The sequence below is a fragment of the Pristiophorus japonicus genome, chromosome 3, assembly GCF_044704955.1.
Source record: "Pristiophorus japonicus isolate sPriJap1 chromosome 3, sPriJap1.hap1, whole genome shotgun sequence".
Lineage (NCBI taxonomy): Eukaryota > Metazoa > Chordata > Chondrichthyes > Pristiophoridae > Pristiophorus > Pristiophorus japonicus.
This window is the reverse complement of record NC_091979.1, coordinates 139,198,828-139,270,916: the sequence shown is the minus strand read 5'-3', so window position 1 is coordinate 139,270,916 and position 72,089 is coordinate 139,198,828. Positions and strand designations below refer to the sequence as shown.

General features: G+C 46.4%; 1 protein-coding gene across 2 annotated transcripts; it reads right to left on the bottom strand.

Moving 5' to 3' along the window:
• Positions 1 to 35,082: 35,082 nt before the first annotated feature.
• LOC139259906 (collagen alpha-1(III) chain-like) lies at positions 35,083 to 70,847 on the bottom strand. Of its 2 annotated transcripts, none has more exons than XM_070875839.1 (14): positions 70,433 to 70,847; positions 61,980 to 62,155; positions 60,381 to 60,488; positions 57,791 to 57,898; positions 56,583 to 56,636; positions 56,371 to 56,478; positions 51,447 to 51,500; positions 51,192 to 51,299; positions 50,595 to 50,648; positions 40,607 to 40,714; positions 40,207 to 40,495; positions 38,190 to 38,380; positions 37,405 to 37,647; positions 35,083 to 36,360 (listed from the first exon to the last, which is right to left on the bottom strand). In XM_070875839.1, the coding sequence occupies exons 3-14, from the start codon at positions 60,462 to 60,464 to the stop codon at positions 36,214 to 36,216; spliced, it is 1,548 nt and encodes a 515-aa protein (XP_070731940.1). In that variant the 5' UTR covers positions 60,465 to 60,488; positions 61,980 to 62,155; positions 70,433 to 70,847; the 3' UTR covers positions 35,083 to 36,213. The 2 variants fall into 2 exon arrangements, with proteins under 2 accessions (XP_070731940.1, XP_070731939.1); XM_070875838.1 differs by having other exon boundaries at positions 61,994 to 62,155.
• Between the last annotated feature and the right edge of the window lie 1,242 nt (positions 70,848 to 72,089).

Genomic DNA, 72,089 nt, shown 5'->3' with positions numbered 1-72,089 from the left:
CGCCAAGTGTTCTCCTTCCGCCGCCAGTTTTTGTCCGGCTGGAGCGGGAGGAGACGACAGAGGGCCACTTTGATGTGGTGCACGAGGGGACTGCCTACCGCGTCTTTTGGACGTCGGACGGCGTGCGGTGCCATGCGTGTAGGGAGGTGGGGCACGTCCGCAAGAACTGCCCCACCTCCAAGGCCGCCAAACCACCGAAGGCGGCCAAGGCTGGCGCCGCCGCCACCCCTCTCCCTAGTCGCGACCGCGTACCGGAAGCCGTAGGTGCGCGGGCATCGTCGGAGGCCTTTGAATTCACGGCCTCCGGCGGGGGGGAGGGAGAGCGTCTGACCAGAAAGAAGGCGCGGGGAAAAGCGAAACAACTCAAGGCGGGCCCCCTCGGTGCGCCAGACAACCCGATCACCGCACTCGGTCCAATCCAGTCATCGGCGAGTGCGGGGTGCCCTGAGCCCGTGCCCGAGCCCTTGAACAACACCGCAGAGGGGCCTGGGCGCGGGCAAGAAAAGGAAAAGGGGGGAGTGGAGCGGGAGGCCTCGGCAGACATGGAGGTCTCCCTGCCTCCGCGCTTCCCCAGTAACAAAAGGAGGCGCCGCTCCAATGAGGAGAAGGGGGAACAACACACCCCCCGCAGAGGAGTCGGTGCCCGCCGCGCGTCCCGCGTCCCCCACCAGCGCCCCCAAATCGTGCCGAAGGCGAGAGGAGTCTGTCCCCGGGGAGGGTGAGACAGTCGAGGCTGCCCAGCCTCTGCCTCCCGGGGTTGGAGCGGAAGAACTGCCTGTCGCGGGGGACGTGGGGTCGGCGGAGGAATGCGTTACCGCCGGGTCGAGCGTCCCGGGGACTGACGCGGGCGGGGCCGGAAAGGCCGTACCTGAGCCCACCCAGCCAATATCCAACTTCTCCCGGGATTTGCTCGACCCGGCAGAAAATGAACACGTTAACTTCAATTTAAATTTTAGTTTTGAAGAAACCGTACACGCTGAGCCGGAGGGTGGCAGCGGGGAGGGGGAGGAACACCCACCCTCGCCCCCTACTTTGGAGCTGGAGCGCTTGGAGGGCCTGGGGATTTTCTATGGCCGGGTCTCTCATTGTTCCCCGGTTCCTGGGGCGGAGGGGGAACCCCTTCCGCTGTCGTTTCCCGACCCAGCACCACTTTTTAAAGAGCCCAGTGGGGACTCCTCTGCCGACGATCCTGGGGGTGGGATCGGGGCAGAGCCAGGGCCGGATGGAGCGGCCGGGTCGTTTGCCGTACCTTGTGCGGTCGATGGGACGGCTGCTGGCGGCCACCTCCTGGAGGAGGACGGAGACTCGGTGGGGGATGCGGGAGAAGATCTAGAGTCCACCGCCAGTGAGGCGGTGGATCTGCTCGCGACCGCCGCTGAGACCCTCCTCATTCCTGCAAAGGAACTCCGGGACTTTTTGGCCCAGAGCCAGGGTCGCCGCAACCAAGCCCATCTGGCCCTGGGAAAATGGTCCGAGCCAGAGCTGATCAAGGAGTGCGTCCGCGCCGCCGCTAAAACTTTGGCCGTGGGCGGGCCCTTGACAAAGGCGCAATACCTTGAGCAGCGCGAGCTCGAGGGACTCCTCGCTGGGCTGCGGAGGGAGTGGAGGTCAACAAAAGACTCCGCTCCCTCCCCCACAATAGGTTAAGGTAGAGGTTGCACAATGCTTTTGCCATGAAGATAACCATAGCCAGCCTCAACATCAACGGCGGCAGAGGGGCACGCCGTAGATTTGACAATTTTTCGCTCCTGCGGGAGGGGAAATATGAGGTGTGCTTCCTGCAAGAAACCCACACCGTTCCGGGAGACGAAGCCACGTGGCTCCTGGAATGGCAAGGAGAGGTCCGCATGAGCCACCTCACCGCCACTTCTAGTGGGGTGGCCATCTTGCTGGGCCCGCATTTTCAGCCGGAGATCTTGGTGGTCGAGGAGCCCGTGCCAGGCCGCTTGCTGCACGTAACGGTTCGCCTGGGGGACGTGCCGCTCCATCTCGTGAACGTGTACGCCCCTCAGCCCGGCCCGAAGCAGGCGCGCTGCTTCGAAGAAGTGTCTGCTCTTCTTGGCTCCGTCGACATCGGCGACTGCATTGTCCTTGGGGGGGATTTTAACTGCACCCTCGAGGCGAGGGACCGCTCCGGTGCCCCGCAGAGCATGACGGCGATGGAGAAGTTGAGGGACCTGGTCGGGTCCTTCGACTTGGTGGACGTCTGGCGAAATCTCCACCCCGACTCCAGCGCCTTTACTTGGGTGAGGCCTGGAGTTGGATGGTCCAGAGTCGACCGCCTTTACGTGTCTCGGGCGTACGTTTCCTGCGTCCCGGCGGCCTCCATGCGGCCGGTGCCGTGTTCGGACCACCACCTGGTGTGGGCGGAGCTCGCTTCGCTTCGCGCGAGGACGGGGTCCGCGTACTGGCACTTTAACAACCGGCTGCTGGAGGACGTGCGGTTCCAGGACTCGTTCCGTCGATTCTGGACCGACTGGAGAAGGAAGCAGGGGGGCTTCCCCTCCTTGAGGCTATGGTGGGACGTGGGCAAGGCTCACGTCCGTGTCTTCTGTCAAGAGTACGCGAGGGGGTCGACCAAGAGGCGGGCGGCCAGGGTCGGGCGCCTAGAAAAAGAGGTGCTCGACCTGGAATCCCGTCTCGGTCAAGTCGTCGAGGACCCGGCCCTGCGGACGGTGTATGAAGCTAAGAAGGCCGCGCTGAAGGACCTGCAGCTCGTCGGGTCCCGAGGCGCGTTCGTGATGTCGCGGATCCGGGTCCTGCGGGATCTGGACCGCGGCTCCCCCTTCTTCTACTCGCTGGAAAAAAGGCAGAGTGTCCGTAAGCAGCTCTTGACGCTGCTGGCCGACGACGGCTCTCTCGTCTCGGATCCGGAGGGCGTCAACAACAGGGCCCGTGAATATTACGGGGCTCTGTTCTCTCCGGATCCGTCCAGCGAGGAAGCGCGTAGAGTTTTGTGGGAGGACCTGCCGAAAGTCAGCCCGGAGGGCGGTGAAAATTTGGAAGCTCCGCTAAGCCTGGCGGAGCTGACTGGTGCCCTCGACCGGCTCTCGAGGGGAAAATCCCCGGGGCTGGACGGGCTGACTGTGGAGTTCCACAGGGCGTTCTGAGACATCCTGGGGAGCGACTACGCACGGGTCCTGGGGGAAAGTCTGGCGACCGGGGAGATGCCCCTCTCTTGGCGCAGGGCAGTCATCGTCCTGCTGCCTAAGAAGGGCGATCTCCGCCTCCTTAAGAGCTGGTGTCCGGTCTCCCTCCTCAGCACGGATTACTAAATCTTCGCCAGGGCGATGTCTGCTCGCCTCGGCGCCGTGCTGGACCACATGATCCACCCCGACCAGTCCTACACGGTCCCGGGCCGGACAATCCACGATAACATCCATCTGGTCCGGGACCTCATCCATCATTCCCAGGAGGCTGGTCTGTCGGTCGCCTTCCTATCTCTCGACCAAGAGAAGGCGTTCGACAGGGTGGATCACGACTATCTGCTCAGAACTCTGCGCGCTTTCGGGTTCGGGACGCATTTCGTCGCCCGGATCCGACTTTTGTACGCCGCCGCGGCGTGTCTGATTAAGGTTAACGGGTCCTTGACGGCGCCCCTTCGCTTTAGGAGAGGGGTGCGCCAGGGATGCCCCATGTCCGGCCAGTTATACGCCGTTTGCGTGGAGCCTTTCCTGCGCCTCTTGCGGACGAGGTTGACGGGACTGGCTCTGCAAGGACCGGGCGTGGAGGTCGTCCTCTCGGCTTACGCCGATGACGTTCTCCTCGCGGTAGAGGATCCCGCTGACCTGCGGAGGATGCGTGAGTGCCAGGAGATTTACTCGGCCGCGTCCTCCGCCAGGATCAACTGGGAGAAATGTTCCGGACTCCTGGTGGGTCAGTGGCGGGTGGACTCCCTGCCGGAGGAGCTCAGGCCTTTTGCCTGGAGCACGACCCATCTCCTCTATCTGGGAGTCTACCTTAGCCCCGACGAGGGAGCCTGGCCGGCGAACTGGCAGGAGCTGGAGGCCAATGTCGCCGCTCGCCTAGGCGCTGGACAGGACTGCTCCGAGTGCTGTCCTACAGGGGTCGAGCGCTGGTCATAAACCAGCTGGTGGCCGCAATGTTGTGGTACCGGCTGGTCACTTTGACCCCTCCCCCTGCGTTTGTCGCCAAGATACAGAAGAAGCTGGTGGACTTCTTCTGGAACAACAGGAAGCACTGGGTCTCTGCTGCGGTCTTGAGTCTCCCGCTTGAGGAGGGCGGTCAGTCGTTGGTGTGCGTCAGCGCCCAGCTCGCGTCTTTCCGTCTTCAGACCCTGCAGAGATACCTTTACGTCGAGCCCCCTCCTAGGTGGTGTGCTCTGGCGAGGTATTTCTTCCGCCAGCAGCGCGACCTCAATTATGACACGCAGCTCCTGTTTGTGAACTTGGGGGGTGCCAGGACCGCCCTCCGGGAGCTGCCTGTCTTTTACAGGGAACTCATCAGGGTCTGGAACAAAGTCTCCACCAAGCGCAGCTCTCCACCGGCTGGAGTGGCGGCCGTCCTGCAGGAGCCGCTGCTCGGGAATCCGTACCTCCACGACCGAGGTTTTATGTGGCGGTCGGAAGAGAGGGCTGTGGCTGGTGAGGTGACCAGGGTCAGGGACCTGCTCGATGGTGGAGGAGCGGGCTGGATGGCACCAGACACGCTGGCGCGGCGTCTAAATTCTGCCAACGTCCGCCACGCGGCCGATGCCATCGAGTCGCTAAAAACAGCTCTGGGCCCTGACTCTGTTAGGTGCATCGAGGAGGCTCAGGCACGTGGGGAGATCCCGTCCGAACTGACCCCCGTCCGGACGGAATTCCTCATCGGCGCCAAACCCCGGAACCTCCCTCGGAGGCCGGCGCCTCACAACTTGAGCCGCCTCGGGGAAATCCCCTCCGTGCCTTTCAGTTCCGCGCGGAGGGGTTTCCTGTACGGGCTGCTCCTGCACACTCTCAACTTTGCCATCCTCGCCGGCCGTCCGGACACGCCATGGCGTACCATCTTGCCGTCCGGAGGAGGCGGGGGTCCCCGATGGAGGGCACTCTACGCAGGGGTCCTCCCACTATTCGTCGGGGACTTGGCCTGGAGGGTGGTGCACGGAGCAGTGCCGTGCAACAAATTTTTAAGCCGGTTCACGGACTCCCAGGCCGCCTGCAATTTCTGCGGTCTGGAAGAGTCCGTGTTCCATGTTTTTATGGAATGTACAAGGTTGCAGCCCCTGTTCCATTATTTGAAGGGGCTGCTCCTGAAATTCTGGCTGCACTTCAGTCCCACTCTCCTGATCTTTGGGCACCCTGTGCGGAGGGGAGCGGGTAGGTCCGAAGGCCTCCTCGTAGGACTGCTCCTGGGCACGGCCAAGGGTGCCATCAGCCGGTCCAGGCAGCGGGCTGTCGAGGAGGTCGTTCAACCTGACTGCCTGCCTCTCTTCCGCTCTTACATCCGGTCCAGGGTGTCCTTGGAGATGGAGCACGCGGTGTCCACCGGTACGCTCGCGGCCTTCCGCGAGAGGTGATGCACCGGAGGGACTGGAGTGCATCATCACGCCCGGCAACCAAATTTTAATTTGATTTTACGTTTTAAAGTTTAATTTGTTTTAAATGCCGGTGCTTTTAGTGTCCCCTTCCCTTTTATAGGGGGCACTGGAAAATTGTGATTTTAGTGCCCAAAAAAAAAAACAAAAAAAAAAAAGAAAAACTCAAAAAAAAAAGGAAAAAAAGGGCCTTGTAAATGTCTGGTGTGTCACCCAGGTCGGGTGGCACGATTTAATGTTTTATGTTTTTGCAGGTAGACTCTAAAAGAGTTAACAGAGCTACCCCACCTCCTTTCCCTTCTTGTCTATCTTTCCGAATTGTCAGATACCCCTGTATGTTTAATTCCCTGTCTTGGCCACCCTGCAACCACGTTTCAGTAATGGCCACCAAATCATACCCATTTGTAATGATTTGTGCTGTCAACTCATTTACTTTGTTTCGAATGCTGCGTGCGTTTAGGTAAAGTGATTTAATGCTAGTTTTTAAACCATGATTTTTAGCTTTGACCCCTCCTGCAGCCCCTTTATATTCATACATATTGTCCCTTCCTGTTACGTTGTGGTTTACACTTACCCCAGTGCTACTCTGTTCTGTTGTCTCCTGCCTTTTGCATTCTTTCTTGGAGTTCTGTTCATCTGAGCACTCACCCACTCTAACTAGCTCAGAGCCCTCTCCTGGGTTCCCACCCCCTGCCAAGCTAGTTTAAAGCCCTCCCAACCGCACTATCAAAACCACCCGTGAGAACATTGGTCCCGTCTCTGTTGAGGTGTAACCTGTTCAACTTGTACAGGTCCCACCTACCCCAGAAGCGGTCCCAATTGTTCAGGAAACTAAAACCCTCCCTCCTACACCAATGCCCCAGCCACGTAATTATCTGACTAGCCTTCCTATTTCTACCCTCACTAGTACGTGGCACTGGCAGTAATCCCGAGATTACCACCTTTGTGATTGTGTTAAGTTTCTCCCCCTGTAACCCCTTGACTATCCATTGTTGGAATATTGTTATTGTCCTCTACTGTAAAGACTGATACAAAATATTTGTTCCGAGTTTCTGCTATCTCCATGTTCCACATTACAAATTCCCCGGACTCGTCGTCTAATGGGCCAACATTTACTTTAGCCACTCTTTTTCCTTTTTATATACCTATCTATTTAACACAAATACGATACAGTCATGATGGCAGCATCATGTAACTCCCCTCACCACCTGCAATTACAGCAGCTTACATTCATGTAGAGCCTTGACTAAAACATAATCTGAAAACCAGGTGCCAAGCCAAAGGAGGAGATATTAGGAGGGGTAACCACAAAAAGTTTGTTTTAAGGAGCATCTTAAAAGAGGAGTGGAAGATGGAGGAGTTTATACAAACAATTTGCGAGAGACCAAGAAAACTGAAAGCATGACTGGAAATGGTAGGCTGAAGGGAGGGGAGAGTCCTGAGTCAGAGGAACGGCAAGTCAGGGAGATGAGTTGTAGGGGATAGTAATAGGGAGCAGTGAGACCAGTGTGGGATTGGATACGGGCAGCAGAGTTTTTGGATGAATTTAAGTTTATGGAGGGTGGGCGGCTGACCAGGCAAGTTTTGGAATCGTTGAAGCTGGAGATGACTAACACCTAAATGATGTTTCCAGCAGCAGATGAGCTGAGGCAGAGCAGAGACGGGTGATGTTACAGATGTCCAATTAGGTGGTCTTTGTGATGGAGAGGATATCGGATCAGAAACTAAGCACAGGGTCGGGTAGGACCTGAAATTGCGGTTGGAGGCGTCCCGCAGGGAAATGCCTCTGATCCACAAAAAAGTCCAGTCCTACCTTCTGCCTAGGGATCCACGGAGGCTCACGTTCCTGGGCCTCTACATGTAGACATGCATAAAGGCCCTCGTACCCCAGGGGCACAGGTAATTCACAAGCGCCCCTGGGATCATGTAGGCCGACACAACCAATAAAAGAAGAGAATCCCCATTCATGGTTATGGGGATTCTATTTTCATACAGAATCCAGCATGAATGGGGATCACATAAAAAATACATTTACATACCAAATAAAAAATATTAAATATTTTAAACAAAAATTTAAATTTTTGAAAAATAAATTAAAATGTTTTAAAGGGTCTAAAAATAACCTGAACTTATTTTACAGGTTTTTTTAACATTGAAATAATTTTTTTTACATTATTTTTATGTTCATTTAAACTCTTACATTGGTAAAAGCAAGCCTTATACCTGCTTTTACCAGGCATAAGAATTTCACGGGCGTTCACTGGGCAGTAGTTGGGCAAATAGCCCAACTCTCCGCACACGGATGCCCTTTTCTCATAGATGCAGATAATCTGTCAAGAAGATTGTCGGGTTGTATTCCCTGGAATTTAGAAGGTTAAGGGGTGATTTGATTGAAATTTTCAAGATATTAAGAGGAACAGGTAGGGTAGATAGAGAGAAACTATTTCCGCTGTTTGATGGGCCTAGAAATAAGGGGTATAGTCTAAAGATTAGAGCCACACCTTTCAGAATTAAATTCGGAAACATTTCTACACACAAAGGGTGGTAGCAAATGGCAATTACTGTGAGATCAATTGTTAATTTTAAATATAAGATTGATAGATTATTGTTCACCAAAGGCATTAAGGGATATGGAGCAAAGGCAGTTCTATGGACTTAGGTCGCAGATCAGCCATTTCTCATTGGATGGCGGAAAAGGCTCTCGGGGCTAAATGGCCTATTCCTGTTCAGATGTTTCTATGTTCCTATGAACATATTATTAATGCAATTAAAACTAATAAGCTGGCCTTATAAGACTGAGTCTCATATCTGTAGAATAAGGATTAATAACTTACATATCTCACATAATTACCCTTGTCCAGAGCAGTAGAAACAGAGGACAGGGACTGCACTTCAGAACTAATCTATGGAAATATTTCAGTGAGCAAGTGGTCAATCTATCATGTGACTCCCTCAGGAGATGATGGAACCAGTTTGATATAAATCTATCAAACAGTATGTAAGTAATTTGAGATATGACGTGGTAAGTATAGGGTGCTTGGGAGGAAAAAGGTGACTTGGGACCTAAGGTTCCCAAAGCTCTCCACCACTAGGATTTTCTTTGTATCATTTCTGGATCTGTTCTAGACTAATTGATAGCTATGTTTAGACAACAACTCCATTATTGTTGCATCTTGTAACTACCAGAATGGTGAACATGAGTTACATGGACTGTGGGCTTTTTGTTCACCTTGCAATTCCTGTATAAGCACCTTGGGATGTTTTACTACGTTAAAGGTGCTATTTAAATGCAAGTTTTTGTTATATATGAATTCCATGGTGATGAATTTTCACAGAAGTTCTTCTGCTCATCTACTGTAACTTCAACAGAAGAATTCAAGAAACCCCCAAAAAACAATAGCGTTTACACTATTTTTCCAGGATTTTTGAGACTCTTTCATTGAAGTTAGGGGGCCAAGTGGGAGATCCCCGTATAAATTCAACCCCCCATATATTTTGGGGTTTATCTTAACCTCCATTGATTATCACTAGTTAATGATAAATTTGTTCTTATTTTGATTTTAGAACTATTTAGATGTATTATCATATTTGAATCATTATTTCGAGCAGAACATACAACAGTGTGCTTTTGCTACATATATATCTTTTGTGGTATTGCTCAGGTTGGAACAGATGACGTGTAGTTCGATAATAACATGAACATTATATTGTGGATTATTCTACTGCTAACGTGACGCTATCAGAAATTTTCTGTCTGACGTCACCCACTTTTCTGATATAAATTAGCCAAATTCAATTGTAAAATTGGGCATGGATCTATTCCACTAGATTTCCATCTATATTGTTGCAACGCCATTCAATAAGATTATGGCTGATCATTCCCTCAGTACCCCTTTCCTGCTTTCTCTCCATACCCCTTGATCCCCTTAGCCGTAATGGCCATATCTAACTCCCTTTTGAATATAGCCAATGAACTGGTATCAACAACTCTCTGCGGCAGGGAATTCCATAGGTTAACAACTCTCTGAGTGAAGAAATTTCTCCTCATCTCAGTCCTAAATGGCCTACCCTTTATGTCCCCTGGTTTTGGACTTCCCCAACATTGGGAACATTCTTCCCGCATCTAACCTGTCCAGTCCCATCAGAATCTTATACGTTTCTATGAGATCCTCTCTCATCCTTCTAAACTCCAGTGAATAAAGGCCCAGTTGACCCAGTCTCTCCTCATATGTCAGTCCAGCCATCCCTGGAATTAATCTGGTGAACCTTCGCTGCACTCCCTCAATAGCAAGAACGTCCTTCCTCAGATTAGGAGACCAAAACTGAACACAATATTCCAGGTGAGGCCTCACTAAGGCCCTGTACAACTGCAGTACAACCTCCCTGCTCCTATATACAAATCCCCTAGCTATGAAGGCCAACATACCATTTACCTTCTTCACCGCCTGCTGTACCTGTATGCCTACTTTCAGTGACTGTTGAACCATGACACCCAGATCTCATTGCAGCTCCCCTTTTCCTAATCTGCCGCCATCCAGATAATATTCTGCCTTCGTGTTTTTCCCCCAAAATGGATAACCTCACATTTATCCACACATTATACTGTATCTGCCATGAATTTACCCACTCACCTAACCTGGCCAAGTCACCCTGCAGCCTCTTAGCATCCTCCTCACAGCCCACACCACCACCCAGCTTAGTGTCATCCGCAAACGTGGAGATATTACACTCAATTCCTTCATCTAAATCATTAATGTATATTGTAAAGAGCTGGGGTCCCAGCACTGAGCCCTGCGGCACCCCACTAGTCACTGCCTGCCATTCTGAAAAGGACCCGTTTATCCCGACTTTCTGCTTCCTGTCTGCCAACCAGTTCTCTATCCACATCAGGACATTACCCCCAATACCACGCGCTTTGATTTTGCACACCAATCTCTTGTGTGGGACCTTGTCAAAAACCTTTTGAAATCCAAATACACCACATCCACTGGTTCTCCCTTGTCCACTCAGCTAGTTACATCCTCAAGAATGATTTCCCTTTCATAAATCCATGCTGACTTGGTCCGATCCTGTCACTGCTTTCCAAATGCGCTGCTATTTCATCCTTAATGATTGATTCCAACATTTTCCCCACTACTGATGTCAGGCTAACCGGTCTATAATTACCCGTTTTCTTTCTCCCTCCTTTTTTAAAAAGTGGTGTTGCATTAGCTACCCTCCAGTGCATAGGAACTGATCCAGATTCGATAGACTTTTGGAAAATGATCACCAATGCATCCACTATTTCTAGGGCCACTGCCTTAAGTACTCTGGGCTGCAGACTATCAGGACCCGGGGATTTATTGGCATTCAATCACATCAATTTCCCTAACACATTAGTTTAATAAGGATATCCTTCAGTTCCTCCTTCTCACTAGACCTACTGTCCCTGAGTACAATCGGAAGGTTATTTGTGTCTTCCTTCGTGAAGGCAGAACCAAAGTATTTGTTCAATTGGTCTGCCATTTCTTTGTTCCCCATTATAAATTCTCCTGAATCCGACTGCAAGGGACCTACGTTTGTCTTCACTAATCTTTTTCTCTTCACATATTTATAGATGCTTTTGCAGTCAGATTTTATGTTCCCTGCAAGTTTCCTCTCTTACTCTATTTTCCCCCTCTTAATTAAACCCTTAGTCTTCCTCTGTTGAATTCTAAATTTCTCCCAGTCCTCAGGTTTGTTGCTTTTTCTAGCCAAATTATATGCCTCTTCCTTGGCTTTAACACTGTCCTTAATTTCCCTTGTTGGCCTTGGTTGAGCCACCTTCCCCGTTTTATTTTTACTCCAGACAGGGATGTACAATTGCTGAAATTCATCCATGTGATCTTTAAATGTTTGCCATTGCTTATCCACTGTCAACCATTTAAGTACCCTTTGCCAGTCTATTCTAGCCAATTCACGCCTCATACCGTCGAAGTTACCTTTCCTTAAGTTCCTTAGTTTCCGAATTAACGGTGTCACTCTCCATCTTAATAAAGAATTCTACCATATTATGGTCACTCTTCCCCAAGGAGCCTCGCACAACAAGATTGCTAATTAGTCCCTTCTCACTACACATCACCCAGTCTAGGATGGCCAGCTCTCTATTTGGTTCCTCGACATATTGGTCTAGAAAACCATCCCTAATACACTCTAAGAAATCGTCCTCCACTGCATTGCTACCAATTTGGTTAGCCCAATCAATATGTAGATTAAAGTAAGTTATTGCACACATCCCTTATTTCTTGTTTGATGCTGTCCCCAACCTCACTACTACTGTTTGGTGGGCTGTACACAACTCCCACTAGCGATTTCTGTCCTTTGGAATTCTGCAGCTCCACTCATACCGATTCCACATCATCCAGGCTAATGTTCCTCCTTACTATTGCATTAATTTCCTCTTTAACCAGCAATGCCATCCCACCTCCTTTTCCTTTCTGTCTATCTTTCCTAAATGCTGATGTTGGATGTTGAGTTCCCAGCCTTGGTCCCCCTGGAGCCATATCTCCGTGATGCCAATTACATCATACACGTTAACTGCTATCTGCGCAGTTAATTCGTCCACCTTATTCCGAATACTCCTCGCATTGAGGCACAGAGCCTTCAGGCTTGTCTTTTTAACACATTTTGCCCCTTTAGAATTTTGCTGTAATGTGGCCTTTTTTGTTTTTTGCCTTGGGTTTCTCTGCCCTCCACTTTTACTATTCTCCTATCTATGTTTTGCTTCTGCCTCCATTTTACTTCCCTCTGTCTCCCTGCATAGGTTCCCATCCCCCTGTCATATTAGTTTAACCCCTCCCCAACAGCAGTAGCAAACACTCCCCCGAGGACATTGGTTCCGGTCCTGCCCAGGTGCAGATCGTCCGATTTGAACTGGTCCCACCTCCCCCAGAACCGGTTCCAATGCCCCAGGAATTTGAATCCCTCCCTTCTGTACCACTGTTCAAGCCACGTATTCATCTGAGCTATCCTGCGATTCCTACTCTGACTAGCACGTGGCACTGGTAGCAATCCTGAGATTACTAATTTGAGGTCCTACTTTTTAATTTAACTCCTAGCTCCTTAAATTCATCTTGTAGGACCTCATCCCGTTTTTTACCTATATCATTGGTATCTACATGCACCACGACGACTGGCTGTTCACCCTCCCTTTTCAGAATGCCCTGCACCCGCTCCGAGACATCCTTGACCCTTGCACCAGGGAGGCGACATACCATCCTGGAGTCTCGGGTTGCGGCTGCAGAAACGCCTATCTATTCCCCTTACAATTGAATCCCCTATCACTCTTTTTCCTGCCCTCCTGTGCAGCAGAGCCACCCATGGTGCCATGAACTTGGCTGCTGCTGCTCTTCCCACAGGCTGGCAGGAACATAAGAACATAAGAACATAAGAATTAGGAACAGGAGTAGGCCATCTAGCCCCTCGAGCCTGCTCCGCCATTCAACAAGATCATGGCTGATCTGGCCATGGACTCAGCTCCACTTACCCGCCCGCTCCCCATAACCCTTAATTCCCTTATTAGTTAAAAAGCTATCTATCTGTGACTTGAATACATTCAATGAGCTAGCCTCAACTGCTTCCTTGGGCAGAGAATTCCACAGATTCACAACTCTCTGGGAGAAGAAATCCCTTCTCAACTCGGATTTAAATTGGCTCCCCCATATTTTGAGGCTGTGCCCCCTAGTTCTCGTCTCCCCGACCAGTGGAAACAACCTCTCTGCCTCTATCTTGTCTATCCCTTTCATTATTTTAAATGTTTCTATAAGATCAAAAGCCATCAAAGCGCACTTGCAGAAGACTCTGGCTCGAGATAGCTGCCTACGCCATGGCCAACAGTGTCATGCCACGGACCGGGATACAATGCAGAAAGAAGTTAATGACCACACACAGTGGGTCAAGGGGAGTGAAGGTTTCAGCAAATGCAATATTGCACTATCTGCACCACTAGCCTCAGACACTGCTCAATGCACCACACCCCCATCACTTACCTACCAACAATCTCTAGCAAGCACCACTGATATCAGACAAGCAAAGTTTCACTTCCCCTCACAACCTTAGCACTGCTGCAACACACCCACTAGTCACACCTTGCACACACTGACAGCTATTTAACTGTGGCAGGCACATCACCAAAACACATTGCACCACACTCACTCACACAATTCAATTTCTCTTGCAGGCCAAGGTGGCTCACAACTGACAGGAGCAGCGACAGACAGGATGTTTCCAAGCCATTTTAGACACATTGTGCCAACTGGAGGAGACGGTGCTTGACATCATTAGGGGCAAGTCACCAAGGCCCATGGCAATGGGTGAAGTTGAAGCCCTTGGGTGCAATAATGGTATGGTAATTCTGAATCCTTCTTCTCACATCTCACTTCTCCCTCATCCCACAATCTCTTCTCACTTGCAAGCTGTTGAAGGTATATGCATGGATATCTTTCTTTCATAGAAACATAGAAATTAGGTGCAGGAGCAGGCCATTCGGCCCTTCGAGCCTGCATCGCCATTCAATAAGATCATGGCTGATCATTCAACCTCAGTACCCCTTTCCTGATTTCTCTACATACCCCTTGATCCCTTTGGCTGTAAGGGTCTTATTTAACTCCCTTTTGAATATATCTGATGAAGTGGCTTCAACAACTTTCTGCAGTGGAGAATTCCACAGGTTAACCACTCGCTGAGTGAAACAGTTTCTCCTCATCTCGGTCCTAAATGGCAAACACCTTATGCTTAGACTGTGACCCCTGGTTCTTGAACTCCCCAGCAACGGGAACATTCTTCCTGCCTCTAACCTGTCCAATCCTGTCAGAATTTTATATGTTTCGATGAGACCCCCTCTCATCTTTCTAAACTCCAGTAGATACAAGCCCAGTTGATCCAATCTTTCCTCATGTGTCAGTCCTGCCATCCTGGGAATCAATCTGATGAACCTTCGTTGTACTCCCTCAATAGCAGGAACATCCTTCCTCAGATTAGGAGACCACTCTTTTTGTTGGAAACAAAAATAAAATAGTTAAATCAAGTGCCCCCGATCTGGGGGACAGTCTAAAAGCTCCACAACTATTTTAGGGAAGCAAAATAAACATCAAAGCGTGCCCCCTGATCTGGGGGACACTCCAAACACTTTTCACGTGCCCTTTTTTTGTATTTTTTTTTTTTTGGGGGGGATTTTTATGTTTCTTTTAATTTTTTGGGGGGGCAGTAAAACCACAGAAATATATATATACAAGTGCCCCCTATAAAAGGGGAGGGGGACACTAAAACCGGCAATTAAAACAAGTTAAACTTTAAAACATATAAAATCAAATTAAAAATTTGGTTGCCGAGGGTAACGATGCACTCCAGTCCCTCCGGCGCCCACCTCTAGATTAGAAGACCAAAACTGAACACAATATTCCAGGTGAGGCCTCACCACGGCTCTGTACAACTGCAGTAAGACCTCCCTGCTCCTATACTCAAATCCTCTAGCTATGAAGGCCAACATGCCATTTGCCTTCTTCACCGCCTTCTGTACCTGCATGCCAAACTTCAATGACTGATGTACCATGACACCCAGGTCTCGTTGCACCTCCCCTTTTCCTAATCTATCACCATTCAGATAATATTCTGTCTTCCTGTTTTTGCCACCAAAGTGGATAACCTCATATTAATCCACATTATACTGCATCTGCCATGCATTTGCCCACTCACCTAACCTGTCCAAGTCACCCTGCAGCCTCTTAGCATCCTCCTCACAGCTCATACCACCACCCAACTTAGTGCCGTCTGCAAACTTGGAGATATTACATTCAATTCCTTCATCTAAATCATTGATGTATATTGTAAATAGCTGGGGTCCCAGTACTGAACCCTGCGGCACCCCACTGGTCACTGCCTGCCATTCTGAAAAGGACCCGTTTATTCCAACTCTCTGCCAACCAGTTCTCTATCCACGTCAGTACATTACCCCCAATACCATGTGCTTTAATTTTGCACACTAATCTCTTGTGTGGGACCTTGTCAAAAGCCTTTTGAAAGTCCAAATACACCACATCCATTGGTTCTCCCTTGTCCACTCCACTAGTTACATCCTCAAAAAATTCCAGAAGATTTGTCAAGCATGATTTCCCTTTCATAAATCCATGCTGACTAGGACTGATCCTGTCACTGCTTTCCAAATGCGCTGCTATTTCATTTTTAATAATTGATTCCAACATTTTCCCCACCACCGATGTCAGGCTAACCGGTCTATAATTCCCTGTTTTCTCTCTCCCTCCTTTTCAAAAAAGTGGTGTTACATTAGCTACCCACCCCTCCACTTACCAAAACCTGACTCTTGTGCTTTTTGCTTTTAGATAACCAAGACCTGCCAGCAGGTCAGCCTATCCCTAAAGTGATGGAGGAGAGTGGAGATGAAGAAAATGACATACCGTCACTGCATCTGACACTCACAGGCTCCGGCTCAAAGATTATCACTGTGTGGAATGTAGAGGATAGTTTAGATGCGGGATCTGCACATGGTGCGGCACAGGGCACAAAGGAGCAAAAGGGTAGCTCAGGGGCCAGCTCCCCGAAGGGTGAGTTCACGCATGAGTTCTACTATACATGACCCAGATGATGACCTTGATGGGGTGGCATTCAGAAGAAGGGTAATGGGCACACACAGGAAATCCTTGGTGCAATGGAAAGTCTGCCAGAGAGGCTCTTGTCAGTGTCAAAGAGCATGGAGGAGTCTGGCTCCAACATTGGATGGGGCTTTGCGCAGAGTTTGGAGCCCCTAATTTCCATACTGTCAATGACAGACAACTCCAGGAGAGTCATTGTGGACCCAGCCATGATGTTGGGTTCGATGGGCGATGTAACGGCTTCCAGTGCACCCTGAAAGGGGCTTGCAGGGTGAGGCAGCAGGCCAGCAATCTGTCCTCCAACAGATTGGTACGGATGCTGAGTTGCTGTCCTGGGGGAGTGGCAGTGGGTCTGTGGAGCAGGAACCTGCTGTCCTTTCTCAGGATGACAGCATTCCTACTCCCACCACTATCACTCCGCCACTGCCCTTGCCGTTGCCTATCAGCCAGCCAGCCCAGACTGCTGCCGCCCATGCCGAGATGGTGCAGTCTCCAGCCGGGCCAGAACTGCTCGAGTGCTTCCTGCAAGAACATCTGAAGTCTCCCGCACGGAAACTCAGCAGCCTTCCATCAGCCATGCTGCAGTCACTGAGGAGCACTTCACAGGAGCAATAGATGAGGAAAGAACACTCAAACAACAGGCACTAAGGGATTGTGCAACGGTGATTAGTTCTTATTGTAATGTAAATTGAATATTTTTTTTTTTGTTTGTATTATTTGCTTTGTGGTGGATCTCATTTCAGTTTTGTGCCCTGTGATATCGTGTCAGAGGGATGTGGTGAGTTATGGGGATCTGGGGTTTCATTCACTTGAGTCTGTTGAGGTGTTCACGGACAGCCTATGCAGAAGGGGTATTTTCTATCTGTCTCCTCCCTTCTTTGTCCTCCTCCTCTTTCTGCTCCTCTTCCTCTCCGTCATCCTCTTCTTGAGGGGAAGTGGGACACACTCTCCAGCGAGTAGTGAAGGGCTTCCCCCGAGCGGTCAAGGCAGCGGAACCGTTGCTTCAGCAGCCCAATGGTCTGCTCAATAATGTTCCTGATGGCAGCATGGCTCTCAGTATATGATTGCTGGGCAGGAGCGATGGGATTGCAGAGGGAAGTCATGAGCCAGGTGCAGAGTGGATTGTCCTTGTCAGTCACTCTCCAGTTTGACGTGGTAGCTGGACCATTGCTGGCACACCGGACTGGCGCAGGATGAAGGCATCATGGCTGCTGCCAGGATAGCGGACATTCATCACCATGATGCGCTGTGCGTGATCACACAAGAACTGCACATTACATGAATGGTAGCCTTTGCAGTTACAGAAGATCTCAGGATTGGTATACAGCGCTCACAAAGCCACATGTGTGCAGTTGATGGTGCCCTGCACTATGGAGAATCCTGCTACCCTGGCAAAACCACATGGATTCTCCTCCTGCTTCTCTCTGTTCAGGTAGAAAAAAACGTAGTCCCTTCTCATGGTGTAGAGCGCCTCTGTGACCTCTCGGATGCAGCGATAGACAGCGAACTGGGAGATGTTAGCTATGTCTAATTTCTGATTTCTATGATTTCTATGTCTCCTGCTGCAGACTGGAAGGATCCACTGGTGAAAAAATTGAGGGGCACGGTAATTTTGAGGACCACTGGGAGAGCCGTGGCTGCCCTGCTCTGAGGCCACAGGTCTGGTTGCAGGAGGTGGCAGAGTTCTGTGACCATCTCCTTTGGTGAAGCAGAGCCCCCTAATACACTGCTCCTCGCAAAGTGGAGATAAAAGAATTGCTCTTGGAAAATCCTAGGTGGGTAAGGCCTTCTGTTGAGAGCCCTCCATCCTCCTCCTCCCTCAACATGCATCTGTTCCTCTTCATTGCCTCCAATCCCTCTTCAGAAGATACTTAAGTGTGCGGGGGACTGCCAGGACAGCTCCCATGACTGTGAGCAAGTGTTGTGAGCAGAAGCCGTTAAAAAGGAATGAAGGCATTCTCCACTTGCAGCAAAACTCCCTGTCACCTTAGAAACTCAAAAAAAAGTTTATAAAGCTGCAAGAGATGCAGACAGTTGCACAGAGCCAGTCAAACTGAAAAAGTATGTCAGCTGCAAGTTGTTGCTGATGATCCTATTTAAATAGTGCTGTTGGAGGCTCTTGCTCCTTCCTGCTTGTGAACTCTTGGTCAGCTGGTCGTAATTAACACAGTAAGTGGTTCAGCGAACATGAAAATGACAGATCGGGCATCAGGTGAGCATTGCACACTCACTGACATCACAATCTGCATAATCTACATATCCCCAGCGAGCGCGGACATTGGCAACGATGCCCACCAGGCAAAAGTAACAGCCATCCCGGAAATGGGCGGATGTGAGACGACTGCCATTATTCCTACCAAAACAGCGCTTACACCTCCAATTTCTTGGCCATGATTAATTATCGGAGCAAAACTGCACCTGAAGTTATGATTAATTACAGGAACATAAGAACAGGAGTCGGCCATTCAGCCTCTCGAGCCTGTCTTGCCATTCAAATAGATCATGACTGATTTCTACCTTAACTCCTTTTACCAGGCTTGGTTTTTTATTCCTTCGTACCCTCACCTAGCACAGATCTATCAACCGCAATTTTGAAAGTTTCAATAAACCTAGCCCCAACAGCTATTTGCAGATTTCTACTGCACTTTGTGTGAAGAAATGCTTACTGACATCACACCTGAACAGCGTAGCTCTAATTTTAAAGTTATGCCCACTTGTTCTGGACTCCACCATCAAAGAAAATAGTTTCTCTCTGTGTACTCTCTAAAATAATTTAATCAGCTTAAACTCCTCAATTAGATCACCCCTTAATCTTTTACCCAGGGAATAGAAGCCAAGTTTATGTAACCTGTCCTCATAATTGAACCCTTTTAGCCCCAGTGTCATTCTGGTGAATCTGCAGTGCATCCTCTACAAGGCCAATGTAGCTTTATGAGGAGTGGTGCCCAGAGCTAGACACAATACTCCACATGCAGTCTAAGCAGAGCTTTATACAACTGTAGCATAACTTCAGTATTTGTATTTCAGCCCCAACATTGGGCTAGAAAGACGGTCGGGGTGTTAACATTTGAAATCTTTAAAAATTAGCGGCAAGCACTAATGATTCTCAGCTTCCAGTAACTGTTAGTGCTCCAGGAAAGAAATTGGGCACTAAATCAAGTAATAATGACATCAGTAGGGCAATACAGGGGCGCTACCAGCAGGACGATAATGAAGTTCAGGTGCTTCTTCTTAGGCACACTTAAATAAATTCTAATATGACTGGTGAGACCAATGCAGAATCTACAATCTCTGTCACAGATGGGGCAGATGGTGGTTGGAGGGATAGGTTGGTGGGGTGCTTGATTTGACGCACGCTCCTTCCGCTTTTTGTACTTGGCTTCTGTGTGCTTCCGGCGACGAGATTCGAAGTGTTCGGTGCCTTCTCGGATGTTCCTCCTTCACTTTGAGCGTTCTTGGGCCAAAGATTCCCAAGATGGGGATGTTGGATTTTTTCAAGGAGGCTTTGAGGATGTCCTTGAAGCGTTTTCTCTGTCTGTCCTTCTGGGGCTCGCCTGCCGTGATGCAGCTCGTAGTAGAGTGCTTGTTTCAGGAGTCTAGAATCGGGCAAGCGGACAGTGTGGCCCACCCACCGGAGCTGGTCGAGTGTGGTTAATGCTGCGATGCTGGGGATGTTGGCCTGAGAGAGAATGCTGATGTTGGTGTGCCTGCCCTGCCAATGAATTTACAGGATTTTGTGGAGGCAGCGATCGGTGGTACTTCTCCAGTGCTTTGAGATCCTACTGTACATAGTCCATGTCTCTGAAGCATATAGGAGGGCGGATATCACTACTGTTCTGTGGGCCATGAGCTTGGTGCCAGGTTTGAGATCCTGGTCTTCGAACACTCTTTTCCCCAGGCGGCCGAAGACTGCACTGGCGCACTGAAGGTGATGTTGGACTTCGTCAACGACATCTGCCCTTGCTGATAGTAGCCTCCCAAGGTATGGGAATTGGTCCACATTGTCCAAGGTCTCATCGTGGATCTTGACCTGGAGCAGTTCTGTGTGGCGGGATCAGTTTGATAGAGGACCTTTGTCTTACTGATGTTTAATGTGAGGCCCAGACACTCGTACACTTCAGTGAAGGTGCCAACGATGGTTTGGAGTTTGGACTCCGAGTGTGCACAAACACAAGAGTCATCTGCATGATGTAATGTTGTAATTCATTGACAGAGGTTAGATCTGGACTGGACGCGTCAGAGGTTGAACAATTCCCCGCTTGTCCTGCAGATTAACTCCACTCCAGCGGAGAGCTTATTAAGTGTGATATAAGCATTCTAGCGAGGAAAATTGAGAAGAGCATTGGTGCGATGACATAGCCTTGCTTGACTCTGTCTGCACTTATATTTGGTGTGTGGTGGATCCGTTGGTAAGAATCATGGCTTGCATGTCATCATGAAGCAGGCAGAGGATGGAAACAAATTTTTGAGGACAGACAAATTTGAGAAGGACACTCCATAATCCCTCGCGGTTGACAGAGTCGAAAGCCTTTGCGAGGTCAAGGAAAGTCATGTACAGAGGTTGCTACTGCTCCCTACATATTTCTTGATTTGTGGCACAGTGAAGATCATGTCCGTTGTGCCCCTTAGTAGGCAGCATCCAAATTGCGACTCTAGGAAGGGCTCTTCAGCCACTGGGAGGGACGATTGAGGAGGATTTTTGCGATGATTTTCCCTGCGGCAGACAGCAGGGAAGCTCCTCTGTAATTACCGCAATCGGACTGGTCCCCTTTCTTGAAGATAGTCATGATTACAGCATCTCTGAGATCCCCTGCAATGCTCTCCTCCTTCCAGATCAGCGAGATGAGGTCATGGAATTCCACCGAGTACTTCGCTGCCATGCTTCAGTACTTCGGCGGGGATTTCATCTGCTCCTGAGGCTTTGTTATTTTTCAGTTGTCGGATGATGGCCTTTCATGCTTGACAAAGCTTCTAGAATTTTTTGATAATGTAACTGGTAGAGTGGACAAGGGAGAACTAGTGGATGTGGTGTATATGGACTTTCAAAAGGTTTTCGACAAGGTCCCACACAAAAGATTAGTGTGCAAAATTAAAGCACATGGTATTGGGGGTAATGTATTGATATGGATAGAGAACTGGTTGGCAGACAGGAAGCAAAGAGTAGGAATAAACAGGTCCTTTTCAGAATGGCAGGCAGTGACTAGTGGGGTACCGCAAGGTTCAGTGCTGGAACCCTAGTTATTTACAATATACATGAATGATTTAGATGAAGGAATTGAATTTAATATCTCCAAGTTTGCAGATGACACTAAGCTGAGTGGCAGTGTGAGCTGCGAGGAGGATGCTAGGAGGCTGCAGGGGGACTTGGACAGGTTAGGTGAATGGGCAAATGCATGGCAGATGCAGTATAATGTAGATAAATGTGAGGTTATTCACTTTGGTGGCAAAAACAGGAAGGCAGAATATTATCTGAATGGTGACAGGTTAGGAAAATGGGAGGTGCAACTAGACCTGGGTGTCATGGTACATCAGTCATTGAAAGTTGGCATGCAGGTACAGCAGGCGGTGAAGAAGGCAAATGGCATGTTGGCCTTCATAGCTCGGGGATTTGAGTATATGAGCAGGGAGGTTTTACTGCAGTTGTACCTTGGTGAGGCCACACCTTGAATATTGTGTACGGTTTTGGTCTCCTAATCTGAGGAAGGACATTCTTGCTATTGAGGGAGTGCAGCAAAGGTTCACCGACTGATTCTGGCAGGACTGACATATGAAGAAAGACTGGATCGACTAGGCTTATATTCACTGGAATTTAGAAGAATAAGAGGGTGTCTCATAGAATCATATAAAATTCTGACGGGATTGGACAGGTTAGATGCAGGAAGAATGTTCCCGATGTTGGGGAAGTCCAGAACCAGGGGTCACAGTCTAAGGATAAAGGGTAAGCCATTTAGGACCGAGATGAGGAGAAACCTCTTCACTCAGAGAGTTGTGAACCTGTGGAATTCTCTACCACAGAAAGTTGTTGAGGCCAATTCATTAGATATATTCAAAAGGGAATTAGATGTGGCTCTTACAAGGGACTAGTGGGGTACCGCAAGGTTCAGTGCTGGAACCCTAGTTATTTACAATATACATGAATGATTTAGATGAAGGAATTGAATTTAATATCTCCAAGTTTGCAGATGACACTAAGCTGAGTGGCAGTGTGAGCTGCGAGGAGGATGCTAGGAGGCTGCAGGGGGACTTGGACAGGTTAGGTGAATGGGCAAATGCATGGCAGATGCAGTATAATGTAGATAAATGTGAGGTTATTCACTTTGGTGGCAAAAACAGGAAGGCAGAATATTATCTGAATGGTGACAGGTTAGGAAAATGGGAGATGCAACTAGACCTGGGTGTCATGGTACATCAGTCATTGAAAAGGGATCAAGGGGTATGGAGAGAAAGCAGGAATGGGGTACGAAAGTTGCAAAAATGATCAGCCATGATCATATTGAATGGTGGTGCAGACTCGAAGGGCCGAATAGCCGACTCCTGCACCTATTTTCTATGTTTCTATGTTTCTATGTTTCTATGTTTTCAACCTCATGCCAGGCTGGGATTGCACATGCTGTGGGATGGAGTCAAGGACACTCACGTGAAAGGTAGAGTCTTAGTTGAGAAGATCCTCAAAGTGCTCTTTCCAGTGGGCACTGACTGTCTCTCTGTCTTTGATGAGCACCTTTCCGAGCTTTGCTCTCAGTGCAATAGGACTTGAGTGCTTGAGCCGTAGTTGGCCTAACCGGAGAGGCAGTCTAACCTGAGCTTTATACAACCGTAGCATAACTTCAGTATTTGTATTTCAGCCCCACATTGGGCTAGAAATTCAGTCGGGGTGTTAACTTCTGAAATCTTGAAAAATTAGCGGCAAGCGCTAATGATTCTCAGCTTGCAGTAAATTGGCTGTTAGTGCTCCAGGAAAGAACTGGGGCACTAAATCAAATGCTAATGACAACAGTAGGATGCTACCGGGGCTCTACCAGCAGAGCGATAATGAATTTCAGGTGCAATGCAATCGGGAATGATTCTTTACACTGGCCCTAGAGACCACCGCCAGTGAGGCGGTGGATCTGCTCGCGGCCGCCGCTGAGGCCCTCCTCATTCCTGCAAAGGAACTCCGGGACTTTTTGGCCCAGAGCCGGGGTCGCCGCGACCAAGCCCGACTGGCCCTGGAAAAATGGTCCGAGCCGGAGCTGATCAAGGGGTCCGTCCGCGCCGCCGTTAAAACCTTGGCCGCGGGCGGGCCCTTGACAAAGGAGCAGCACCTTGAGCTGCGCGAGCTCGAGGGACTCCTCGCTGGGCTGCGGAGGGAGCGGAGTTCAACAAAAGACTCCGCTCCCTCCCCCACAATAGGTTAAGGTAGAGGTTGCACTATGCTTTTGCCATGAAGATAACCATAGCCAGCCTCAACATCAACGGCGGCAGAGGGGCACGCCGTAGATTTGACAATTTTTCGCTCCTGCGGGAGGGGAAATATGCGGTGTGCTTCCTGCAAGAAACCCACACCGTTCCGGGAGACGAAGCCACGTGGCTCCTGGAATGGCAAGGAGAGGTCCGCATGAGCCACCTCACCGCCATTTCTAGTGGGGTGGCCATCTTGCTGGGCCCGCATTTTCAGCCGGAGATCTTGGGGGTCGAGGAGCCCGTGCCAGGCCGCTTGCTGCACGTAACGGTTCGCCTGGGGGACGTGCCGCTCCATCTCGTGAACGTGTACGCCCCTCATCCCGGCCCGCAGCAGACGCGCTTCTTTGAAGAGGTGTCCGCTCTTCTTGGCTCCGTCGACGTCGGCGACTGCATTGTCCTCGGGGGGGATTTTAACTGCACCCTCGAGGCGAGGTGCCCCGCAGTGCATGACGGCGATGGAGAAGTTGAGGGACCTGGTCGGGTCCTTCGACTTGGTGGACGTCTGGCGAAATCTCCACCCCGACTCCAGCGCCTTTACTTGGGTGAGGCCTGGAGTTGGATGGTCTAGAGTTGACCGCCTTTACGTGTCTCGGGCGTACGTTTCCTGCGTCCCGGCGGCCTCCATGCGGCCGGTGCCGTGTTCGGACCACCACCTTGTGTGGGCGGAGCTCGCTTCGCTCCGCGCGAGGACGGGGTCCGCGTACTGGCACTTTAACAACCGGCTGCTGGAGGACGTGCGGTTCCAGGACTCGTACCGTCGATTCTGGTCCGACTGGAGAAGGAAGCAGGGGGGCTTCCCCTCCTTGAGGCTATGGTGGGACGTGGGCAAGGCTCACGTCCGCGTCTTCTGTCAAGAGTACGCGAGGGGGTCGACCAAGAGGCGGGCGGCCAGAGCCGGGCGCCTAGAAAAAGAGGTGCTCGACCTGGAAGCCCGTCTCGGTCAAGTCGTCCAGGACCCGGCCCTGCGGACGGTGTACGAAGCGAAGAAGGCCGCGCTGAAGGACCTGCAGCTCGTCGGGTCCCGAGGCGCGTTCGTGAGGTCGCGGATCCGGTTCCTGCGGGATCTGGACCGCGGCTCCCCCTTCTTCTACTCGCTGGAAAAAAGGCAGAGTGTCCGTAAGCAGCTCTTGACGCTGCTGGCCGACGACGGCTCTCTCGTCTCGGATCCGGAGGGCGTCAACAACAGGGTCCGTGAATATTACGGGGCTCTGTTCTCTCCGGATCCGTCCAGCGAGGAAGCGCGTAGAGTTTTGTGGGAGGACCTGCCGAAGGTCGGCCCGGAGGGCGCCGAAAATCTGGAAGCTCCGCTAAGCCTGGCGGAGCTGACCGGTGCCCTCGCCCGGCTCTCGAGGGGAAAATCCCCGGGGCTGGACGGGCTGACCGTGGAGTTCCACAGGGCGTTCTGGGACGCCCTGGGGAGCGACTACGCGCGGGTCCTGGGGGAAAGTCTGGCGACCGGGGAGATGCCCCTCTCTTGGCGCAGGGCAGTCATCGTCCTGCTGCCTAAGAAGGGCGATCTCCGCCTCCTTAAGAACTGGCGCCCGGTCTCCCTCCTCAGCACGGACTACAAAATCTTCGCCAGGGCGATGTCTGCTCGCCTTGGTGCCGTGCTGGACCACATGATCCACCCCGACCAGTCCTACACGGTCCCGGGCCGGACAATCCACGATAACATCCATCTGGTCCGGGACCTCATCCATTGTTCCCAGGAGGCTGGTCTGTCGGTCGCCTTCCTATCCCTCGACCAAGAGAAGGCGTTCGACAGGGTGGATCACGACTATCTGCTCGGAACTCTGCGCGCTTTCGGGTTCGGGACGCATTTCGTCGCCCGGATCCGACTTTTGTACGCCGCCGCGGAGTGTCTGATTAAGGTTAACGGGTCCTTGACGGCGCCCCTTCGCTTTAGGAGAGGGGTGCGCCAGGGATGCCCCATGTCCGGCCAGTTATACGCCGTTTGCGTGGAGCCTTTCCTGCGCCTCTTGCGGACGAGGTTGACGGGACTGGCTCTGCAAGGGCCGGGCGTGGAGGTCGTCCTCTCGGCTTACGCCGATGACGTGCTCCTCGCGGTAGAGGATCCCGCTGACCTGCGGAGGATGCGTGAGTGCCAGAAGATTTACTCGGCCGCGTCCTCCGCCAGGATCAACTGGGAGAAATGTTCCGGACTCCTGGTGGGTCAGTGGCGGGTGGACTCCCTGCCGGAGGAGCTCAGGCCTTTTGCCTGGAGCACGACCCATCTCCTCTATCTGGGAGTCTACCTTAGCCCCGACGAGGGAGCCTGGCCGGCGAACTGGCAGGAGCTGGAGGCCAAGGTCGCCGCTCGCCTAGGGCGCTGGACAGGACTGCTCCGAGTGCTGTCCTACAGGGGTCGAGCGCTAGTCATAAACCAGCTGGTGGCCGCAATGCTGTGGTACCGGCTATTCACTTTGACCCCTCCCCCTGCGTTTGTCGCCAAGATACAGAAGAAGCTGGTGGACTTCTTCTGGAACAACAGGAAGCACTGGGTCTCTGCCGCGGTCTTGAGTCTCCCGCTTGAGGAGGGCGGTCAGTCGTTGGTGTGCGTCAGCGCCCAGCTCGCGACTTTCCGTCTTCAGACCCTGCAGAGATACCTTTACGTCGAGCCCCCTCCTAGGTGGTGCGCTCTGGCGAGGTATTTCTTCCGCCAGCAGCTCGACCTCAATTATGACACGCAGCTCCTGTTTGTGAACTTGGGGGGTGCCAGGACCGCCCTCCGGGAGCTGCCTGTCTTTTACAGGGAACTCATCAGGGTCTGGAACAAAGTCTCCACCAAGCGCAGCTCTCCGCCGGCTGGAGTGGCGGCCGTCCTGCAGGAACCGCTGCTCGGGAATCCGTACCTCCACGGCCGAGGCTTTATGTGGCGGTCGGAAGAGAGGGCTGTGGCTGGTGAGGTGACCAGGGTCAGGGACCTGCTCGATGGCGGAGGAGCGGGCTGGATGGCGCCAGACACGCTGGCGCGGCGCCTAAATTCTGCCAACGTCCGCCACGCGGCCGATGCCATCGAGTCGCTAAAAACAGCTCTGGGCCCTGACTCCGTTAGGTGCATCGAGGAGGCTCGGGCACGTGGGGAGATCCCGTCCGAACTGACCCCCGTCCGGACGGAATTCCTCATCGGCGCCAAACCCCGGAACCTCCCTCGGGGGCCGGCGCCTCACAACTTGAGCCGCCTCGGGGAAATCCCCTCCGTGCCTTTCAGTTCCGCGCGGAGGGGTTTCCTGTACGGGCTGCTCCTGCACACCCTCAACTTTGCCATCCTCGCCGGCCGTCCGGACACGCCATGGCGTACCATCTTGCCGTCCGGAGGAGGCGGGGGTCCCCGATGGAGGGCACTCTACGCAGGGGTCCTCCCACTATTCGTCGGGGACTTGGCCTGGAGGGTGGTGCACGGAGCAGTGCCGTGCAATAAATTTTTAAGCCGGTTCACGGACTCCCAGGCCGCCTGCAATTTCTGCGGTCTGGAGGAGTCCGTGTTCCATGTTTTTATTGAATGCACAAGGTTGCAGCCCCTGTTCCACTATTTGAAGGGGCTGCTCCTGAAATTCTGGCTGCACTTCAGTCCCACTCTCCTGATCTTTGGGCACCCTGTGCGGAGGGGAGCGGGTAGGTCCGAAGGCCTCCTCGTAGGACTGCTCCTGGGCACGGCCAAGGGTGCCATCAGCCGGTCCAGGCAGCGGGCGGTCGAGGGGGTCGTTCAACCTGACTGCCTGCCTCTCTTCCGCTCTTACATCCGGTCCAGGGTGTCCTTGGAGATGGAGCACGCGGTGTCCACCGGTACGCTCGCGGCCTTCCGCGAGAGGTGGGCACCGGAGGGACTGGAGTGCATCATCACGCCCGGCAACCAAATTTTAATTTGATTTTACGTTTTTAATTTTAATTTGTTTTAATTGCCGGTGCTTTTAGTGTCCCCCTCCCCTTTTAAAGGGGGCACTGGAAAAATTTGATTTTAGCGCCCCAAAAAAAAACCAAAAACCAAAAAAAAAAGGGGCCTTGAAAATGTCTGCTGTGTCACCCAGAAGGGTGGCATGGTTTTAATGTTTTATGTTTTTGCAGGTTAACTCAAAAGAGTTTCTTTACACTGGCTCCTTCCAGCTCTTAAAGGGGAGGTTGCATCAATGCGCGGATCCTCATTCGCAGCATTGCTGACTGTGAAGGCAACCTACAATCAAATCAATCCCCTGATCTCACTTCCAAGGAGAGAGCTCATCATTTCATGGATGAGACATTGGAGGCATTGGTCATGGGAGTGGAGCGAAGGAGGGCGGTGTTGTTCTCAGGCATTGGAAGGAGGCCATTGCCCCAGGTCTTTAGGGAAATATATAGGGAAGTGGCCCAGAAGGTCTTGGCCAGTGGTGTAGTTTCTGGAGCCTGACACAGTGCCGAAAGAAATTCAATGACCTAGAGATTGTCAAAGGTAAGTACATGCTTCAACAGGTCCTACTCACCAGCATCTGAACCTCAATCTGTACACACTGCACAAATCATCACACCCCACCATTCACCTCCCAAGCATCTGCACCTACTCATGCTCACATCCAAATCTCACGCCTTGCCTACAATTACAGCTATTCAACTATGGCATGCATATCTCTCAAACACATAGCTGGATTCTGACCCACTCACATTTGTTTCTCTTGCAGGCTAAGATGGCCCACAATAGGAGGGAGCAGCAGAGAACAGGTAGGGTAATGCACAGCTCCAGCAGCTTTCATATCCCGAGGAGCGAGTGCTGCGACTCATTGGGTAGCAGGTGCTGGGCGCGTGGCCATTGATGAGGCCGACCCCATTAGGGGCAACAATGGTATCTTCATCCCCTCTCCTTTTCACAGCCCACTTCCCCCTAACACCAGAAGCCTTTCCCACTTTCCAGTTCCTGATAATGTCTGCGTTCCTTGCTCCATTTCTGCTCCCCCCAGGCCCCCGCCCTAACCTTACTGCGATCCTTGTGCCTTTATGCTTTCAGATAATCAGCAACCAGATGAGCAGCCCGTACCTGAGCCTCCCAGAGAGAGTGAGGAAGGAGAAGAGGAGGACGAGGAGGAGCAAAGCATCGCATCGCTTCACTGCATCTCTCACCCGCAGGCATCACCTCAGATATTGGCACTACGCGATCTTTAGAGGCAAGTTCAGTAGCGAGATCTGCACTGGGTGATGCACCAGGGCCTAGCGGTCTGCAACAAAGGATGTCGTCCACCCCGGACCCGCTGAGGTTGGTAAAATCCAGCCCTAAGTGTGCCCTAATGAATGTTCTATATTAGTTTAACATAACTTCTCTGCTTTTGAATACTATTCCTCTAGAAATGAATCTCAGGCCTTTTTATGGCTGCATTGCTACTTTTAATGATTTATGGATATGTACCCTACGATCCCTTTGTGCCTCTACCCAATTTAGACTCTAAGGTAGGCCACAATTTCGCCGGCCGAGGTAGGTGGTGGGTACCGACCCCACTCCCGGCTCCACCCTGCTCTGTGAAATTAATCTTCCATTGATTGGGCTTGTTAAGCTCACCCTGCAAGGTTCCTGGCCAATTAACAGGAAGCGGGTCTGATGACATCATCTGCAAGGCCACACGTAACCTCATCCTGCTGTGCCACTCATCACATCTCCATCACTCTGCCTTCCTTACCCTACTCCTGCACATGCTTGGGTATTGTAGGGATGCTTTATCGTGTTGGTGTGGGATGGTGTGGTAGCCAGGGTGTACAGCATCAAGTGAAGTCAATTTGGCCATGGTTAGGCCATCCCTGGCATCCCAGGCAGCAATGTGGTCAGGTGTTGATGTGCAGCACCAGGTGATTGCGGAGAAGGTCGGTGCTGTTTTTGGTGCTGCTGGTGTGCCTGATGATGCTGGTGTGGGGGATGATCGTGGTGGTATTCTGAGGATCAAGGTAAGATTTTTCAAGGGGACCGATGCTGATGGAATAGATGGTAGCTGAAGTTGAGATGAGAGAAGCCAATGGTGAGAGGTTGCTCCAAAGAGGTGGCACTGGATAGAGAGTTCACTGCAAACACTTCAAACCTCCATAAAGTTGAAAAGTATATTCCAAATCCTGAAGGCTTCAGTTTCTAAGATTGGAAATTGAACAGCAGTAAAATGGTAGGTTTTATACCAATTTTGCAGCTGTCAGATATTCGCAGCAATGGGGAGTCATTGAGAACCCGGCACACTTACCTGACGAGATCCCTGAGCACTGGGAATCTCGTACAAATCTTGGAAAAATCATTAGGCCCTGGTAAAATGCTACTAAATACATTTAAGCAGCTTCTTAAGTATTTCAATTGCCTGACTCACCACTTAGTGTCGGGTCTGCAAACCGCAGACAAAGCCAGCACTTGGGGAATCATCAAGGAGGCGGGTTCAGAGCGGGCTTCCGTCCCGCTGTCAATCACGGCCATTTTGACAGCGGTAAGATTCCGGCTTAGTACTGTGCACAGTTCTGGTCTTCATATTACAAATAAAGATATGAAAGCACAGGAGAAAGTGCAAACAAGATTTACAAGGATGACATCAGAACTGAAAGGGTACAACTACCAGGAAGGAATGAAAAGGCCGAGGCTCTTTGTTCTATAAAAAAAGACTAAGACGTGATCTGAAGGAGGTCTTCGATAGAGTAGAGAAACATATTTATTCAGCGAGTGGTGAGAATATGGAACTCGCTACCACATTGAATGGTTGAGGCGATTAGCAAAGATGCATTTAAGGGAAAGCTAGATAAGTGCATGATGGAGAAAGGAATAGATGAATATGTTAGTAGGGTGGGAGGAGGCTTGAGTGGAGTATAAACACCGGCATAGATCTGTTAGGCCAAATGGCCTATTTCTCTGCTATAAAGTTCGATGTAATTCTTGCCCCTTGAGATAAAGGCTAACATTCCATTAGCCTGCTTAATTATTTTTCTGTACCTGTCTTGTCCATGGCCCCTGAAGTCGCTCTGCTTCTCCACAGTTCCTAGCTTCTGACCATTTAGAAAATAAGCTGATCTATCTTTTTTAGGTCCAAAGTGGATGACCACACATTTCCTCACACTGAACTCCATCTGCCACACTTTTGCCCACTCACTTAATCTATGAATGTCTCTTTGCAACTTCTTGCTACCATCCACAGTAGAAAGGAACTGCCGTTCCTAGCTATAATGGAACCAATCACAGGTGAGAAGGCTCTATATATTGCTTCCTTTCTTGCTTGATTTCTCTCTGTTAAAAGATCCTCATGTTCACTGATAGGGAAAACACCAAGATTATAGAAAAAGACATAATGCCCAAATATCCATGGGCCGCAATTCTACTGGTGCCTTACAACTCTAATTCCTGCCTGAATTTTATTCAATTGGCATGGTTCATAGTATAACAGCAGTTTATGTCAAGTAGTTGCACCACAAATTGATTTACCAGAGGCAATGTATATTCACTTCAAGGAAAATAGTCTTACACCAGTTCAGCTTCAGATCAATTGCAGTAGAACTGTAATCAGTGGTTTTAAATAATCCATTTGACTATCGAAATGCCTAATATTAAGACATAACAAACCGTTTTATTCGTCATCAGGCAGCATTATTTTTTAACCAGCTTTAAGTAGAGCTGAGGCCATGTATTTAAATATCTATGCATGAAGCTTTGCCTAAATATAATGGTGACAGCAAGCTTGGGCTGGATTTTCGGGTCCTTTGCACTCCTGGTCTCACCCCAGAGCGGCGTGAATGGGGCGGCGAGTTCTCCTGCGTCCTGTCGCGAGCTTCAGGTCGGGTTTTGCAGCTGCGCTTAGCAGCACCACCGGGAAGAACTACGCTGGGTGTGCAACACCTCTCATTGTAACACCATCTGAGTTTTGACTCGAACCCAACCCATATGCCTGGAACCATGCCTCCCAATGACTGCCTGGGAAATCAGTGTGGTTCAGCCTTGCTGACAGCGGTGAGAAATGTAATTTGCTATAAAGGTAAGTGCGAGTGTTTGTTCTTTTCATTTCTTTAGCGATTTGTGTTGTGGTGGCGTGGGCAATGTTTTGGGAATGTTTTTGTGTTTTTTTTTTAAGGTTTTCCCCTCGCCCCCTATGCCTCTCTCGGTGCGCATATGGCCCGGCACTTAGTTCGCGAGTTTCCCATTTTTGTGCCTCAAAATTTGTACAACGCCTCCCTTCGTGCTGTGCACCCTCGCCCAGATGGCAAAAATTCTTTACTAAAGAGCAACCTATTCCTGCCTCACCTACATTTTTGCCCCGAAAACAGAAAAGCCTAAAATCCAACCCAAGGTGTTACAACATCAGCTTGTAACATTCTAAAATCATGTATCGCAGTTAATCTGGTAGTTGCAGTGTAATTGCAGTGCTTATTCAATCTATAAGGCAGCTATCAGCACTGACCCAGGGAAATGGGCCAGCTTGGAATGGATTCAGAGGGCAATCCTATCTATTATGTTGTGTTTTGTCTGCTTTGGAAAAGCTCCAAGATAGTTCATGTGTTTGTAAATCAATTTTTTTGCATTGAGTGTCCATTGGAGTGTTTATGGAACCCAGGTTATAGAACGCTAGAGGTGTGGACCTCTAACATTCATGGATATTTGCTGCACATCTGGCATAATTCAGCAGAGGGGCTTGAAAGTGCGTCAAGACCTGGATGTACCAGGTCCTGGCCTCTGGTCCCAGTTTCCAGGAGGGCATGCATCTCTCACTACCCCAAACATAGTCCTTGACATTAGAACAGGAAAGGCGTGGTGGGGGTGGGGAGAGAAGTGAGGCGGGAATTCTTAGATTCTGGACTGGAGCCTTGAAGAGGCTTCAAGCAACATCCTGAAATTGTCCCCCTTGGCCTTTTTAAAATGTTAAATCTGTGTCAGTGATACCAACTGGCCTTTGAGTGTATGTTAGAATCTATTACAAGACATTAAAAAGAACTCTGTTTCAGTTTGTAAATGCTCAGCAGGTCCACGGATTAGCTGTGTACTGTTTAGTTTGCACCACACTTAGGGCCGGTAAATCTGGGGATCCTTGCCATTTTAATGCCCTGAAATCACAGGCTTCACAGCCTAAAAATCCCAGGATTCTGAAAGTGACATAACAGTAAGAACAAAGTTCATCCAAGCATTGGAAACTGTGCTTGAAACTTCTCTATTCTCTTGTGACCTCCGATTATGACATGCCCTACTGGCAGCACCTGATTTCCTCACAGCTCAATAACAGTTGCATCCCTGTCCCTCTGAAGTAGGTGCAACAAGCAGAGTAAAAGATTAGGGGCTAAAAATTCATTATAGCCCGGTTTGAAACGGTGACATTGCCTGGTCGGTAACTTTAGTGCCGGGCGATGTTTACTGCCTCCAACCAGGATATTCACTTTTAGCACCCCAAGAGTGGAGTGGAGCGAACCCTGATTCCTGGGGTGCTATCACGGGAGTGCTGCTGCAGTTCTGGTGCTAGGAAACCAGCATTCTAGCACCTAAAGGGGAGGTCAACTGGACCACCCGAAAGGTTAAAGAAAAGCCAAGGCAGCCTATCAACAGTGTCCAACATCTAGGAGAAATGCATTAATGGAAAAAAAATCATTTTAACTGCACACCTGCTCCCCCTCGGACATATCTCCCTGGCGGCTTCTTTGTGATGCCTGCTTTCTCTGTCGGAATTAGTGCCAGGCACTACGGCAGGCAAAAGCAGTCAAGTTTGCAATCGTGGTGCTATGGGGGCATTGCACACTCATAGATGTCATCAAGTGGCTGGCCCTAGAGTATGCAGCACTCACTCTTACCACCGCCAGTAGACCCCCACTGAAGGTCGCGGGAGGCGCTGCCAGCATGGCGTTTGGTTGGTAAGAGCTTAACGGCCCATTAGCGTCCCTCTCGGGTGCTGACGGGTGGCGCTAAGCAAATTAATTTTTAGCCCTAAATGTTTTCTGAATAGTGCTAATGAAACAGTCGAAAAAGGAAAAATAAAATCTGACACTCGCAAAGTGCACATCCTTGCCCACCCTTCACAGAAATGATCACAGCTGATATAACCATTCAGCCCACTGTACTCTAGATTCCTAATGACAATGGGGAGAAGGGATGTGATAGGTTGGCATGGTGTATAAAGTTGGGAACTCAAATCTGATAGATTCCACTAAACTCTCTATAGTGGAAAATGTGCTCACACAGGGAGTTTTAACAATGTATGTCTTTCTACAGTAAATCAAATCCTGATCACTATCTAAAATCCTAACATTGTAAGATTAAATGGTAGAATTACAATGTTTATCCAGGATTGCACATTTTAAATGCATTACAGTTGTACTCCACATGTTGCCATGACCCAAGCAGTTGAAGAACTTAAAGGTTATCTGACACCTTCAGGTTTAGTGAATTCTGGAGTCTGATGGGGCCTGATCCTATGCTGCCATTTTCATGTCAATGCACACCCAAAATCTTTGTATATCGATACAAAACTTTCCTAACAGGCTAAGAAACGCTAGGCCATGAAAAGCAGAATATGAGTCCAAATTAAATGAGTTTCACATGGAATCTATCCTTAACTTTTTAAGATTATCATAAAACAATGAATTGAAAACCATTTTACTATTGTAGCATAGATTTGTATCACAAAAGCACTTGAGAGAATAATATTTATAATGATTCTAATAATGACCCTGAAATTCTGGTCGGAGGCTTCTTTCAAATGAACGCCTCCAACCGGAGAATTTTTCCGAAAGCACATGGTGGTCCTGGAGGAGCGTGGAATTCCGTTCGGGAGTCCTTCTCTTCCCGCGCTGTGAAACGTGCTTCCCAACCAGAAGATGCAGTCACTTGTGACTGCTCCACCAATCAGGTAAAGTATTCTCAATTAATAGCAATGGGAACTCCATACCTATGAGTTCTCATTGCTATTAATTGTGAAGAAAAATCCAAACACAATATCAAATAAAAAATAAAAAACACACCTCACATAAATAAAATTAATTGAAATTAAAGTTAATAAATATCAGAGAGAAAAAAAGTTTCCGAATTTTTAAAACGCTTTTTAAATTTAACGTAGTGGATGGGGTTTTTAAAAATGTATTTTTTTAATTTTATGTTTTATGTTTTAAGTGTGTTTTAAAACTCATACACCTGTAAAAGTAGGCTATGCACCTACTTTTATCAGGTGCAAGAGTTTTGAGGACATTTGCTGGGCAAGATATGGGTAAATAATGCAATCTTGCCCTTGCAAATGTCCTCCCTTCCAATATGCTGGAGCTTGACAGATCGGAAAAGCCGGCTTTCAACGCATGCGGATTGTGCACTGAAAACCGGCTTTTGCGATGCCTTCCCGTGTCCGTACACATTCTATACAGACCTGGGGAGGCCAGAATTTCTGGGTCAATATGCTTGTATCCAATTTGAACTAGCCAAGTGATTAATTAGCAGTAAGCAAAGAGGAGGAGGTTATCACAAACTGAGAAATACTTGATGTGAAGTGCTCAAAGCAAAGAACCGAGATGAAGCAAATCATTTGTTAAATTTTATTTGTTTCAAATAAGACAGTTACAAATGGAAATGGCATTAGAGAAAGGGTTTGACATCTCATACTGTAAATGATGTTATTACAAGTAACAATAATAATACCTGTAAAGTCCTGTCCCCTCAGTACAGATTCACACGAGGCATGTAGTGAAGTCAAGGTCACTCTGGACCTGCACCTTTATTTCACAGCTCTGAAATGCTGCACTTGCCTGAGACCTGTCCTTATAAACGTGTCTCTTGCGAGTGCACCCCTGATGGTAAGGTATGCTGGTGGTTACAGGTCATATCTTATTACAGTCATGTATAGCATGTTAAGATACAGTTATATAAAATAATGTAAGATACATAACAATACCTATATGCATATGCATAATTTTTGAAAAAATGACTAAAATTGGCTACATAGGACATGGGCATTGAAAAACCTAATGGAATACAGTAGCAGAGATAGGAACATATTAGCACCAGAAATATTTCAAGACATCTTGGTCGGCCTTGGAAGCATGTTATTAGTCTACGATTATTGTTTTAGAAAAAATAGACTAAGAACGCACCAAGTAACCAGTAATTTTTGAATATTTAGAACTTCTTGCAGATTCGTATGTCAGTTGGTAATTACCTACATACACATACATACTGTACACATCCCAATCGCCCTTTATTTTAAATGAGTTAGTATAGTATTTTCTTGCAAGCATAAATTTGATCTCTGTTACTGTCCATGATGAGATAATTGAAACTGGACAAAAATCTACTTAGTTAGACCTTCATCTTAGTAAGAAAAGTAGGTCAAGTTTTCTGCGTGAAGATTTGTCTTGATTGTTCAACCTTGTGGGTTAAAACTAAGCACCAAACAAACAGAATAACTTGTACATCAAAATTGCTTTGCTACTGATTTTCCGTACAAATGTTTCTCATAGTTTTACAAATACAATAAAGTTTTACAAAAACAAATACAAAAATACAGTGCAGGCTTGAAGGGCTGAATGGCCTACTCCTGCACCTATTTTCTAAATCAGAAGTTGTCCTAAGTTAAAGAAGTCACAATATAGGCATGTAGATAGCTATAGTATAGAGATTGAACAGTTTATTGCTGACTTTTATAAACCTGATAATGATGATGTTCTTTGACCTTATGAGAAACAAACAGGTCCAATATCAACACCAAATTCCTGGTCCTCAGCACCAATATCCATAGGTGCAATGTCCACAATAGGCAGGCGAATAGTCTTTCGTGTTCTATATTCAAAGACAGTCATGTCCCATTCTCCTGTGTGTTTCTATAAATAAAAGGAAATAAAGTTATTTTCAATGACAGTTAAATCAATGCTTCATATTGGTTAGCTTTGTGTGTGTGGCCATATAATCTCGCTGGTCTTTGTGTGGTCTTCAACATTAAAGATCTTATTGAAAAAAATGGGAATGCAAATTCAGGAATGAGGCTTTGCAATAAATGACTGATACTAAAGGTCAAAAGTTACAGGAAAGGTGTATTATTTTGATATTTGTACAACAGGCATCCATTATAAAGATAGATATTTAATTTTCAGAAAATACAAGTTGATAAACTATTAACACCATAGCCTTAATAGGATGATTTAGCAATAACAACAATTTGCACTGATATACCACCTTGAACATAGAAAAACATCCCAGAGCACTTCACAGAGATCTAAGCAACAAAAATGGACAGTGAGTCAAAGAAGGAAATACTAGGGAGGGGTGACCAAAAACTTGGTCAAACAGGTGGGTTTTAAGGAGGGTCTTAAAGGAGGAGATGGAGTGGAGAAGCAGAGGGGTTTAAGGGAAGGAATTCTGGAGCATGCTGCCTAAGTGGCTGAAGAAAAAGCTATCAATGGTGGTGGTGGTGGGGCACACACGCAAAAGGGGCCAGAATCTGAGGAATGAAAAGTTTGGAGGAGGGTGCGGTGTGTTGCTGGAGGAGGTTACTGAGATAGGGAAGTATGAGGCCATGAAGGAATTTAAACAAGGATGATGATTTAAAATTTAAGGTGTTGTGGGATAGGGAGCCAATGTAGCTTATCGAGGGCAAAGGTGATGGGTGAGCAGGACTTGGTGCGATATAGAATATGAGTAGTAGAATTTTGGATGAGCAGAAGTTTATGGAGGGCAACCGGCCATGGCAGCAATGGAATAGTCGGGTCTACAAGTGACAAAAGTGTGGTGAGGGTTTCAGCAATAGATAGGCTGAGGTAATGGCAGAGACAGGTGAGGTTACAGAGGTGGAAGTAGGCAATCTTTGTAATTTAAGCTTTCTGTTGATGTTGGTGAATCAGTTCTATGCAAATATTTGTACTACTTACAGTGCAGCCATCTTCAAGGACGTTGTAGGTGTATTTTCTGTTTCCTTCAGCTTTAAGCTCAATGTCATCCCAACTCATCAGCTTTAAGGCTTTCTTTACATTTCCTGTCTCAGCATCCAGATAGGCAATGCTGTTCTTACAGTGGTAGGTGACATTCTGGGATGCTCGAGTAGAAAGCATTCGAAGGAATCCCATTTGGACTTCAACAGTATCTTTTGAAAGAATGCTGTTACCGTAGCTAAACTGTGGATACAAGAAAACGTTTCCTTCAGCTTACAAGATTAGAAACATATATTTTAAAGCGACAACATACATGTTTTAGAGATTGAACAAAAATAATCAAGATTCAAATATATTTTTATTTGTAAAGTATCCTCTCCAAAGTAAGCAAGTACTTTGCGTGCTGAACATTTCTTTTACAAATGACAGAAGAAGGATATTGAAAAGATGTTTATTTCTTACTGCGTAAAGATGACAGGATGAAGTAATATGTGGGCTTTTGTTAATGAATGAGCTTTAGTTATAATAAAAAGATTCCTACCCACATACAGATTTATAGAACTTGCTCAAAATGTAATCGTTATTCGAATATTATGGAATTTGTCTTTCGGATAACTATTCTTACATTTAATGAATTCAATATCTAATCAATGTACATATAGTTCTCTTATAAAATATTAATCTAATTTTAATATTGCTTATTAAATCTATTATAATGTAGCACTTCTTTTTATGCTACATTGTACAATGATTTATTAAATAATAGTTTTTTGATGGATACTTACTTGGAAGCCACCATCCATGGACTGTCCAAACCACACGTGCTTCTTTCCAGGACTGTTTTTTCTTGTCCACCAGCTCTTGTGTGGGGTGCTGCTGGGGTGAGAATGCACACAGGTCTCCCCAGTTTCCATGTCGCAATAAACTTTAATGGCATCCAGTTTGGAACCTTGATTGGGATCAATCCAGTACTCTCCTAGGAAGACAATTTGCAAGTTTACAACAATCTACAAACTAGAATTCAAATTATATAAAGATTAGTGCAAAATACTAGTGGGAAGGATATAGAGGAAAAACTTTGCAGGGAAATTACAGAGAGGTACTATAGAGTGTAGAGTAGTGATAACAGGGGACTTCACCTATCCTAATATAGACTGGGATAGTAATAGTGTAAAGTGCAGCGAGGGGGAAGAATTTTTGAAGTGTATTCAGGAGAACTTTCTTGATCAGTACTTTTATGGCCCAATGAGGAAGAAGGCATTGCTGGATCTGTTTCTGGGAATGAGGTGGGTCAGGTAGATCAGGTTTTAGTAGGGAAACATTTAGGGAATAGTGATCATAGTATCATAAGGTTTGGATTAGCCATGGAAAAGGACAAAGAACAATCGAGATATATATATATATATATATCAAGTAAAATACTTAATTGGTCAATTTCAGTGGCTTGAGAATGGACCTGGCCCAGGTAAATTGGAATCAAAGATTGGCAGGCAAAAATGTAATTGAAGAATGGGCTGTCTTTAAAGAGGAGATGGTTCAGGAAACAGTGGTGAATGGTTGTTTTTCGGATTGGAGGAAGGTATACAATGGTTTTACCCAGGGATGGGTACTAGGAACAGGGTTTTTCTTGATCTTTGTTAATGATTTAGACTTAGATGCACAGGGCACGAGTTCTAAATTTGAGAATTACACAAAAATTAAAGTATAGTGAACAGTGAGGAGGATAGTAATAGATTTCACGAGGGCCTAGACGAGGCTGGTGGAATGGGCGGACACGTGGCAGATGATGTTTAATGCAGAAAAGTGCAAAATGATACATTTTGTAGGAAGAACGAGGAGAGGCAATATAAACTAAAGTGTACAATTCTAAAGGGGGTGCAGGAACGGAGAGACCTGGGGGTACATGTGCACAAATCATTGAAGGTGACAGGGCAGGCTGAGAAAGCAGTTAAAAAAGCATACAAGATCCTGGGCTTTATAAATAGAGGCATAGAGTACAAAAGCAAGGAAATGATGATGAACCTTTATAAAATACTGTTTCGGCCACAATCGGATTCTGGGCACCACACATTAGGAAGGATGTGAAGGCTTTAGAGAGGGTGCAGAAAAGATTGACAAGAATGGTTTCAGGGATGAGGGATTTCAGTTACGTGGATAGACTGGAGAAGCTGGGGTTGTTCTCCTTAGAGCAGAGAAGCTTGAGAGGAGATTTGATAGAGGCATTCAAAATCATGAGAGGTCTAGACAGAGTAGATAGAGAGAACTGTTCCCCTTGGCGGAATGTTCCAGAACCAGAGGACACAGATTTAAGGCGATTGGCAGAATATCTAAAGGCGACATGAGGAAAAACTTTTTTATGCAGCGAGTGGTTAGGATCTGGAAATGCACTGCCTGAATGGATGGTGGAGGCAGATTCAATCATGGCTTTTAAAAGGGAATTGGATATGTACCTGAAGGAAAAAAAAATTGCAGGGCTACGGGGAAGGGCGGGGGAGTGGGACGAGCTGAAGTGCCCTTGCAGAGAGCCAGCACGGGCTCGACAGACTGAATGGCCTCCATCTGTGCTGTAACCATTCTATGATTCTTTAATTGGGCCCTTTGACATCCTCTGAAAATAATAGTCAAATTGTAGACTTCAGCATTTCAGACTTGCCAGTGTCGTTCACATCCCAAGACCAAATAAAAGTTAAAAACCAAAGTGTTCATTCATTTAGTTGGTGTTTGACACTTGTAATTTATCAAAAAGGGCATTCAGTGAAACATCAAACCATAATTTTTATACAAAATATGTAATTTCCTTACCACTCTTAAATTCTGGTTGGCAGTATTTTAGGTTGCGGCAATTTCGGGCTGGATTCTTCTGTGATCCGTCTGGAGTAATAATATCCTGTACCTGGCTGCTGAGTGACTTCACAGTAGCAATTAACTCTGTGTCCTGTTGCACGGCAGATTCACTGGGCTGATCATTATAATATGATGTATATGGTGCCACCGGCCCTTTACCATCAATAATAGGTGATGGTCCACAGCAGGGGCCAGGAAGGCCGGCAGGGCCAGGATTTCCAGGAAGGCCTGTTTCACCAGATGGACCCTGTGAAGTTTAAAGGTGAAGGCATTATAATCACACGCTCACAAAATAAATAATTATACATGTTTCTAATTGCAATATATGATACTCCAGGAATTAAAATGGGAAACCTACAGGAGGACCAGTCTCTCCAGGTAAGCCACGTGGGCCAGGAGGACCCATAGCACCTGGGTAACCACTTGTACCATCTTTTCCTGGACGACCAGCTGGACCTTGAGGACCCTTGGAAAAAAAACAGAGAAATATCAAATAAAACATATATAAATGAAATGAATAATCTGTAATTTTCAATAATCACAATAATTAGAAATATGCTGGACTTGAATAGTTGAAATAAAATCTATATAAAGTGATCCGATATTTAAATTCAACATTTAGCAATGAAAGAAATATAATTTGAACAGAATTTGCATGTATTGTACTGAGAATGACACTTAGGGCTAGAAATTCGGTATTGCCCACTTTGAGGCGGTGATGCCGCTGCGCCGCTACTTTTAAGGTCTACCACCTTAAAGTGGGATATTCAGTTGTATCGCCCCAGCGGAGAGTGGAGCGCCAAGGGAAGTGTTGCATGATCCACTTATGGCACTAAAGGCCCATCACGGGGCAGTAGCGCAGGAGCGCTCCTCAACTTGAGGTGCTAGGATACCAGCATCCTCGTACCGAAAGAGGACGTGAAGTCGACCATGTGAAACCTGCAAGAAATGGAAGGGAGGCTATCAACAGCCTTCCACAGGTAAGAGAGGCAAGTAATTGTTAAAAATTTGACTATCAGCAATTACCTCTTCATTCCCTGTGATATCGCCGCAGGATCATCTGTGCATCATCTGCTTCCCCTGTCGGGAAAGCGGCAGGCGCTAAGCAGTCAATTTCGGAAAAGTGTCGTAAAGGGGGTTTTGCACACTCTTGATGTCAGCAAGTGGATGGCACTAGAGTATGCAGCGCTAAATGACAGTGCCGCCACTAAACCTCAAGTGAAGTTCGTAGCGCACTGTCATAGCGCAGCGCTCGGGCGGGTAGGTGTTTAACGGCTCCATAGCACCTCTCTCTGGTGCTAATCATGGGCTAAACATCCAAATTTCTCTGCAAAAGTATTTGACAATGCAAAGACTCGAGGTAAATTTCCGTAGGGTTCCTCTGCTCGTCCACCATAACTCTGGAGGAAGAGCTCCCTAGTGTCATGTATCCTACATGGCTACTGTTGGTACTATCACAAGGTGTGCCACCAGAGGGCACAGCAGTGGGAGACTCGTAGGTTACCTTTACAGGTGTGCCTCGCCTAGTATAAAAGGCAGGACACCAGGTGTGATCCTCTCTCTGGAGTTAACTAATAAAGGACTAAGGTCACTACAGTTCAAGTACAGCACACTGCCTCGTGGAGTCATTGTTAGAGCATCTAAGGACACAACACCAAAACCTCGTTCAAATAGTGTGAACAGAATTTAGGCCATTTACTGTGGTTTCTGCAAGTTTCCATCAAGGTTACAGCGGAGGATCAAAAGAGCATCCAAGTAAATTCAGCCCCTCAATGTTAATCTAAGGATAAGTGAATGGGCCTCACAAGTTTCATATGAACTGATGCAAGTCCAATAAATCTGACGTCAGACCCGAACTGCTTAAATGGCATTGAAATTAGTTGTTGCTCAACTTCATGGTTTTGCTGTTATTCTGTCCAACTTACAATGCCAAAATGAAAAGAGTTTGGAATCAAACCATCAAAATATTTAGAGTTTGAGACCAATCCTAAAGATCCTGAATGATTTACAAATCAAGATGGTTGACAAATTTAGATATAAATTTTAACAGCATATTGCATTGAACAATATGCCACTAGATTGTGGGGGTGAAATTGATTAGGTCCGATAATGGGCGCGAGGAGCGCAAAGCGTGATCTGCCCGTGCCCACACAAAGTGATGCAGGCAGCACACAAAATTCGTGCAGCCTGGTCATTTACATGGTTGGAGTGCTGAGCTGAGCACTAAACACGCTGCTGGTTGGCTAAGTGCTCAAGACGGGGGCCAAAAATGTACAGTCTACTGGCCAATAACATTTTGCCTAGGCTCTCTGTACTACTTAAAGAGAAGGTGCTTTGTTGCAGAAGCACCTCCTTGTCTCTCTGCATGTAGTCATGGCTCAACATGGAAGAGAGAGAGCAAAGAGATTCTCAGATGCAGCACTTGAGGCCTTGGTCCTGGGGGCCCATAGAAGAAGGACAGATCCTCTACCTTCAGGGGGGCAGGAGGTCTTCCAGGCAACATGCCAGAAGTCAGTGGGAGGAGATAGCAGAAGCCGTCAGTATCACATATATTAGTCCCAGGACCTGGATTCAGTGGCCCAAGAAGTTTAATGGCCGAACACGAGTGGTCAAGGTGGATTTTCAAATGCTATATCCCACCAATAGCCTCACATACTCCAATCACTCAACTACCAACAATCTCTAACAATCATGACTCATACCCCACAATTATAGCTTCACCTCAACCTCACACACTTAGCATTGCTGCAAGCCTCACACCTAAACTGACAGCCACATCACCCAAACACATTGCACCACACTCACTGACAGACTTCCCTTTCTCTTGTTGTCCAAGGTGACACATAACAGACGTGAACAGCAGCATACGGGAGGAGAGGAAGTATGTCTTCTGCATCTCACTGAGCTGGATGAGACGGTGCTGGAGATAATTCGAGGGGCCGGTACGGAGTTCATGGTGAGCGGCAAGCGATCAGTGAAAGCATTGCTGATGAGGGTATGTTCATACATAATCCCTCTTCTCACATTCTACTTCCCCCCTCATTCACAATCTCTTTTCACTTACAAGAGGTTGATGGGTTTTTTTTAATGCGTTCATGGGATGTGGGTGTCGCTGGCAAGGCCAGTAGTTATTGCCCATCTCTAATTGCCATTGAGATGGTGTATGCATACACAGCTCGCTTTCTCGGCCTCCCCTCATCACAACCCCAACACTTGTGCCATTCTCCTGTCAGTTAACCAACAACTGCCAGCAGCCCAAAATGTCCCCAACACTATAGAGGAGGAGAGTGAAGGAGAAGAAACATAGAAAATAGGTGCAGGAGCAGGCCATTCGGTCCTTCGAGCCTGCACCACCATTCAATATGATCATGACTGATCATGCAACTTCAGTACCCCATTCCTGCTTTCTCTCCATACCCCTTGATCCCTTTAGACATAAGGGCCATATCTAACTCCCTTTTCAATGTATCTAACGAACTGGCCTCAACAGCTTTCTGTGGTAGAGAATTCCACAGGTTCACAATTCTCTCAGTGAAGAAGTTTCTCCTCATCTTGGTCCTAAATGGCTGACCCCTTATCCTTAGATTGTGACCCCTGGTTCTCGGCTTCCCCAACAACGGAAACATTCTTCCTGCATCTAACCTGCCCAATCCCATCAGAATTTTATATGTTTCTATGAGATCCCCTCTCATTCTACTAAATTCCAGTGAATAGAAGCCTAGTCAATCCAGTCTTTCTTCATATGTCAGTCCTGCCATCCCGGGAATCAGTCTGGTGAACCTTTGCTGCACTCCCTCAATAGCAAGAATGTCATTCCTCAGATGAGGGGAGCTAAACTGTACACAATACTCAAGGTGTGGCCTCAGCAATGCCATGAACAACTGCTGTAAGACCTCCCTGCTCCTATACTCAAATCCTCTAGCTATGAAGGCCAACATGCCATTTGCCTTCTTCACCGCCTGCTGTACCTGCATGCCAACTTTCAATGACTGATGTACTATGACACCCAGGTCTCGTTGCACCTCCCATTTTCCTAATTTATCACCATTCAGATAATATTCTGCCTCCCTGTTTTTGCCACCAAAGTGGATAACCTCACATTTATCTACATTATACTGCATCTGCCATGCATTTGCCCACTCACCCAACCTGTCCAAGTCACCCTGCAGCCTCTTGGCATCCTCCTCACAGCTTACACTGACACCCAGCTTAGTGTCATCTGCAAACTTGGAGATATTACATTCAATTCCTTCGTCCAAGTCATTCATGTATATTGTAAATAGCTAGGGGCCCAGCACTGAACATTGCGGTACCCCACTAGCCACTGCCTGCTATTCTGAAAAGGACTTGTTTATTCCCACTCTTTGCTTCTTGTCTGCCAACCAGTTCTCTATCCATGTCAATACATTACCCCATACCATGTGCTTTAATTTTGCACACTAATCTCTTGTGTGGGACCTTGTCAAAAGCCTTTTGAAAGTCCAAATACACCACATCCACTGGTTCTCCCTTGTCCACTCTACTTGTTACATCCTCAAAAAATTCTAGAAGATTTGTCAAGCAAGATTTCCCATGCTGACTTGAACCGATCCGATCACTGCTTTCCAAATGCGCTGCTATTGCACCTTTAATAATTGATTCCAACATTTTCTCCACTACTGATGTCAAGCTAACTAGTCTATAATTCCCTGTTTTCTCTCTCCCTCCTTTTTTAAAAAGTGGGGTTGTATTAGCTACCCTCTAATCCATAGGAACTGAAGCAGAGTCCAAGGAATGTTGGAAAATAACCACCAATGCATCCACTATTTCTAGGCCACTTCCTTAAGTACTCTGGGATGCAGACTCAGGCCCTGGGGATTTATCGACCTTCAATGCCATCAATTTCCCGAACACAATTTCCTGACCTATAAGGATTTCCTTCAGTTCCTCCTTCTTGCTAGACCCTCGGTTCCCTAGTATTTCCAGAAGGTTATTTGTGTCTTCCTCAGTGAAGACATAATCAAAGCATTTGTTCAATTGGTCTGCCATTTCTTTGTGCCCCATTATAAATTCACACGATTCTGACTGCAAGGGATCTACATTTGTCTTCACTAATCGTTTTCCCTTCACGTACCTATAGAAGCTTTTGCAGTCAGATTTTATGTTCCCTGCAAGCTTACTCTAGTACTCTATTTCCCCCTCCTAATTAACCCTTTGTCCTCCTCTGTTGAATTCTAAATTTCGCCCAGTCCTCAGGTTGGTTGCTTTTTCTGGCCAATTTATATGCCTCTTCCTTAGATTTAACACTATCCCTAATTTCCCTTGTTAGCCACGGTTGAGCCACCTTCCCCGTTATATTTTTACACCAGACAAGGATGTACAATTGTTGAAGTTCATCCATGTGATCTTTAAATGTCTGCCATTGGCTATCCATCGTCAACCCTTTTAGTATCATTTGCCAGTCTATGCTAGCCAATTCATGTCTCATACCATCAAAGTTACCTTTCTTTAAGTTCAGGACCCTAGTCTCTGAATTAACTGTGTCACTCTCCATTTTAATGAAGAATTCTACCATATTATGGTCACTCTTCCAACTAATCTTCTCTCATACACATGACCCAGTCTAGGATGGCCTGCTCTCTAGTTGATTTCCTCGATATATTGGTTTAGAAAACCATCCATTATACACTCCAGGAAATCCTCCTCCACCATATTGCTACCAGTTTGGTTAGCCCAATCAATATGTAGATTAAAGTCATCCATGATAACTGCTGTACCTTTATTGCACGCGTCCCCAATTTCCTGTTTGATGCCATCCCCAACCTCACTACTACTGTTTGGTGGTCTGTACACAATTCCCACTCGTGTTTTCTGCCCTTTGGTGTTCTGCAGCTCTACCCATACAGATTCCACATCATCCATGCTAATGTTCTTTCTTACTGTCGCGTTAATCTCCTCTTTAACCAGCAACGCTACCCCACCTCCTTTATCTTTCTGTATATACTTCCTGAATATTGAATATCCCTGGATGTTGAGTTCCCAGCCTTGGTCGCCCTGGAGCCATGTCTCTGTGATGCCAATTACATCATATCTGTTAACTGCTATCTGCGCAGTTAATTCATCCACCTTATTACGAATGCTCCTCGCATTGATACACAGAGCCTTTAGGCTTGTTTTTTTAATACTCTTTGTCCTTTTAGAATTATGATGTAATGTGGCTCTTTTTGATTTTTGCCTTTGATTTCTCGGCTCTCCACCTTTCCTTATTTCCTTACTATCTTTTGCTTCTGCCCCATTTTACTTCCATCTGTCTCCCTGCATAGACTCCCATCCCCCTGCTGTATTAGTTTAAACCCTCCCCAACAGCACTAGGAAACACTCCCCCCAGGACATTGGTTCTGGTCCTGCCCAGGTGCAGACCGTCTGGTTTGTACTGGTCCCACCTCCCCCAGAATCGGTTCCAATGTCTCAGGAATTTGAATCCTTCCCTCTTGCACTATTCCTCAAGCCACGTATTCATCTTAACTATCCTGCTATTTCTACTCTGACTAGCATGTGGCACTGGTAGCAATCCTGAGATTACTACCTTTGAGGTCCTATATTTTAATTTAACTCCTAGCTCCTTAAATTCAGCTTGTAGGACCTCATCCCGTTTTTTACCTATATCGTTGGTACCTCTTTGCCCCACGACAACTGGCTGTTCACCCTCCCCATCCAAAATACCCTGCAGCCGCTCCGAGACATCCTTGACCCTTGCACCAGGGAGGCAACATACCATCCTGGAGGCAGTGTCACTCGATCTGACACTCCCAGGCACCAGTTTAGAAAATAGCACTGCATGTATTTTAGAGGGTAGTATAGAGGTGGAATCTGCATGTGGTGAGTCACCAGGCACGTGTGGGTTGCTGCTATGCCAGGAGAAAATGATAGCCCAAATGAAGAGTTCACATCTGAATTCTGCTGCACAGGGCTCAGATGAGGCCTTCGATGGGGCGGCCTTCAGAAGGGTGATCAGCATGTAGATAAAAATGCTTGGTGCAATGACAGGCCTGCCAGAGAGCCTCTGGTCAGTGTCAAAAAATATGGAGGAGTCCGGCTCCAACCTTGCATGGGGCTTTGCACGGTGCTTGGAGCCCATGATTTCCAGGATGGATTAGGAAACTTGTGAACATAACCATGATGCTGGGTGTGATGGGCGATGTTGCAGCTTCCATTGCAGCACAAATAGAAGCAACCCAACCTCTGAGTGCTGCAATGAAAACTCAGACTGCTTTCATGTAGTCTCAGCTTGCTGCCATGCAACTCAGACTGCTGCCATCATGGATACGTGTTTACGAGTGTGGAAAGGGGCTTGCAGAGTCTTACAGCAGTCCAGCAACCTGTGCTCCAACAGCTGGCTACGAATGCTGAGTCGCTGCCCCGGGAGAGTGGCAGGAGCGCCGTGGAGCAAAAACCTGCTATCCATAAGAACATGCGGAGCAGACTCGAGCGGCCGAATGTCCTACTCCTGCTCCTAATTCTTATGTTCTCTCTCAGGATGACAGCATTCCTGCTCCCACCTCTACCCTTGTTGATGCTTGTCAGCCAGTCAGCCCAGACTGCTGCCGCCCACGCCATGGTGGTGCAGTCTACAGCTGAATCTTCTAGGCCTAGAGCTGCTTGAGGTCATCCTGCAAGGCCGTCTGCAGTATTCCCCATGGAAAATCGGCAGCCTTCCAACAGTCATGCTGCAGCCACTGGGGTGACACTGAGTAGGAGCACTAGAATAGGCAATGGAACACAAAAGGCAGACATTAAGGGAAATCACGAGGGTGATTAGTTGTAGTTGTTGTGTAGTTTTGGATTGATTAATATATAAATTATATTTGGAATGTTTTTTTTGCGGTGGCTCACATTTCAGCTTTGTGCCTAGGAGGATGCTGCGATGATCCGTGACAGACGGATGTTAAGGTGGGGAAATGGTGAGCAACGGGGATCTGGGATTTTATTCAGGGGAACCGAAGACTGACGATGCGCTCAAAGACAGCCCATCCGGAATGTGGACATGCTGTGTAACTCCTCTTCCTCCTCCTCCTCCTCCTCCTGAGGTGGTCGCAGAACCCGTGGTGGCAAGGTCTGCACCTTCATGATGGACAAGTTGTGAAGGATGCAGCAGACTACCACAAAATGGGACACCCACTCCGGCGAGTTCTGGAGAGTTCCTCGTAAGCAGATAAGGCAGTGGAACCATTGCTTCAGCACCCAATGGTCTGCTTGATGGGGTTCCTCGTGGCGGCTTGGCTCTCATTATGTGAGTGTTGGACACGAGTAGTGTGATTGCAGAAGGGAGTCATCAGCAAGTGAGTGGATAGCTATTGTCTCCGATTGGCCACCCTCGAGTTTGAAGTGAGTGCCACCGTGACTTTCACTGCATTAGGCAGCGCAGTCCTGGTGCTGAATGAAGATTTCACAGGGGGAGTTTCACAGGAGGTGAGTTTCACAGCGGCAGTTTCACAGCGGGAAGTTTCACGGGGTGGGGGGATTTTCATAGGGGCGAGTTTCACAAGGGCGATTTCATGGGATGGAAGTTTTACCGGGGATGAGTTTCCCAGGGGGGAGTTTCATGGGGCATGAGTTTCAGAGGGCGAGGTGGGTTCAAGTTTCACAGGAGGGAGTTCACAGGGGAGAGTTTCACAGGCGCAGGATAGAAAACATAGAAACATAGAAAATAGGTGCAGGAGCAGGCCATTCAGCCCTTCTAGCCTGCACCGCCATTCAATGAGTTCATGGCTGAACATGAAACTTCAGTACCCCCTTCCTGCTTTCTCGCCATAACCCTTGATCCCCCGAGTAGTAAGGACTTCATCTAACTCCCTTTTGAATATATTTAGTGAATTGGCCTCAACTACTTTCTGTGGTAGAGAATTCCACAGGTTCACCACTCTCTGGGTGAAGAAGTTTCTCCTCATCTCGGTCCTAAATGGCTTACCCCTTATCCTCAGACTGTGACCCCTGGTTCTGGACTTCCCCAACATTGGGAACATTCTTTCTGCATCTAACCTGTCTAAACCCGTCAGAATTTTAAACGTTTCTATGAGGTCCCCTCTCATTCTTCTGAACTCCAGTGAATACAATCCCAATTGATCCAATCTTTCTTGATAGGTCAGTCCCGCCATCCCGGGAATCAGTCTGGTGAACCTTCGCTGCACTCCCTCAATAGCAAGAATGTCCTTCCTCAAGTTAGGAGACCAAAACTGTACACAATACTCCAGGTGTGGCCTCACCAAGGCCCTGTACAACTGTAGCAACACCTCCCTGCCCTTGTATTCAAATCCCCTCGCTATGAAGGCCAACATGCCATTTGCTTTCTTAACCGCCTGCTGTACCTGCATGCCAACCTTCAATGACTGATGTACCATGACACCCAGGTCTCGTTGCACCTTCCCTTTTCCTAATCTGTCACCATTCAGATAATAGTCTGTCTCTCTGTTTTTACCACCAAAGTGGATAACCTCACATTTATCCACATTATACTTCATCTGCCATGCATTTGCCCACTCACCTAACCTATCCAAGTCACTCTGCAGCCTAATAGCATCCTCCTCGCAGCTCACACTGCCACCCAACTTAGTATCATCCGCAAATTTGGAGATACTGCATTTAATCCCCTCGTCTAAATCATTAATGTACAATGTAAACAGCTGGGGCCCCAGCACAGAACCTTGCGGCACTCCACTAGTCACTGCCTGCCATTCTGAAAAGTACCCGTTTACTCCTACTCTTTGCTTCCTGTCTGACAACCAGTTCTCAATCCACGTCAGCACACTACCCCCAATCCCATGTGCTTTAACTTTGCACATGAAGGCGTCATGACTGATTACAGGATACCTGGCATTCACCGTCATGGTGCGCTCGGCGTGGTCGTGCACTAGCTGCATATTAAATGAGCGGTAACCTTTGTGGTTGTGGTACATCTTAGGATTGGTATGCGGTGCTTGCAGAACCACATGTGTGCAGTCAATGGCATTGCACACTAATTGACGTCACGATCTGTCTCATACCATTTTTCTAACAAGCTCAGACAACAGCCGTGCTGCCAACTTGCCTAAAATGGTGGCAGCCACGGGATGCGCCGGAAGTGGGCAGAAGCAAGACGTCCGGCATTTTTATTTGCCAAAAACTGCCTTAAGAGTCGGTTGAGTTTAACATTCACAAAGATGGAAACTTAATATTTTAAAATTTTAATTTCTATTACAACTTTCAGCATCATTTACAGATACTCAGATAATCCAAACGATTTTAAAAAAAGCAACTGAGTAAAATCATAGATTAATATCTAAGTGGAAGGCTTTGCAAAGTTTTTCACAGTAACTTTTTACTTTACTCACTCTGGCACCATGAGCTCCTGGATTTCCAGATTGACCTGCTTCCCCATCGGCACCCTAGAAAATAAAAAAAATTCACCCTTTTCAGTGAAGCAATATGAATGTTTACCACAAATGTTGGAATAAAAATTTTTTTGCAAATGTGCCCATTTCTATTTCCTATTTCAGTCTCTGTCACCATTGGCCTCCTTCAGGCAATAACACAACACTGTATCGGCCAATGGTTTCATGAATAGGCCAAAAAGAGATTCACTTTACAAAACAGAGTACAGCTCCTGCTAATCTTATCTTTAAATGCCACACTGTTCGGTCACCACAAGTCACCTCAGCTTGTGTCTGACTTATACTCCGGCAAAGCAAAAAGACAACTGAGATTCAGCCCAATATCTAGAAGTTGTGAGTCCAATGCTTTACAACTAGTTATTGGGCTGCTATAAACAAACCCATGATTAAAATAAAACAAGTATGCAGTTGACAGAATCCTTTATTTAAATAAAATAAGTATATGAGCAAGGTTCTCAATAGAAAATATCTTGGCCTTTTCATTTTGTTTTTTTCTGCTTCATATCATTAGATTATTGTCAAGCACAGAAGACTTACAATGGGCCCTGGCAAACCCATGGGACCAGGGTGTCCTTTATGCCCCTTCATACCAGTTGCCCCACGCTGTCCAGATTCACCCTTGGGTCCTCGAGGACCTTGAGGACCCTAAAAAAGGAGGACAAGAAATGTTTTATCAGCAGCTTTGAAAGATATTGCCCAATTATTTTCTTCATGTAAGCATGTTGTTTGTACTTAAGGGTCCAATCATGCTAGTTATACAAGAATATCCAAGATTGATTAACATCAACCTACTGTAGCTCCAGCAGACCCAGCTGGACCTGGTGGGCCCTGTGAACCTGGTGTACCCTAAATAGAAAAAGAAATACACTTTATTTGAGAGTTCACAAAACAGTTTAAGTCAGCTGATTCAGATTTCTGATAGTGAAGGCTTTTGCTTCGACGTGCATGAACCTCAAGGAAAGAATTAACTTGCATTTATGTGGCACCCAAGGGAGGAGCAAAAGTAGTAAACATAGAAACATAGAAACATAAAAAGTAGGGGCAGGAGTAGGCCATTCAGCCCTTCGAGCCTGCGTCACCATTCAATATGACCATGGCTGATCATGCAACTTCAGTACCCCATTCCTGCTTTTTCTCCATACGCCTTGATCCCTTTAGCTGTAAGGGCCACATCTAACTCACCTTTGAATATATCCAATGAACTGGCCTCAACAACTTTGTAGTAGAGAATTCCACAGATTCACAATTCTCTGAGTGAAGAAGATTCTCCTCATCTCGATCCTAAATGGCTTGCCCCTTATCCTTAGACTGTGACCCCTGGTTCTGGACTTCCCCAACATCAGGAACATTCTTCCTGCATCTAACCTGTCCAATTCCGTCAGAATTTTATACGTTTCTATGAGATTCCCTCTCATTCTCCTAAATTCCAGTGAATATAAGCCTAGTCGATCCAGTCTTTCTTCATATGTCAGTCCTGTCATTCCAGGAATCAGTCTGGTGAACCTTCACTGCACTCCCTCAATAGCAAGAATGTCCTTCCTCAGATTAGGAGACCAAAACAGCACACAATACTCCAGGTGAGGCCTCACCAAGGCCATGTATAACAGTAGTAAGACCTCCCTGCTCCTATACTCAAATCCCCTCGCTATGAAGGCCAGCATGGCATTTGTTTTCTTCACCGCCTGCTGTACCTGCATGCCAACTTTCAAAGACTGATGTACCATGCCACCCAGACCTCGTTGCACCTCCCCTTTTACTAATCTGTCACCATTTAGATAATAATCTGCCTTCCTGTTTTTGCCACCAAAGTGGATAACCTCACACTTATCCACATTATACTGCATCTGCCATGCATTTTCCCATTCACCTAACCTGTCCAAGTCCCCCTGCAGCCTCCTAGCATCCTCCTCGTAGCTCGCACTGCCACCCAGCTTAGTGTCATCTGCAAACTTGGAGATATTACATTCAATTCCTTCATCCAAATTATTAATGTATATTGTAAATAGCTGGTGTCCCAGCACTGAACTCTGCAGCACCCCACTAGTCATTGCCTGCCATTCTGAAAAGGACCCGTTTATTCCTACTCTTTACTTCCAGTCTGCCAACCAGTTCTCTATCCACATCAATACATTACGCCCAATACCATGCACCTTAATTTTGCACACCAATCTCTTGTGTGGGACCTTGTCAAAAGCCTTTTGAAAGTCCAAATATACCACATCCACCTGCTCTCCCCTATCCACTCTACTAGTCATATCCTCAAAAAACTCCAGAAGATTTGTCAAGCATGATTTCCCTTTCATAAATCCATGTTGACTTGGACTGATCCTGTCACTGTTTTCCAAATGCGCTGCTATTACATCTTTAATAATTGATGCCAGCATTTTCTCCACCACCAATGTCAGGCTAACCAGTCTATAATTCCATGTTTTCCCTCTCCCTCCTTTTTTAAAAAATGGGGTTATATTAGCTATCCTCCAATCCATAGGAACTGAAGCAGAATCCAAGGAATGTTGGAAAATGACCACCAATGCATCTAATATTTCTAGGGCCACTTCCTTAAGTACTCTGGGATGCAGGCCCTAGGGATTTATCGGCCTTCAGTCCCTTCAATTTCCCTAATGCCATTGCCTGACTAATAAGGATTTCCCTCAGTTTCCCCCTTCTCGCTAGACCCTCAGTCCCCTAGTACTTTCGGGAGGTTATTGGTGTCTTCCTTAGTGAAGACAGAACCAAAGTATTTGTTCAATTGGTCTGCCATTTCCTTGTTCCCCATTATGAATTCCCCTGATTCTGACTGCAAGGGACCTACATTAGTCTTCACTAATCTTTTTCTTTTCACAAAGCTATAGAAGCTTTTGCACAGTTTTTATGTTCCCTGCAAGCTTCCTCTCATACTCTATTTTCCCCCTCATAATTAAACCCTTACTCTTCCTCTGCTGAATTCTAAATTTCTCCCAGTCCTCAGATATGCTGCTTTTTCTGGCCAATTTATATGCTTCTTCCTTGGATTTAACACTTTCCCTAATTTCCCTTGTTAGCCACGTTGAGCCACCTTCCTTTTTTATTATTACGCCACACAGGGATGTGCAATTGTTGTAGTTCATCCATGTGATATTTAAATGTCTGCCATTGTCTATCCACTGTCAACCTTTTAAGTATCATTCTCCAGTCTATCCGAGCCAATTCACGTCTCGTACCATCGAAGTTTCCTTTCTTTAAGTTCAGCACCCTCGTCTCTGAATTAACTGTGTCACTCTCCATCTTAATGAAGAATTCTACCATATTATGGTCACTCTTCCCCAAGGGGTCCCGCACGACCAGATTGCTAATTAATCCCCTCTCATTACACAAGACCCAGTCTAGGATGGCCTGCCCTCTAGTTGGTTCCTCGACATATTGGTCTAGAAAACCATCCCTTATACACTCCAGGAAATCCTCCTCCACAGTATTGCTACCAGTTTGGTGAGCCCAATCAATATGCAGATTAAAGTCACCCATGATAACTGCTGTATCCTTATACATGCATCTCTAATTTCCTGTTTGATGCCATCACCAACCTCCCCACTACTGTTTGGTGTACACACCTCCCACTAATGTTTTCTGCCCTTTGGTGTTTCGCAGCTCTATCCATATAGATTCCACATCATCCACGCTAATGTCCTTCCTTACTATTGCGTTAATCTCCTCTTTAACCAGTAACGCTACCCCACCTCCTTTTTCTTCCTGCCTGTCCTTCCTGAATATTGAATACCCCTGGATGTTGAGTTCCCAGACTTGGTTATCTTGGAGCCATGTCTCTGTAATCTCAATTACATCATATCCGTTAACAACTATTTGTGCAGTCAATTCCTCTACCTTATTTCGAATGCTCCTCGCATTGAGACTCAGAGCCTTCAGGCTTATTTTTTTTAAACTCTTTGTCCTTTTAGAATTATGTTGTAATGTGGCCCTTTTTGATTTTTGCCCTTCATTTCTCTGCCCTCCAATCTTGCTTTTCTCCTTCCTACCTTTTGCTTCTGCCCCCTTCTTACTTTCCTCTGCCTCTCTGCATAGATTCCCATCCCCCTGCCTTTTTAGTTTAAACCCTCCCCAAAAGCACGAGCAAACACTCCCCCCTAGGACATCGGTTCCAGTCCTGCCTAGTTGCTGACCGTCCGGTTTGTACTGGTCCCACCTCCCCCAGAACCGGTTTCAATGTCCCAGGAATTTGAATCCCTCCCTGCTGCACCACTGCTCAAGCCACGTATTCATCTGCGCTATCCTGCAATTCATACTCTGACTGGAACGTGGCACTGATAGCAATCCAGAGATTACTACCTTTGAGGTCCTACTTTTAAAATTTAATTCCTAGCTCCTTAAATTCAGCTTGTAGGATCTCATCCCGTTTTTTTACCTATATCGTTGGTACCTATATGAACCATGACAGCTGGCTGTTCACCCTCCCCCTCCAGAATGCGCTGCAGCCGCTCCGAGACATCCTTGACCCTTGGATCCTGGAGTCTTGTTTGTGGACGCAGCAATGCCTATCTATTCCCCTTACAGTAGAATCCCCTATCACTATAGCTCTCCCACTCTTTTTCCTGCCCTCCTGTGCAGCAGAGCCACCCATGGTGTCATGAACTTGGCTGCTGCTGCCTTTGCCTGATGAGTCATCTTCCCCCAACAGTACCCAAAGCGGTGTATCTGTTTTGGAGGGAGATGACCGCAGGGGACCTCTGCACTACCTTCCTTCCACTGCTCTGCCTGATGATCACCCATTCCCTATCTGGCTGTGTAACCTTTTCCTGTGGTGTGACCAACTCACTAAACTTGCTATGCACGACAGCAGGAAGAGAAAAAATTGAATTAAGGAAGAAAGAAACAGAATTGCAAACGTGGAAGACAGGAGACAGAAAAACAAAAAAAGAAAACAGAAAGTGAAAAAGTCATCAGAAATGAAGGACAAGAGGAGAGAGAGAAATACAACTTCTGCAGTGAACCCCACAGTACATTTTCCAAGACACTTCAGAAAAGGAGAAACAAAAGTGAAAGAGAGAGACAAACTGCTCCCAGTTAGGGAGAGGACCTTTTCTGCAATTGTTTCGCATCCAAGTCTGCCACCAGGTCTCCTTGAGATGAGGGGAAATTGAGAGACTGGAAGACATAGAAAAATAAACAGACAAACAGATATACAGAGAAATAAGAGAAAGTATGTGAGAGATGTATACAGAGCATCAGGTTTTGAGAAAAAAAGAGAGAGTAAGAAAGAAAGAGACATGCAGAGAGAAACAGCAAGTATGTTCATTATGGAAAGAGATGATAGGAAAAAGAAGAAACCTACACAAAGGGAGAAAAAGTGAGGAACAATTGTAGTCAAACAAGGGATATTGAAATGACAATAAAAAAAGAGTGGGAGAGGCAAACAGAGGGCGAGAAAAAGAGAAAAAGGGAAAAGCAGAAAGACTGCATACCCAAGACAGACGTACAAAGAAAAATAGAAGACAAATGGAGATAAAGTTACACAAACAGACATATTTTTTAGATTTTACCTAAGAACAATGACTCAGGAGATCAGTTAGGTATATTGTAAAAAGGCTCACCTAGAGCAAACTATTCTAAAGTTATAGTGAAAGTTCAATAGTTTACAAAGATTCCATATCTATTCCAGTAATGCACACTAATGGCAGCCATAGTGCAGTGAAATACTGTGGCATGTGCCAGTTAATAAACTTACCGGTTGGCCTCTGTCACCTTGCTTGCCAGCTGGACCAGTTTGACCTGCGAGACCAGGATCACCTGGAAGACCTTGAGGACCTGGAGAACCAGTTTCACCTCGATCACCCTGTCAATACAAACACAACAATCAATAATGAGAGCAGAAGGAATTTCAATTATTTAAATAGTACTAATATTTCCAGTTGTATTGTACTTTATTAAAAATCCTACCTTATGGCCTGGTGGTCCAGTAGGTCCTCGGACACCTTTGGAACCAGGAATACCCTATAAGAAACAATTTACTTGTTATAAAAGAACATAAATCTATTCCAGTTTAATGAATGAATCCTCTATTTAAAGCCCATTTCAAATGAATAATAATATTTAATGCAGGTAAAGTTATTTATTTAAAAATACATGCTTCATGTTTGCATTGACAAGCTAGTGAACATATGTTGCAACCTGTCAAATATTTCATTTTCATGCCCCAAATCTGGCACCATGAACTGATGAATACTATTCCATTAATTATGATGCACAATGCTTTAATGGTGTGCTGTTCCATTAATACAAGTCTGTCATGATCAGTCAGTACTATTATCCTCACTCTCCTCTGCTGAAGGAAGAACATATGAAAGGAGTGAGAAATGACTAATAGTATTCAAAACTGAACTTATCTTTGAAAGTGTGCAGCACTTATGGCTCCAATAGAATACTGCATTGTTGTTGGAAATGGAAACTATCATCACATAATTGATTTAAACCTTGGAGCTTATGGGAGCTTGGCTATCCAGTGCTGGATGAGCAAAAATTTCTTCCAACTAAATATTGGGAAAACTGAAGCCATTGTCTTCGGTCCCCATCACAAAATCTGTTTTAAAATTCTCATCCTTGTTTTCAAATCCCTCTATGGCCTCAGCTCACCCTAACTCTGCAACTTCCACTAGCCCCACAACTCTCCATGATCCCTCAGCTCCTCCAATTCTGGCTTCTTGCGCATCCTCGATTTTCATCGCTCCATCAGTGGCGACCGTTCCTTCGGATGCCTCGACCCTGAGCTCTGGAATCCCCTTTCTAAACCTCTCTGCCTCTCTACTTCACTCTCCTCCTTTAAGACGCTCCTTAAAACCTGCTTTCTTTGACTAAGCTTTTGGTGACTTGCCGTAATATCTTCTTACGTGGCTTGGTGTCAGATTTTGTTTGATAATGCTCCTATGAAGCATGTTACTATGTTATCTAAATGTAAGCTGTTGCTGTTTTTGAAATATATTCCATAAGCTGCATATAGCTTCTGTAGAACTGTGAAAGAAATATCTAAGTAACTAGAGGGCAGCATGTGAATTGCTTCCTGTACCAGATAGAATAACAGAATAATATCTACAATTTCAATGAGAACAATAATTTTAATATTTAAGCCAAAGATAAATGAATATACTTACATCTTTGCCAAGTTCACCAGGCAGACCAATTGGGCCAATTGGTCCCATTGGACCTCCAGGACCTCGTTCACCTTTCCGACCAGCTTGACCTTGTTTGCCACTCTCGCCCTGAATAACATAGCATGATCGCCATTATAATTTATACACTGTTCTGAACAGATCAAAATCTAGATTCTAATATAATTTTCTGAGAAAAATCTGACAAACATGCCACTGCATCTCTACCTTATTCACAATCTAGCAATTTGGGGAAAAATAATAGGTTACACCTAGGTTACAATCATGTTTGTGAATCAGTATATCATTTTTTAAAAAGTTAAGCATTTTGAACATGACTAATAATCATGAATTAACCAAGAAATATGATTCTTTGTGGTGAGTTCTAACTAGATTTGTTGTAAAGAGATGGAATCTTACTAGATGCTTAGATGAACAGATAAAGTTCTGGTATCTCCATCGAACAGATTCTGCACTGAAGATCTCTGTGCATTATATCCTCAAATATAAATCATGTAATAGAGATGTGTTCATACTTGAGCGCCATGCAATTTATCAATTATTTATCAAAGGGGATAACTGCACTTTGAGGGCCCAAGTTTTGACCGACCAATAGAACAACGCACCTCTGAGAGGTCCGCTGACTTTCTAGAACAAAAAGCACGCCTAATATTTACCTCGGTATTCTCCACCATGATTAGGCCTGCTTTGGACTCGGTGCAGCACAGCACAAGCTGTGGGGGGCGGAGCCAGGTCCCGGCGCTGAAAACAGTGCCGGGACCTCTGCAGATGCACGCTAGAGTGTGCGTGCATGTGCAGTAGCTCCAGGCCGCCGAGGCTGCGTGGGAGGGGCCCGAAGCATGCCGCCCCTAGCCCTGGCTGAATGGGCTTACTGGGGCGGCGAAGATTGGACTCTGGCCTCCCTCCTCTTGAACTTCAGCTCCCGCTCCGGCCATCCCCCGAACCCCGTTCAGGTCCGCTCCGGTTCTCTCCCCCCGCACCCCCTGCCCCCCCCATCAGATCCGGTCCTCTCCGCTCCCCCCCTCCCTCCCGTTCAGTTGTTCCCCCTCCCCCCACGTCCTCGGCGGGGCCCGCCCGCTCGACATCTTGCTGGGGGCAGGCCCCGCCTGAAGTCTTCGGCCCGGCTTCCTCTCGTTGGCTGGGCCCATTCAGCCTCCCCCCCCCTCCCTCCTCTCTTCTCCTCCACTCCCTCCCTCTCCCACCCCCCCCCCTCCCTCTCCCACCCCCCTCCTTCTTCTACCCCCCTCCCTCACCTCTCCTCTCCTCCCCCTCCCTCCCTCCACTCCTCCCCCTCCCTCCCTCCTCTCCTCTCCTCTCCCTCCCTCCTTTGTCCCTCCTCCCCTCCCTCACCCCCTTTCCTCTCCCCCCTCCTCTCCTCTCCCCTCCCTCTCTTCACCCCCCCTTCCTCCCCCATCCCTCGCTGTCAGAAACATCAACAGACAGAGAAGGATACACTGACAGACAGAGAAAGAGACACTGACAGAGACACACTGGGGCGGGGGCGGGGGGGCATCCCAGCACACTGCTGGAGGGCTCCCAGTGCTGCAGTCGGTGGGTAGAAACTTAATTTTTTTATTTATTGATTTATTTATTTATTTTTTATTTTTAAATTTTTTTTTGATTGATTTATTGGTTAATTTATTGATTTATTTATCATTTATTATTAATGATGGCTCTTTATTTCTAAAAGTGATGTGTTTCATGTTTGTAAACTTCCCTCCCCCCCTCCCCCCATCTCTTGTTCCCTACGCCTGGTTTCTAAGTGTAGTCAAGGTTTTTGAGCGTACAAAAATCTACACTTACTCCATTCTAAGTTAGTTTGGAGTAAGTTTTCGCTGCCTAAACTTGCACAACAGGCATAAGTGGCCGGACACACCCTCTTTTGAAAAAAAAAAAAATCTGTTCTAAAATGAAACTGTTCTAACTCACTAGAACTGGAGCAAACTAAATGCCGAGAATTGCAATTTCTAAGATACTCCATTCTAAACTAATTGTTCCAAAAAAATAGGAGCAACTCAGGCCGAAACTTGACCCCTTATTTAACGGGATTTACTTAATAAGAACTGTTGATTAAAAAAGGAACATTTTGCTTTCCCTTCGGGTGTTCTAATATAGACCCAGCCTTATAAACAGAGTACCCTGAAATAAAATGGTACAAGGTGTATTATATCAAATCACACCTTTGCTTATTTTGTCCACTGTCATGATTCAAAAGGTATTTTTACTCTACATCTCTTTTGACTGCATTTACTGTGTGATATTCAAATTTTACTCTACTTGATGAATACACTAAAGAAGTCATACAAATTTCAAATTAAAATTAAAATAGAAATTGCTCTTTTTGTTGAGAACAACAAGGTGTAATTCCAGACCTAGACCTGTACATAAACAACACTGAACAGTACAATTGGTAATTCAATGAATGGTATATGACTGTCACAAATCACCACAGGTTAGTGCCAAGAGGTTTCAAGATAGTTTTATGATAAAAGTTGTGATTGTTAGTGTTTAGTAATTACGATGCATTAACAAAATGTATTGCATCAGGCTTATTAAGCAAGTTAATACTTACAGATACGCCTCTTTCACCTGGGACACCTTGAAGGCCTATGGGACCTGGCAAACCTATTGAACCAGTTAGTCCAATACTACCCATAGGACCTGGTGGACCAGTTGGACCCTATTCAATGCAACAACATTTGGAAAATAGTTTATTAATTGGCAGAATCTGTGTAACAATTGAGTCAAATTATTATTGCTAGAAACTGGAACAAAAAAGAGGGATACCACAATAAAAGAAATCTGATATCTAGTTTAGATTTTATACCAGAGCTTCTGAATACTTATAGAACAAAGTTGTTTCCTGAAATTTAAAAGAAGCTGAAAAGATGTGTATGTGTACATCGAGTGAGGAAGGACAGGGTTGGGCTGAGCTGGATGCTTCCATTATTGATTGGCTTGCTGATGCTCACTATCATTGCTCAGCACTCAATAATTAATGTAGCAGAGGGTAACCAGTGCTCATGGAATCATACCCCAGCAAGGAGTCAATAGAGCTGATTTGGACAAGTGGTGGGCAGAGCACGCTGTCTACTATCTACCCATTCTGCCTGAGCCATTTAGAGGTCTGGGCCTCATTTCCATTTATGGCGTACTCCACTGTAGCTCACCAGTTCTGGGAGGGCAAGAATTTAGCTGACTCCACAAAAAACAAAATTAGATACTTCCTGGGCCATTTTGTGAGCAGCTTCTCGGGATATCTTCAAGTACTGTTTGTCAGGCCACTGATCACCCATACATTTATACCTCAAAATTGAAATTGGGGTCCCATCTATGTCATAAGATCCCAATTTCCATAATTTAATGAGACTCCCATCTGATTCAGGCCCTTGTAGAAGCCTTCAGCCAAATGTCAGTGAGCAGGTTTAGAGTGGGGCAATAAGCACAGCACTCCAAGTTCAGGGCTGCTACTGCCTCATTTTTCATAGTGGACTGAGCTAAAACTGGCCCTAACATTCAGGAGCAGTGTAGGGGAGAATATTGGTGAGGAAATTTAAAAAAAAACAAGTTTTTGATACGTCCTTGCTATACAGTATAAATGCACACGAGGCCCATGCTTGAGAGAAGGTCAGTCTGTGATCTGTCCTTTATTCCTTAGCACTCAAGTGATGGAAGTGGGCAGAGCTTCCCCTTTTATATCTGAAGGTCCAGGTTAGGAGTGTCTCCCACATGTTCACCACCTTGTGGTCATTGTTCTCACAGTGTACAACTTAGGTCAGATTATACATGGGTTACAATGCTGGTTGAATACATGACAGTTTTGGATATTATTAATTACTTATACGGGTTTAAATGCATTTTTTTTAATTTTGAAATGCATTTGAAAAAAAATCTGCCTTTGAAATCATGTCTTTATTGTGTAAAAACACAAGAGATTAACCCATCATCAGCTTCCTATTCTCAGAGACAATACTGATCCAACCATGTAGCACAGATGCATTGTTGCATGGTGTTTCAAATAATGCCTCCATTATAAAATATTTCACTGTAAATACATTCCAAATTTATTATTACAAAGCTATTTGATCTGTTGCACTTCTGAAATAACATTCAGTATCAGAATCAGTTTGAAATCAAAACGTTAACAATTATCTTTTGTAAATCAGCTCACAAAAGTCACTTTACCCGAGGACCAATTACACCAGATGGACCTCTTTCACCAGGGCCTCCATCATCCCCTTTGGGACCAGGTAATCCACGAGCACCAGCTGAGCCAGCGTTACCAGATGGACCAGGAGGACCATCTTTGCCAATCGGCCCGACAGTACCACGAGGGCCAGCATCACCCTGTTCAACAAATGGAAATGTGAATATTGATTACGGAATGAGTTTAGTGTTTAGAATAAAATTAATATATTTTGGCTCTTGTCATGGACAAACATGGAATGCTCTTGGAAACAATTGTGTCTGAGGTATTTTCATGGGCCTGCAGGTATAATACTACAAAGCTAAGAAAGGGCATTCTGGTGGAACAGAATATTTACACCTTGAGAAGGTACTTTCTGTCAAAAGAAGAAACATGAAATTGAGCTATAACTTAATTTTTTAAATTATAATGAATAAAGCATCATAAAATAAAGGATTATGTGCTACTTCACAGATAGTATGCAATAAGTCCTTATATATAATTCAACTAGCTGTGCTTATTGAATCATTATTGGAGCTGTATATTAATGATTTCAGGACCAAGCACTGGGTGACCATGGAGTGAAAAATGTTAAATACTAGGAGCCTGCTGAAACTAGCAATAATTGCCTGTCAGCTTTCTTGTTCCAGTGCCTTAATTCACAGTGTGTGAATATTGGATTATATGGTCTGCCTAAATATTTCAATGACTAAATCCAATCGAAAGTGAGATTAAATTTACATAAGAACATAAGAAATAGGAACAGGAGTGGACCATATGACCCCTCGAGCCTGTTCCGCCATTCAATAAGATTATGGCTGATCTGATCATGGACTCAGCTCCGCTTCCCTACCCGCTCTCCATAGCCCCTTATCCCCTTATTGTTGAAGAAACTATTTATTTCTGTCTTAAATTTATTCAATGTCCCAGCTTCCATAGCTCTCTGAGGCAGCGAATTCCACAGATTTACAACCCTCTGAGAAAAGAAATTTCTCCTTATCTCAGTTTTAAATGAGCGGCCCCTTATTCTAAGATCATGACCTCTAGTTCTAGTCTCCCCCATTAGTGGAAACATTCTCTCTGCAATCACCTTGTCAAGCCCCCTCATAATCTTATACGTTTTGATAAGATCACTTCTTATTCTTCTGAATTCCAATGAGTAGAGACCCAACCTACTCAACTTTTCCTCATAAGTCAACCCCCTCATCTCCGAATCAACCAAGTGAACCTTCTCTGAACTGTCTCCAAAGCAAGTATATCCTTTTGTAAATATAGAAACCAAAACATGCATGCAGTATGCCAGGTGTAGCCTCACCAATACCCTGTATAGCTGTAGCAAGACTTCCCTGCTTTTACACTCCATCCCCTTTGCAATAAAGGCCATGATACCATTGGCCTTCCTGATCACTTGCTGTATCTGCATATTATCCTTTTGTGTTTCATGCACAAGTATCCCCAGGTCCCGCTGTACTCAGCACTTTGCAATCTTTCTCCATTTAAATAATAACTTGCTCTTTGATTTTTTTCCAACAAAGTGCATGACCTCACACTTGCCAACATTATATTCCATCTGCCAAATTTTTGCCCAATCACTTAGCCTGTCTATGACCTTTTGCAGATTTTTTGGTGTCCTCCTCATACATTGCTTTTCCTCCCATCTTTGTATTATCAGCAAACTTGGCTACGTTACACTCAGTCCCTTCTTCCAAGTCATTAATATAGATTGTAAATAGTTGGGATCCCAACACTGACCCCTGCGGCACCCCACTCATTACTGGTTGCCAACCAGAGAATGAACCATTTATCCCGACTCTCTGTTTTCTGTTAGTTAGCCAATCCTCTATCCATGCCAATATGTTACCCCCAACCCCGTGAACTTTTATTTTGTGCAGTAACCTTTCATGTGGCACCTTGTCAAATGCCTTCTGAAAGTCCAAATACATCATATAAGCGATAAATTGTAAGAGTTGCAAATTGTAAAGGATAAAGTGTAGGAGTTGCAAATAGGTGGTCAGAACAATGCTAAAGATAGTGAACTAATCAGTATTAGATCTGAGAAATTGCCAATGTATGTAACACTTGCTTATGTTGGTATAGCTCAAAGCACTAATGCATTGAACTCTATCCTTAACCTTAGTAACACTTAAACAGTCAGCAGTTTTTGATTAGAAGTCTCTGAGGAAGAGATAAGGAAGCCAGTATTTTGGTACAGTTACTGGGTGACAAAAAGACTGGGGTAGAGGGCAAATAATGGAACAACACAATGATGGGAGATGGACAATTGCATATACCACTCAGAGCCAGTCTGATAAGAGTTGACAAATCAATGTAACTTCGCTGATAGAAATAGACCTATCGATGATTTTGTAGGAGGGTGCTCCTCTCCAAAACCCATATAAATTATACTTGAAAACTCTTGTATTTCAGAGGTTTAGACTGAACCTTCCTGTGCATTGCTCGTAATAAAGCTGGTAAACCTGAGGTTTTGTTTGTTTACTGCCGTTGTCATTATACAGTGGGAGCTAGGCGAGGTGTCGATTAACTACATCAGTTAATCCACCCAGAGGGAGAGAAGCCTATTTTTGAAGCTACATTTGGTGTCATGAACAGGATGCAGACCCTCTGACCTGGATGATGAGACAGCTGAATGGCAGTGAGTATGATTTTGTACCACCTGCAGCTGTAGCCTTGATGGGGAAGGAGGTAATCTGTATAAAGAATTAGAAGGGATAATCTGTAGAACAAGTTATAATGAACCACGGAAGGACGGAAACCAAGGTTGGGGATAGGTGTATTGTCTGAAAAAGAAGGAATACAACTTAAAAAGTGGGTGGGGCCCCAGGATGTTTAGAAAAACTGGCCAGTGAGATAAAATGCAGACCAAGGGGGAATCTCTGAGATATGGACCAAAAGGGTTCCGGGTATAAGTGCTAACAGGGAAAAGACGAAAAAAGAAAAATGCTGGGAAAAACATTGAGTTCACAAAGGACAGCTTGTTTTTATCAAAAGGTAAAGACGCAACCTTGAAGCTACAGCTGCTAAATTGAACGTATAATTTGGAAAAAAGTGGTTGCGATTGCCTTATACAAAAACTAATTGGAAGAAAGGAGATTTAAATAAGCTGTATTTGGTGTGAATGTCTGTCTTTATCTGCAAATAATAAAAACTTACAAGTTAAACCCGACACAGAAGCTGCAGCTTTGTGCCGAGAAAGAGAAACAAATATGTTTAACTATGGACCGGATGAAAGCCATCAAAATATCATTAAGTTCGGAAAGGGGAAAAGCTATGCGAACTCAGCAAAGGAAGGAAAAAACTGGGAATTAGAAAATTCTTAAAAAAGATGGAACCGGCACGGAAGTTTAGATTTTGTGCTGAGAGAAATAAAACATGAGATTTGCTCAGTGAACGGGATCTTAAAAAAGTGTGAAATGCTGGAAAGTATATAGCTTTTGTGAACAAGTAAAAGGTTGACAGTTTCCCTGGTTGTTTTAACTATGAGTTGCAGAGCTAAGAGATAAGCCACAGTTGTCAGTACTTATTTTAAATTGGATTTCAGTAAGCAAAATAGCTATTAAAAATGTGTGGTCTCATTTTAAATCAATTAAAAAATCTTTGGCAAGTATTTGAATTGGAAGTTTAGAAAAATTGGAGTTTAATTTAAAATGCTGTCTTTCCTGATGAGGCGGTTTTATTTAAAGGTAATTATGACAACTTTACTAATGATTTCTGCTGTTTTAACGGATTCCTAATTTCTAAGCAAGTTTTGAAGGCACAAAGAGTTGGGGGGAAAAAAAAAATTCGGATGATTACGCGAAGTCACGTAATGACGTCAGGCCTTCTTACAAACCTGTAAAGGAGTTAACCCTTTCCATTGACAGCTGTTTTATACTGGACATTATTAATCTGGATTTCTTAATAAAATAAATGAAAAAGCAAGGATTGCAGCCAGAAGACTCACCTGACAGAGGAAATGGTGGGATAGTCAGAATAGAAATAAAACAAAGAAAGCCTATGTAATAATACTCGCCTGCTACAGAGGACAGATAGATACTCAAACAAAACAAATTCAAGAGTTAGAAGCTAAGATAAATAAGCTGGAAGAGATAAAAACGGGATCAGACGGATAGTGCAATGCGCAGCCATAGCACCATCACTTACGGCAGTAGAGCCGATGTACCCCATGGTGGGTAAGTGTAGTCCACAAACCCAAGCTAACAGTAAGCCAGACTGGCTAACGAGTGTGGAGTAGAGTGGCCCCCAGCACATGATAAATTGGCACAAAGTGACACCAGAAGTACACAATGGGGAATGGCAGAATAAGGGAAGAGTGGATCTAGAAAAAAATGAAAAGATTGGAATTCCTCAAATACGGGATGGAAGGATGCTGGGGATCAATTAGAACCAATTATAGTAGAATACTGATTGTGACTCAAAAGGCAGGCGAAAGGATAGGGGAGTACGGGGAACGAAAGTGGATTGAATACAAAGACCACTCTGGGGCTGGATAACCCCGGCAAAAATGATGCAGCATTCTTGAAAATGTTTAAAGACGGACTAGGAGAAGCACATCAAAAGATAATAAAACTTTAGAGTGGGCAGAACACGTAGGAGTTAAAGTCAGAACAACAGGAAAAGATAGCTAAAATAGCAGCAACAGCAGTAGCAGCAGAAACAAAGGAGGAAAGACACCAACACGAAGCTCCACTGATATGTTTTAGCTGCAATAAGGGAGGAGGCGCAGGAAGGCGAGGCCCACAACAGGCAAAGAAGGGAGCACCCTTTTGCAGTATGTGGATGATATCCTTGTTGCCTTCAGCACAGAACACCAAAACGTACTAGCTTTAACTACAGTGCTAGGAGCTATGCAGAGCGCAGGATTAAAAATAAATCCAAGGAAGGTGCAGGTGGGAAGGAGCGAAGTAACATACACAATATCACAAGGGAAGAGATAAAAACATAGAAAATAGGTGCAGGAGTAGGCCATTCGGCTCTTCGAGCCTGTACCACCATTCAATAAGATCATGGCTGATCATTCACCTCAGTACCCCTTTCTTGCTTTCACTCCATACACCTTGGTCCCTTTAGCCGTAAAGGCCATTTCTAACTCCCTCTTGAATATATCCAATCAACTGGCATCAACAACTCTCTGCGGTAGGGAATTCCACAGGTTAACAACACTAAGTGAAGAAGTTTCTCCTCATCTCAGTCCGAAATGGCTTACCCCTTATCTTTAGACTGTGTCCCCTGGCTCTGGACTTCCCCAGCATCAGGAACATTCTTCCTGCATCTAACCTGTCCAGTCCCGTCAAAATTTTATATGTTTCTATGAGATCCCCTCTCATCCTTCGAAACTGCATTGAATAATGGCCAGGTCGATCCAGTCTCTCCTCATATGTCAGTCCTGCCATCCCGGGAATCAGTCTGGTGAACCTTCGCTGCACTCCCTCAATCGCAAGAACATCCTTCCTCAGATTAGGAGACCAAAACTGAACACAATATTCCAGGCGAGGCCTCACCAAAGCCCTGTACAACTGCAGTAAGACCTCCCCGCTCCTATACTCAAAACCCCTAGCTATGAAGGTGAACATGCTATTTGCCTTCTTCACCGCCTGCTGTACCTGCATGCCAACTTTCAATGACTGATGTACCATGACATCCAGGTCTCGTTGCACTTTTCCTAATCTGTCGCCATTCAGATAATATTCTGCCTTCCTGTTTTTGCCACCAAAGTGGATAACCTCACATTTATCCACATTGTACTGCATCTGCTATACATTTGCCCACTCACCTAACCTGTCCAAATCACTCTGCAGCCTCTTAGCTTCCTCCTCGCAACTCACACCGCCATCCAGTTTAATGTCATTTGAAAACTTGGAGATATTACATTCAATTCCTTCATCCAAATCATGAATGTATATTGTAAATAGCTGGGGTCCCAGCATTGAACCCTGCGGCACCCGACGAGTCACTGCCTGCCATTCTCAAAAAGGACCCATTTATCCTGACTCTCTGCTTCCTGTCTGCCAACCAGTTCTCTATCCACGCCAGTACATTACCCCCAATACCATGTGCTTTAATTTTGTACACCAATCTCTTGTGTGGGTCCTTGTCAAAAGCCTTTTGAAAGTCCAAATACAACACATCCACTGGTTCTCCCTTCCCCACTCTATTAGTTACATTCTTAAAAAATTCCAGAAGATTTGTCAAGCATGATTTCCCCTTCATAAATCCATGTTGACTTGGACTGATCCTGTCACTACTTTCCAAATGCGCTGCTATTTCATCTTTAATAATTGATTTCAACATTTTCCCCACTACTGATGTCAGGTAAACCAGTCAATAATTACCCGTTTTCTTTCTCCCTCCTTTTTTAAAAAGTGGTGTTGCATTAGCTACCCTCCAGTCCATGGGAACTGATCCAGAGTCGAAAGACTGTTGGAAAATGAACACCAATGCATCCACTATTTCTAGGGCCACTTCCTTAAGTATTTTTGGATGCAGACTATCAGGCCCCGAGGATTTATTGGCCTTCAATCCCATCAATTTCCCTAACCCAATTTCCAGCCTAATAAGGATATCCTTCAGTTCCTCCTTCTCACTATTCCCTCGGTCCCCTAGTATTTCTGGAAAGTTATTTGTATCTTCCTTCGTGAAGACAGAACCAAAGTATTTGTTCAACTGGTCTGGCATTTCTTTGTTCCCCAATATAAATTCACCTGAATTTGACTGCAAGGGACCTATGTCTGTCTTCAGTAATCTTTTTCTCTTTACATATCTATAGAAGCTTCTGCAGTCAGTTTTTATTTTCCTGGCAAGCTTCCTCTCATACTCCATTTTCTCCCTCCTAATTAAACCCTTTGTCCTCCTCTGCTGAATTCTAAATTTCTCCCAGTCCTCAGATGCCCAAGAACAGAAAGGAAGCAATTCAATCAATGCCCAGGCCAGGAACCGTGAAAGGGGTCAGGCAGGTAACTAGGGCTATTCAACTACTGCAGAAATGCCGAGATCAGGAAATTGTGTTGGTAAGGTTAAAACAAGCTCTCACAAGTGCTCCAGCCCTGGGATTACCCGACCAGAATAGGCACTTCCACATCTATACCCACCACAGTAAAGATCATTACATGGGGACATGCATAGGCCAGTGGCATAGTAATGTCAGGACACACACTCAGCATACCTTAGTAGAATTGCTTAACACAGGAAGGCTAAAAATGGTATCCGACGCACGAAGGGCAAGGTGGGAAGCAATGCTCTTACCCCGCAACGGGACGGTAACAATAATAAAAGACAACTGTAACAACCCTGCAGGGTTGGTCATTATGGAGGGAGAAGAGCATCAGTGTAGCCCAACAGGAGAAGACAAGGGAAGTAGTCAGGCAAGTGAAATCTTGCTTGAGTATGCAGACAGGAATCTATATGTAGATGGGTCTCAGCCCTATATCAATGGGACACCACGGATGGGATGGGCCATTGTAGATAGCAGCGGACAGGTCAAAAGGGAAGGACAGTTAGAAAGGGGTCAATCAGCTCAAGTGGCTGAATTAGTGGCGCTCACTGAGGCTCTGAGGCTGGCTGGGGGAAAAAAGAGTAAACATCTATACAGACAGTCGATATGCTTTTCGAGTAGTGCATGATTATATGATAGCCTGGAGCAGACAGGGATAAATGACCTCAGGAGGAGGGCCGATCTATACCACAGGTATATCCATACAGGTAGAACCAACATGATAAGCTCGATGTCCAGATGCTGGTGTTGGAAAGGAATAGGTAGAGATATAGAGGACCACTGTAGAAGGTGCGTGATATGCGCAAAATACAACCCTGGGAGGAAAGTAAAGGTCAGAATGGGACATCAGCCCCGACCGAAAGGACCCTGGGAAAACTTACAATTAGATTTTACTGGACCATTCCCCAGCAACAAGGGGAAGACATACTGCCTAGTTATAATGGGGTCAAGTTTCAGCCTGAGTTGCTCCTATTTTTTTGGAGCAACTAGTTTAGAATGGAGTATCTTAGAAATTGCAATTCTCGGCCTTTAGTTTGCTCCAGTTCTAGTGAGTTAGAACAGTTTCTTTTAGAACAGATTTTTTTTTCCAAAAGGGGGTGTGTCCGGCCTGTTTTACAAGTTTAGGCAGCAAAAACTTACTCCAAACTAACTTAGAATGGGGTAAGTGTAGATTTTTGTACGCTCAGAAAAACCTTGCCTACACTTAGAAAATCAGGCATATGGAACGAGAGATCAGGGGGGGGGGGGGTGGGAGCAGAGAGGGGTTTACAAACATTAAACCACTTCACTTTTACAAATAAAGAGCCATCATCAATAATAAATAATAAATAAATCAATAAATAAACCAATAAATCAATACAAATAAATTAAAAAATTAAAAATTAAAAAAAAATTAAAAATCACTCAATAAAAAATGATTTCTACTCACCTACTGCAGCACCAGTGAAAAGAGGGCGGGGAGAAGAGAAGAGAGGAAGATCGGAGGGGGTGGGGGGGAAAGAGAGAAGACAACGAAGATGAAGCCCCGCACGCAGCCGATGCTGGGCTGCCGACGCTGCCGACTCTTTGGGCGGAGCCCGCCCCAGCGAGACGCAGGGCGGGTGGGCCCCGTCGACGTCGAGGAAGCCGGGCCCCGCCGAGGACTTCGGGCGGGGCCCGCTTGCAGCCGATACCGGGCTGCCGACGTCTCTTCGGGCAGGGCCCGTCCCAGCGAGAGGGTGGGTGGGTGGGCCCCGCCGACGAGGTAAGATGCGCAGGCCACTCAGCCAGGGATAGGGGCGACGTCCCTTCGGTCTGGGATAGGGCTGTCGCCCCGGAGACAGCACGCGCGCAGCCTCCACTGCGCATGCGTGCAGCTGCCGGAACTGTTTTCGGCGCAGGGCTGTAGCTCCGCCCCCAGCAGCTCCTGCTGCGCCGCGCCGAGGTGGAATTGGGCCCACAACTATCTGAGAATCACGAGGTAAATTTTTGTTCTATACATTAGGCGGGCCTCTCCGATGTGCGCCATTCTAGCGGGCGGCTGAAACTTGACCCAGTTTACGAAGTGGGTAGAAGCTTTCACCACTAAAATTGTTCAACAGAAACCGTGGCCAGGATCCTAGCAGAAGAAATAATGCCACTACAGTTGGACTCAGCTGAAGGTGCACACTTCACAGGGAAGATAATGAAACAGGCCTGCGCTTTACTTGGGATCAGGCAAAAATGTCCCATATCATCCGGAATCTTCCGGATTGAGGGAACGAATGAATAGGACCTTAAAAGCGGCCCTAGCCAAGGCAGTCAAAGAGACTGGAAAGGGATGGGTAGACAGGTTACCCAGAGTACTGATGAAGCTCAACGCAACCTCTAGTTGGACGACAGGACTGACACCCTTTGAACTAATGAGACTGCCAGAAGTCTTGGTTTCAGGAAGCGAGGATGTAGGGAAGTATAAAGACAGGATACGGAAATTTGTAATGGAACTCGTTAAGCAGTTACATGACTTTAAAGATACAGGCTAGAGATCAGCAAATAATCAAGAACTTAGAGAACGACACTAAGGAACAGAAGGTCCAAATACGCCAAATAGGCAGTCAGGTAATGGTGAGGATTACCCCAGAGAGGTCTGGGCTCGCACCCAAATGGACCGGACCCTATCAGGTAATAATGGTAAGTTATGGTAGTTATAAGGGGTATCGGCAAGTGGAAACACGGAACCCAGTTGAAAAAGCATGGTCACTAACTAACCGGCGACGACCGGGAAATATTGTTTTTGCAGGACTCTGGTACTCATGGGAACAACATGGGGTAACGTAGCCTCATATCAAGGACAACAGGCTGAGGGACGGCAAGGCCTGTATTTCAGGGACTTGGGTGACATTAGTTTAATAAAGAATCAAAAACACTGATGGTGACGAAAGGAGCAACAGTAGACTTAAGTAACGGGCATAAAACAACGTAAGGAAACGAAACAACACTGGGGAGGGGCCAATAATATGGGACCAATAATTAGTGTGAATAAGACGGCATGTTATGTTTTATAACCAGGAGGTGGGGACAGTGATACTGCACCTGGGGGAAGGGGATGCAGATTTCACCCAACATCT

What these genes read in the sequence shown, in the direction of transcription:
- LOC139259906 (XM_070875839.1), bottom strand. Translation starts at nt 60,464, where the DNA reads ATGGGTAGTATTGGACTAACTGGTTCAATAGGTTTGCCAGGTCCCATA. An exon ending in CAGGTGAAAGAGGCGTATCT is followed by an intron (nt 57,899 to 60,380) that starts GTAAGTATTAAC and finishes TATGTTATTCAG; the next exon opens with GGCGAGAGTGGCAAACAAGG. An exon ending in CTGGACCACCAGGCCATAAG is followed by an intron (nt 56,479 to 56,582) that starts GTAGGATTTTTA and finishes TTGTATTGACAG; the next exon opens with GGTGATCGAGGTGAAACTGG.